Source organism: Anguilla anguilla, chromosome 13 (assembly GCF_013347855.1).
Source record: "Anguilla anguilla isolate fAngAng1 chromosome 13, fAngAng1.pri, whole genome shotgun sequence".
Lineage (NCBI taxonomy): Eukaryota > Metazoa > Chordata > Actinopteri > Anguilliformes > Anguillidae > Anguilla > Anguilla anguilla.
Window position 1 is genome coordinate 10,884,029 of NC_049213.1, and position 60,948 is coordinate 10,944,976.

General features: G+C 42.3%; 4 protein-coding genes across 8 annotated transcripts; 3 read left to right on the top strand and 1 right to left on the bottom strand.

Moving 5' to 3' along the window:
* Positions 1-11,228: 11,228 nt before the first annotated feature.
* rbpjl (recombination signal binding protein for immunoglobulin kappa J region-like) lies at positions 11,229-30,553 on the bottom strand. The gene is made up of 12 exons (XM_035386719.1): positions 30,345-30,553; positions 28,831-28,954; positions 23,019-23,156; positions 22,144-22,214; positions 21,370-21,485; positions 20,750-20,924; positions 20,116-20,253; positions 19,431-19,543; positions 16,838-16,978; positions 15,990-16,145; positions 15,777-15,880; positions 11,229-13,341 (listed from the first exon to the last, which is right to left on the bottom strand). Exons 1-12 carry the CDS (start codon positions 30,445-30,447, stop codon positions 13,068-13,070), a joined length of 1,653 nt encoding a protein of 550 aa, XP_035242610.1. The 5' UTR covers positions 30,448-30,553; the 3' UTR covers positions 11,229-13,067.
* Positions 28,600-45,125, top strand: matn4 (matrilin 4). 3 transcript variants are annotated; one of them, XM_035386713.1, is made up of 13 exons: positions 28,600-28,641; positions 28,818-28,886; positions 33,002-33,119; positions 33,339-33,908; positions 34,270-34,392; positions 35,520-35,642; positions 35,864-35,986; positions 37,274-37,396; positions 38,408-38,530; positions 38,874-39,287; positions 39,600-39,752; positions 40,636-40,740; positions 43,175-45,125. In XM_035386713.1, the coding sequence occupies exons 3-13, from the start codon at positions 33,050-33,052 to the stop codon at positions 43,231-43,233; spliced, it is 1,986 nt and encodes a 661-aa protein (XP_035242604.1). In that variant the 5' UTR covers positions 28,600-28,641; positions 28,818-28,886; positions 33,002-33,049; the 3' UTR covers positions 43,234-45,125. The 3 variants fall into 3 exon arrangements, with proteins under 3 accessions (XP_035242604.1, XP_035242603.1, XP_035242605.1); XM_035386712.1 differs by having other exon boundaries at positions 28,626-28,886; XM_035386714.1 differs by lacking the exons at positions 28,600-28,641; positions 28,818-28,886 and having other exon boundaries at positions 32,310-33,119.
* A 4,965-nt stretch (positions 45,126-50,090) lies between these two features.
* On the top strand, positions 50,091-52,430 carry LOC118210502 (odorant receptor 131-2-like). Its single transcript, XM_035386715.1, has 2 exons — positions 50,091-50,131; positions 50,645-52,430. Exons 1-2 carry the CDS (start codon positions 50,114-50,116, stop codon positions 51,653-51,655), a joined length of 1,029 nt encoding a protein of 342 aa, XP_035242606.1. The 5' UTR covers positions 50,091-50,113; the 3' UTR covers positions 51,656-52,430.
* A 4,225-nt stretch (positions 52,431-56,655) lies between these two features.
* On the top strand, positions 56,656-59,081 carry LOC118210503 (odorant receptor 131-2-like). Of its 3 annotated transcripts, none has more exons than XM_035386717.1 (3): positions 56,656-56,791; positions 56,990-57,250; positions 57,467-59,081. In XM_035386717.1, the coding sequence occupies exon 3, from the start codon at positions 57,475-57,477 to the stop codon at positions 58,450-58,452; it is 978 nt and encodes a 325-aa protein (XP_035242608.1). In that variant the 5' UTR covers positions 56,656-56,791; positions 56,990-57,250; positions 57,467-57,474; the 3' UTR covers positions 58,453-59,081. The 3 variants fall into 3 exon arrangements, with proteins under 3 accessions (XP_035242608.1, XP_035242609.1, XP_035242607.1); XM_035386718.1 differs by having other exon boundaries at positions 57,192-57,250; XM_035386716.1 differs by lacking the exon at positions 56,656-56,791 and having other exon boundaries at positions 56,907-57,250.
* Positions 59,082-60,948: the final 1,867 nt, after the last annotated feature.

A 60,948-nucleotide genomic window follows, 5' to 3' on the forward strand; every position in this document is an offset into this window, starting at 1 on the left:
GGGAATGTCACCAAGATGCCGGAATTCTCACCGTCTCACGTCTCTGAGTCAGGGAATGCTGGCAGTGCTGTAACCAACCTGTGAGACGGCCGGCGAGCTTCAGACCGGGGCTCCCTGGAGCCGGTCCAAATGAGAGCACCTCTTTGTCATTCGCCCTCGCGCTTGATTGGATGAGACAGGCCCAAAGCAGCCATGCGATACCGCTCCGTTTGGGCAAAACAGCAAGTGGGAGGAGCGACGTGCGATTGGGCATCGGATTCGGCGGTGGGGCTCATTTGTCTCATGCTAACACATGTTACAGACCTTCATGTTACGCACACCACACCTCTCACTCTGAGAGCGGTCAACATGACCTTGCGGCTGCAGCTGTAGATTCAGCCAGTGGTCTAATGATCTTGAAGGGGTTTCCACGCCAATGAGCATTAAACTGTCACAAGGTACTTGGCATCTCCTTAATAAGGAGAGTTCTGTAACGGCAGTGTTAACTGCTGTGCTTTACAGACTTGCAGGCCACATATAGGAGACTATTAAAAAAAAAAAAACCAAACATCAGGAAGTGTCGAAGCCAAAGACATAGTAGGTATATGTGTGTGTTTTTTTAAAGAGAACAGGACTGCACACTCTTCTTTCATATATGTATTTTTTGTTTTATTCAGACAGATAAAAAGCAGACAAGTACAAGCCAGGATAAAAGGTTTTGCTATTACTGCCAAGCGTTACATTGAATTGCATTTTTTTAAATCACATGCTCTTATCCACATCAGTTTAGAGTGTAGCAGTACTCTTAAGTGCTTTCACCTGATTTATGCAGAAACAGTCTGAAGCGGTGGGTCTTCCATCTGCGTTAGAAAATGGCCAACAATTCTACAGTCCTGACCACTTTGCAGGATGGGGAGAGCCAGTCAGATCAAGATTGCGAAACAGACAGGTCTGCTCGGCGATTTATGGTCTGAAGATACTGAAGTTGAAGTAACTGAAGTTATTTGCATTACTAAAACCCATTTAGACTTTTTGACAGTTAATTCATAATCGGTCTTCTTACATATATATATTTTTTGTGATATTCAGACAGATAAAAAGCAGAGAGGATAACAAATAGAGACGAAAGCACAGCTGAGAAAGCGTAAAGCCCCCACCTGCGCAGGGGGACTCACTCACGGCTCGAGAGTCAGCTGCTCTGCAGACCGTGCCACGCGTCTCGGCTGGGTATTGCGCTTTTCGGGGGGCTGTAAAGACATAAAACCCCCGCTTATTTTTACTCTATGCCCTATCCAGCAACAACTGTCACCAAAGGCTGACCTTAGGCCCCCGCACTGTGTCCTGAACTGGTCGGGGAGGGTCAGAATTTTGAAAGTCAACAGAGAAGTGTTTTCCGAAGTTCCAGGAAACCCCTGTTTGGTCGGCCGACAGCTCTGGGGGAAAGGGTAAAGAGAACAAAATGAGTTGGAGAAGTTTACGCGGATGCCACGAGCAAAGGTGGAGTCATTATTGGGGGTTTGAGGGTTTCACGTGGTATTTTCCATTTTGCGGTAATGTTAAATTTATGAATTAAGAATAAGTAGCAGGGGCACCTGCTTTGTGTCTTACTGGAGAAAACTAGCAATGGTTAAAATGCTGCTGCTTGGCTTCCCAAAACACCAACCTGCGCGTCTTCCTAAACTGAGGACCGCACTTTATGGATTGTGTGAGTGTGTGGTACTTCCCTTAGGCTTCCATGAAGACCCTGTCACACTCCAGCATATGTTGGAGCCAGACTTGGGTCAAATACGTATTTGTTTTGAATTCAAACTTTTCAGTGCTCTGTTGATCTTGCCTGGTGTAATTGAGCTTGCCAGTATGACCAGAAGGTGGGGTTTGCACTTTCTGAGAGTGTTTCATTGGTTACGATACACCAGACAAGTTCAGTAAAGCATAGAAAAGTATTTGAATCCAAAACAAATACGTATTTGACCCAGGTCTGGTTGGATCAGATACTCATGCCTCTAATGTGACCAGTGCAGCAGCCTACCTGGAGTTCATTATATAAAAGGCCTTGTTTTAAAATGTTCTTGAATTTAAACATAAACATAATCTTGGCATGATTTTCCAAGTTGCGCTTATAGCTAATTTGTAAAAATAAGTGAGGCCGAAAAAAGTTGTTTACGTTGGTTTACTTTGTCTTACACACCTGTGTATATAAATCTCAAGTGAACTTCAATCTTAACTTCAATAATGTGAGCGAATCATGATTGAATAATAGTTTTCTCAGGTAGCGCACTGTTTATATGACGTCTTCTCACGTTTTAAATAAAACAACCTGTGATTGATCATGATTCTTGGACTGCTTGTGCCTAAAATTTATTATCTATTAAATGTTGTTCTTAAAGTACACACACACACACACACACACACACACACACACACAGCCCACTTTGGGGATTCAGTCCCCAAAGTGCAGTACCTCCACATAACCAGCAGGGAATTGACTTACTTCTAGTGTAAACTTAAGTAGATATATAATCACATCCACATTTTCAAAACAACTTCTGTCATGGTTTTCTGCACAAGGCACTATTCAAGATTTGATCATAAGACCATTTCATAAATTATATAAATGAGGTCCCCGGAATTAGCATATTAAATGTGTCCGGGACGCATTTGATATGGGCAGTTAAGTCAGCTGGTCATACAGCAATTCAGGCAAAATGCACCAGGGAAAATGCAATTCAGACAAAGCAGCTTTTTTACCTTGTGGGAGGGGCAATCATCACACCTCAGATCTGGAATCCAAGGCTATTATGAATTATATTATGATAATATTTATGAACAGGCAGCTAATTTGACAAAAGTGAGGAGTCTGTTAGAGTTGTTGGATTGATACATTACATCACATTACATTACAGGCATTTGGCAGACGCTCTTATCCAGAGCGACGTACAACAAAGTGTATAACCAAAACCAGGAACAGGTGTGTTGAAAACCCTAGAGGGAAGTACAGTTCCAAGTGCAGGGAACGACCGCATAGTTCAACTTGGACCCTGTAGGTTCATTTGATTAACACAACAAAAACAAGAACAAATCAGTCTATGCAAATAAAACAAGCAATATTTGAGTAGGCACAAGTGCAATAACTAAGTCAACTATGGTAAACAGATGATACAGATGGTTTACAACAAGCTAAGTTAGTAGCCCCACCAACTGACATCACTGAAGCAAGCTGGAATACCACGGTGCTGGGGCAGAATTTACAAATGCATAAACTTTGTATTATAGTGTAGACCATTACATGTACTTATGCTGAGATTACCACTATACTTTAACATACAATTATTTTAAAACAGTTTATTTTGTGTGTAATATTTTGACCTTCATAAGTGGTTTTATCTCCCGCGTAGCGAAAATGCTGAGATGGTTTTTTCCTTCACCACAGTCCTTGCTCTGCACATTTAATACTTGAAAATTTTCAAAAGATGTTTGTACAACTGGTTCCTTTAAACTGCCAGCAGGGGTGCTTGCCAAGGCCTAGGTAGAAATAGAGTAAACGAGCTGAAAGGGTCGTATCTGCTTCTGGTGGAGTTAATATCAGCGCCGTGAAGTCAAACGCATTAACAGGTTATATAATTCTTTGAAAAAGGCTTTTCTCCAGGAGCTCAAATTCAGAACTGCTGTCGCGTGTGGGAGAAGAAACGAGACACAGATGGAGAGAGCAAGAGAGAGAGAGAGAGAGAGGGAGGGAGGGAGGGAGGGAAAGAAAGATACACAGTAATGCCGGCACAGAGGCAGGAGCACGCTCTGTTATTCTTGGCGGATGCCGACGGAGCCCGAGGTGCAGATTATTTTTCACCGCGGTTTCCTGGGCATAAACCCTCTTTTTATCACCCTGAAATGAAAACACTGCCGTTTTTTTTTTGCGCCGAACTCGCACGGCCAGAGCGGGAAGGCTCTGTCAGTCGCAGGCCCCCGCTTCCCACTCAAACGCAACCCCGCGCGGGGACGATTCAAAGGGTTTCTCCCACTCTTTTTATGGCTGTGCTGAGATGCATAATTACAATCTATGTGTCGCCATGGTGGACGCAACTCTCCCTCGTGTCCCCAGGGCTCGGAGGCCCTCAGAGTCGTCATGGGTATCCCCTTCAAAGAGCGCAAGAAAAGAGTCTTTTCCACAGACGTTATTCCCAGTGTTAAAAGAATAACTTCCTTGGAAATATTATCCCCAGGGTTAAAGAGTACCATTACTCAACAAAAATATATTGGAACATATTGAATAATGTAACGTAGTGCATTTCATACAATTGAAGTACTCCAAATATATTTTACCACTGCATCTGACTGGGTGAATTTTCTCGGTTATTTTTAGATTTCCCACCAAGACTAAAGCAAAGAATTGTAAATTTCAAGTAACAGATTCTTCAGATTTCAAACATAAATCAGGGTTTTGCTTTAATATCTCTGGTATGTGTAGGTTAACTCAAATTTAATATCAGGATAGCCCTCCCCTGTCACTCACAAAAAAATCCAGACAAAGAAACAAAGTTTAACACACATGACGTCAATGAATACTTTTTAATCTGATCAGAGTCCCTCCAGCCCTAACGCTACCCAGGAAATCTTACAAGCTGGCCGCATAACAGATGTTTTTAATGACCACACAAATTGGGTGTTCAAATGTCTTTATTTTAAATAGCACCTTTAGAAATTCATAAAAACCTTGAAATTTGTAAACACTACAAAGTAATAATTGTAATAATCAAATTTTTAATATTTAAGGTGTTGAAATGGATGCCTAAAGATTGGTGGCACAAAAATGAGACATCTGTTTCTGAAAAACAGCGCTATGCCACAAACTTGTACTGACAGCCCCAATTCCTGGCAAAAAAAATCTGATCTGTCCTGCTCTTTCCCTCCCAAAATAACAATACAGGCCCACCCACATTCAGCACTGGAAACACAAAGCATACGTCCTCAGGACAGGACAAACAGAGAGAGAGAGTGGAGGGGGTTGAAGTTGTAACAAAATATTTGTTAATGTTAGTTTATATACAGCACAGGATCCTAATATCAATATATGTTACGTATTTAATTTGTTTTTTTATTTACCACAGGATACAGCACTCTTAACTCAATCCTTCTAATTGCGTACTGTAGGTGCATTATATGATCCGGTGTTTGGAAGTTAATAGATTCTTTCCTGTAAGCCACTAGCCAAAGTGTGGGCTTTCCCACTCCAGTCTCTCTCCAGTCCTGGGCAGGTCCCAGACACGGCTCTTAAGCTGCAGAATACCTGCACTGTTTGGCAAACACAAAGCCGCCTGTGCGGAGGCTGGGAATGATCTCATTAAGTGCACACCGACAGGCCAGCCTCCTGCAGCCTACGTCTCCAGTTCTGCTGCAGAAACTATTACTGATTACCTCCATTGCAGAGGAAGACCGTCATCGAGCTGTGCTTACGTTAATGACAATTCTGAATTCTAAAACAATTGAAACAAATTGTCTTCTTGTCATTCTGCCCTGTGAAAAGGCAGAAAATCAGTTTTCTTGTCAAATTCCAGCAATGGGGAAGTATAGATGTAAAGTGAAAGATGTAAATAAACGTACGAAAGAAATCTATCCATGTTAGTGATGGTGTGGCAGATAGCTCCAGCATCTCTCTAGCATAGAACTGTTTTAGGTACCCAAGTGTGTGCATGTGCCCAAAGACAAGGCCAAGACTCCTCTACCTTTCACACAAGTGGCTCCCAACAGCCCCTACATTCACTGCTTCAGCTCTGACGTGTGTGTGCGTGTGTGTGTGTGTGTGCGGACGTGTGTGGGTGTGTCAATGCGCACACGTGTGTTTGAGGGGGCGAGGGGAACGGGGAGGTGTATTGACACTGAAAGGGGACCTTCTTCCTGTGAGGAAAGAGCCTCCCGTTGGAATATCAGCGGGAGCGGCGCGCCGGAACGGAGCAGCGATGCGAGGAGAGATTTACTCATTAACTTCCCAGAGCGGCACGCTACCCGACCGCTCCGGCTGCGCGCCGCAGCGCAGAATAGCGCCATTATTCCCCGATGCCCTAGCCGGCCAGCGGTAGCCGCTGGAAAGCTGGCGGAAGGCTTCGGGTTTTTTCTTCCTGCTCCAGTATTTTTAAAAAAGTGATCTATTTTACTCTTCCTCGGGGGGAGAGCCTGTCTCTGATTTGTGGACGGGGTCGGGACGGGCAGTCGGGCGGATGTGTGGGTCACGGGCTTCTTTACCGGTTCAAGGGGCTACAAATACAGCGTGTACCCAGACTGATCAACTGTGATGCAACCAACCATGTGATATTTTGACCAATTGCATACAGGGGGAGGTCTGCGAATTGGTGGGCTATTAGCAAACTTTTCGCGCTGGGGGCTTGCACACGCTGCACCGAGTGAACTCAAAAAATTGCCTTTTGGTTTGTTTCTTATTCTAAAGTTGTATTTTTGCTAGAAAAAACATCTCTGTTTTGTTTTGAGTATACTAGCACCTTAAAGTGCAGACTGTCAGCTTTAATTTGAGGGCATTTGATTTGATCCACATTGGGTGATTCATGTATGAATTACAACCCTTTTAATACATAATCCCCCACATTTTAGGAGAGAAATGGTAATTGGACAACTGGCTGCTCAGCTGTTTCCAGCTGCGAGTCGTTGCAGCATTAGTTCATGCACAACAAAGCTAACAAAAGGTCTGGAGTTTATTCTAGGGGCGGAATTCGTATTTGGAGTCTGTTGTCTTTCAGTATGAGGACCAAATTAGTCTCACTGCCAGAAAAGCAAGCCATCATGAGGCTGAAAATGATATGCACTTTTGATATGCACTTTTGTACGTCGCTTTGGATAAAAGCGTCTGCTAAATAAATGCAATGAAAAGTAAATAAATCAGAGACATAGCTAAAACTTTGGGTGCTAAATCAACTATTTAATACATTGATAGGAAGCAAGAACACACTGGTGAGCTCAGCAATAGCAAACAACCTGGTAGATCACAAAAGACCACTGTAGAGGATGACCGAAGAATAATTTCAATTGCAAAGAAAAACCCCTTTTGAGTTGTCGAACAGATCAAGGACACTCTCCAGTATGTAGCCATAGATGCAACACTCTCCAGGATGTAAGCATAAATGTGACAGACTACCAGGAAGAGAAGACTAGTACTAGTAATAAATGTAATACATAATAAGTAATATCAGCATAAAACTAAAATGATAATGATAATATTCATGCAAAAAAAAGGTTTTTTGGCATGTCTACTTTATTTCAAATTACTGATGGTCACAATGCTGTTACCACTCATGGTAACTCACTTTGAATACCTTTTTACAGATCATAATGGCTCCAAGAAACAACATCAGAAGAAAGGGCACAGGTAAAAGTTCTGCGCATACAAAACAACTACTTCATATATATATGAATGGACTTTATGGACTGATTCCAATATCTCTTGTCACATAATGGCCCCTCACAGCAACAGTACAAAATGGCAAGATTGATACAGATCACGTATGTCTAAGAAGTAAGTATTGTACCTGTCATGTTCCTAAATTCCCCTGTGCTATCTCTGAACACTGAACATGATGGAATCTTTTACCAATAGTGACAACAGATTCTCATCCAAATAGTGCAAAGCGCCGTTTGCTCTGTTCATCTGTTGCTTTAAAATCTGTAAAATGTTTCATGTACCAGTGAAAGGCTGAATGGGGTGGCAGTATTTACACATGTCATTGAAGACTGAAGAATCACATAATGATAAGTAACTCTTCAGCTTCATGCAGGCCCCGCGACCAAAAAACAAAAAAAACAAAAGTTCAATACGAGGCTAGGAACGTTTACAAGTCACAGGTGGTCATCCAGGCACGGTTAGTTTATGGCTCCTCAAACCGCCGGCCAATCAGAACGCGGCGCACAGCCCCGGCACTTTGAGCGTTTCCGTAAATCTCAGCGCGCTGCTTTTTTTGTACTTCCCCGTGTGACAGACGCTCATAGGGGGGACGTGCATTTCTCGGATGTTTCTCCAGGCTCCTTCTCGGCTTGTTTGCAGGCAGTCCCCCCTTTTAAGTGGATCCCTCTGCAAAAAAAAAGAAAGAAAAAAAAAAGCTCCCCTTTCAAACCCGCCGTTCCATTCTTTAGAATTTGTCCAGAGAGAGACAACGTGTTCCTGGGTCGATACCTGGGCGATGAAACGGCAACAAGGCAGGCTGATGGAGGACAGGCTGATGGAGGGCAGGCTGGACAGAGAGCTCTTTATTCAGACGGTGCGGCACAGAGGCCTGAAACCTGGAGGCCAGGGCCGTACACAGAGGCGCCGACACTGAGCAGAGGGGTGCAGGGGGGGGGCGAGCGGAGGGCATTACAGCCCCCCGCATCTCAGAGGACCGGGCGAAAGGTTCTGATATTACGCGTATAGGGCCGATTGCCCAAATACACATTAGGCTTAGTCCTGGACTAAAAAGAGTGTTGTATGGAGAGGCTCCATTCAAAATGGAATTTAGTCTAGGACTAGGCTTAATCTGCGCCTGTGAAACCAGCCTATAATGTCCGACTCCACGAGCTAAAAATGGGCATAAAAGTCCAGTGTGGGTTCCCTTGTTGGTCCCTCCTACACAGCAGTTTCCTCTCGGTTTGGGATATCAGGTTATGGACCTCTTCATCCACACGCGAGCACGCGATGCAGATTAGCCTCACCACAGAGGGAATGTGCTGTGCCTCTCACCTTTTCATCACCCACATTTATCTTATTAACAAAGAAGGGAGCACAAAACACAGGCCTACTGTACCTCCCTATTTCCTGTACGGAACATGTATATATCATATTCAGGCTTTCATTTAGTTGGTACATATACAGAGCTCCTCGTTGATATTACACATTCAAGGGCTTTTTTTCTATGAACCCTTAAAAACATACACTACATGGCCAAAAGTATGTGGACACTTGACATCCGACATCTCATCCAAACCATGGGATTTAAAATGGAATTGGTCCACCCTTTGCTGCCATAACAACCTCCTCTCTTCTGGGAAGGTTTTATACTACATGCTGGAGCATTGCTGCAGGGATTTGCTTCCATTCAGTCAGAAGAGCATTAGTCCTGGCTTGCAGTTGGCTTTTCATTTGATCCCTAAGGTGTTGGATAGGGTTGAGGTCAGGGCAAGGCAAGTTCTTCCGCACCGTTCTTGACAAAACCACTTCCATATGGACCTCGCAAAACCACTTCTATATGAACCATGTCATGTTGAAACAGGAAAGGGCTTTCCCAAACTGTTGGGGGAGCACAGAATCATCTAGAATGTGATTGTATGCTGTAGAATTAAGATTGTCTTCACTGGAACTAAGGGGCCTAGCCGAAAACCATGACAAACAGCCCCAAACCAAGGGGTGTCCACATACATCACACAGCTTATCACAATCACCATGTGCTTGCCTGATAACGTTCTCATAAACAACACAGGGTTCAGTCTTCACACACAAACAGAGGCCAGTCATGTCTGCCCAGTGGACAAGGCAGTCTTAACTTGTGCAATAACACACACAGCACCAGAACATATTCCACAAACACAGTATAATTATGTTTTACTGTATACAGATGGAGTGAGTTAGAAATATGGGAGTCATGTGTGTTTTTCCCCTTTGACAGTGTTAGATCTCTAAAAGGACAAATAAGCAAATTTGACAAAAACTACAATGCACATACTAATTACTCCAATCTATATATGCATGAATTCAACATATTTGTTATGTAATACTTGTAATGGAATTACAATAGTATTGTCAGCTAAAGATACAGTACAGTCACAATGTATTCCATAGAGTAAATCATCCCAGTCAATTGAAAGGAATTCATTCATCTCAGTCATCCAACTTTACAGTTGAGACAAATATTCTCCATTCATTATGTGGTGTTGACACACATATTATCCATCAATGAGCAGTGGGAGTCACAAGTGTGTGGTGGGTGTACGAAAACAAACTACAAACAAAACCTTGTCAGCTTCGGGTCTGCACATTTTACTCACATAGCGAAGATAGCTTATGAAACAAGGATGCATTGTTCCAGCTTGCTGGTTGGCTGGTCTTCCCGGGCCCAGTGATGGATATCTGCCTAGGCTTTGAGGTCCTTCTCCCAGCTGTGCTGCAACAGCCAAGCATGTCCTCTGTGCTCTGTAATCTTCTCTGGGCTCGTAATTGTCTGACTCCAGTTCGCTGCTTGAACTTATCCTTTTTTTTAAAAATAGGCAGATAATAAAGTGCTGCAAAGAATCCCAAACACGCTAATCTTTCGAAAGACAGCGCTGTCTGTCTGAACCACCGTAAGACAGGCCTGTCACACAGGAATGCTTCAGTAGATCTGAAAAAATGGCTCAATTTTCTCTCAAAATGATTCTGAACGAGAGACAATAACATTCAGCACTTAATTCCGCACTTAAGTTTGCAACAGAATAGACCACAGAGTAGATGACCCCAGCAATCTTCATCAGTGGGAAACACGTACAGTATAAAACACCTTTAACACACACAGACCATCACAATGGTCTAGTGAAATTTGTGATAACTAAGATACAGTATATTAAGTTTGTATATGTAGCATTTAAACTTTAAAGACAATTGCCCATTAAAACCACTGTAATCTAAGAGATTTACATATTCTGCAGAATAAAGACTTTAGGACTCAAGTATGACTTATTTCACTCAAATTTTAATTAGTGGAAATCACATAATGCACACAGCAATGTATATTTTAAAGCAATTACTTCCAGTGTTTTCACTGGATCAATGAACTGAGTACTGTGATGTGATACTGCGAGACTGTGAGCTGCTAAAAAGCATCTTCTATCACAAAGTTTTTGCCTGGGCTGTGAGTAGATTAAATAATTTCAGATAACACTGACTGTGCCAAAACCACTGTAATTAGACCTCAATGCACTGATGGTTCTCTGTTGCATCAGTCTGCACAATAAATCCATTTGTGGTATCGCTGTTACTTTGATCCATTTTTCAACTCCATCTGAGAGCTGCAGATTTGGAATACCATTAATCAAAACCATAATGTTGATTAACCCCTTCTGTAGCACCCCCTATTTTAACACAGCTTGAAAATGACATACCAAAAATAAAATGGTCACTATTCATGAACGCTTTTGACTACAGGCATAATCCTGGTCTCTTCTGAAAGGCAACCCTTGGGATTTTGTTTTCCAAGAGTCAAATTAATCTAAATATTACTGAAAAAAGTAACAGAACACAGTGGAAGTTTTTTTTTTACTGAATAATAATAAAAAATATTTTGAGAATGTATTTAGATGCTCTCTGGTATAAAATGGGATACAAAAAGTCCTTAATTGAACATGAGTGTCGCTGTGGAGTCAAAGCTGTTTTCACTGTGCTCCCATAGATATTCACTCTGATGAGTGATTTCTTCCAAGGCCTCCAAATGCAGAGTCTTCAGTTTAGACGTAGGGATGAGAAAATACATTTTTGTGGTAAAACAACAACCTTTTTAGGTATAAAATCTCAAGAACTTTTTGCCAGTGTGTTACGTTCTGAACATGTGTACTGAAAAGGTTATGGTTTGTTTACGCAGAAGAAATAATGCATGTCCTTTAATGCAAGCCTAGCAACCTATACACAGTTAGAAGCAAAATTTCATTGGCTAAAATGCTTCTCAGTCATCACTATAATAGCTTGCCACTGGCTGGCTGTGTACTGAGCAGAAATTATACTGTTGAGTCATTTCTGGCACATGGCGAGTCCCATTGGCTATACTGAAGGACTGCTTGGCCCGTACTGGTCAGAGGACCTTGTAGATGGGCTCACCTTGTTCCAGAGAGTCCATACAAACTGGAGATAATAGCATTCCTTTGTACGTAGTACTTGCAATGGCGAAACAGACAACAATGCTAATTCTGCCAGAGATTTGCCAAGTGAGCAACGGGCATTCAGTCAATGTTTCTCTGAGTTAGCATGCTTTTGGGACTAAAAAGTACTGTGAATTTTGTTTGCTGGATCCTTGCCATGATAACAATACCGACTTTACTGTGATTTGTGTCATCTGTGGATTTCCAAAACGCATAGAAGATGAGGCTTGTTTTTGCCACTCCATATGGTCCCAAGTAAGGAGCTGTCATGGCTAAAACATTGACATCATAAAACAGTTTACAGAGATACAACTGTGAGTTTGAACACTTTCAAACGGTATATCGTGTGATTAGGTTGATTGAAAATCTCACCATAAAAAACGGATCACATGCAAACAAACCCACTCTGGGCCAAACACGGGCTTAAGGGGTGAAGTGTTCACAGTGTCCAGTTGCGTTTAATGTTCTGACTAGCAACTTAGATATGTGACATAAAATCATAGCTTTGCTGTACCGACTTCCCCTTCTCAATTTCAGAACATAATATACGGTGAGGTCCAGGGGCCCTGTTCACAGTATGCAGCGGACACCAATTTCAGGCTGCTTTTTCACACACGTTTGTCCTGTCTTTGCTAACACTCCACAGTCCTATTTCCAGGAAAAACCTACTCTTCTAGGATTTCCCTTTATGAATTGCTTTCTATTTTTCCCTGTCAATCATTTTGTCTTTTAAACATTTCAGTCTCAGTTTAAAATTCCATTTAGTCTGGTGCCTTGCCTCAATGTGTTTTCATTTAAATTTTTTTGTTTGACACTCATGATCACTGCATGAGGAGGAGGATGAATCACTGAGTAAGATGAATCTCAAAGCTGGCTCTGCCTGAGGAGGCTGGTGAATCACTGTGCAAAGACAAATTACTTAGAAAGCTCTGTACTGGGCTAATTCTGCATGAGTCACTGAGCTGGATCTATATGAATCACTGGACTAACATTGATTGGATCATTGAGCTGGTTCTGCATGAATCATTTAACTAACTCTCCATGCATAAGTCACTTTGCTAACACTGCATGAACTACTGAGCAAGCTCTAAATCACTTAACTACATCTGAATTAATCACTGGCCAGTTCTGCATGAATCACTGAAGTAACTGACTGAATCACTGAGCCGGCTCTGAATTAATCACTTAACAAGCTCTGAATGAATCACTGAGCTAGCACTGAACGATTCACTGAGCTAGCTCTGCATGAAGAGGTGGAAGTTGGTGCGTGTGAATTCCTGGTGAATGGAGTCCAAGAGGGAGTCGGAGTCGGCGGGGAACACGGGGGCGGCCGTGGGCTGAGGCGGGGGCGTGTGCTCGGGGGTGTAGGTGAAGCTGAAGGTGCTGCTGTAGACGAGGCCGTCCAGCCGGATGAGTGACAGGGGCACGGTGATGGAGCGCCTGAGCCACCTCCACTCCCCGCTGAACACCGACACGTCCGGCACCACGCACAGCATGGACTTAGGGGTCCTGCGGTCACACAGCGACACACAGAAAAGGCCATTCATGCCAGCTCTGGGATTTACAACGGCACGGCAGGGATTGCACATTCATGAGGACAGAGAAGAAAAATAGGCACCGTTGCAGGCAGGAGTATTTTACAGAGAGGAAATGACTGAGTTGATACCAAGTTCTTCCTCGCCCTGGCTGTCAGGTGTGTCGCCTGCCCCTTTAACTCACTGCCTTCCCCTTTAAATGATCTACTGCCAATTAAGTGGAGAGCAGCTCAATCAGTGTAGTCCCCTGTGGAGACATACAAAATCCTGGTCGCACCCGCCATAATGCAGCAATATTTAGACATTTAGTATGTGCCTCATTTTTAGGCATTGTTTTTCCTTGTGTGCTTGCTATTTTGTGTTTCAGGCCTGGTTTTCCCCTTTTTTGGCCCTTCTGTTACTCTGTAAAGCATCTTTGTGGCAGTTTTCTGTAAAAAGTGCTACACAAATAAATTTGGTTTGATTCGATTTGATTTAATTTGATTTGATTTAGGCATTTAGCAGACACTCTTATCCAAAATGATTACCATAAGTGCGTACATCATGTTTTAGGCAACAAAGAGAATGATGCCAGATCATTAGGGTGACAACCGATATCAGTAAATACATATTATAATATAAAATGAGATGCCATTGTAGGTGCAAGCGGGAAATAGAGAATGTAGCATTAGTAGGAAGAAAACGGATTAGGGTATATCGTTTTATATCCATTACAGGTACAGCCAGTAAACCTTCACAAAATGTTCGGCATGAGGTAAACCAAGGTGTCGTTTGAATAGGTGTATTTTCAGCGGGCAGTGATTCTGGCTGTAGTGGTGAGCTTAATCCACCACTGGGGGGCAGGATAGAGGAATGCAGTGACCTCACCAGATTACAGCCATACCAACAGGAAGCAATGACATCACCACATTTAGTGATATTGCCACATCACTAAAATCTCCCTCATGCCCTATCCTCATACTCCTGTCACATTTGCAATGAATATTCTATTACAGTAAGGAGAAGCAACTCCCCTGGAGTATAAAATGTGTTTTTGTTCTATCATGGCTTGATGACACAGTTTATCTAAATATTGACAAATAGTCTCAGCCTTAATATTCAGAGCATTTACCCGTTTCCTTACCCATTATACTGCACTGGAAGGCCCAAAGGACCAACAATATTCCTGAAACCATCCCAACATTATCAACAGAAGATATGAGAGTGATTCTTGTGCAAAATGCACTTGGGCATTTAGGCCATGCAGATTTTTAATGATTCAATGGCTGGGATTCAATCAACATTTGTCCTTAACTTTGATTAACAATTAAAAACAAGAAGCTTTTTTTTTCTTCACAAACGCAGTTTGGCAAATTCAGCAAACACAAAAACAAGCACGCCAAACTAAGTTCTTTTTTTTAAATGCTTGTAACGCTTCCATTTAGAAATCAGTTGAGAATAAATGTTGATTGGACACAGACCTCTGGCATAAAGCATGACCAAATCCATTCATGACCTGTTCGTAATCATGAGATTAAATGCGTGAGATAATTCAGTGAGAAAACAGTGATAGATATTTTTAGGTGGTGATGGTGATTTATTGATTCTCCCAGTCGCAAGCTTTCTGTGGTCCAGGCAGGGGGCATTTCAATCATCTCCGGGGTGTCTCTCTAGTGCATAATGACCTTAAAGAAGTAAAAACTCTTTATTCACGGTGGCCAAAGGAAATGCCAGCAGACATGGTATGTCTGAGTCAGGGAGGATACAAGCCCATTTTAACATTTCACTGGCTGTGTTTAGTTCTGGTGCTGACTTTTGCTGGGAAATATTTCAAATGTTTCTGTAGGATGTTTAAAATGGGAATGGCAGCCATTTTGAGCTGGGTTTGATCAGAATATATTTTCCACCCCTGGAGAAATATTCATGTAGGAACTGAGCCAATCATTGATCCCAGTTATTGGTAACCTTTTTAAGTTTAAGTTTAAGTTTAAAAATAATGGGCACTTAGTCATTATTAGCCAGTATTAGCCATTATTTAATCTTTTTCCCATGATTTGGAATACCAATATCTCTGCAATTTCCATGCCTATCAAGGAGAGTGCACGTAAGTACACACTCTCGTCTGAAGCATGTTCTGCATGTTCTGCCTGTCTCGATTAATTCATTAATAGCAGCGGCATAGTCATTGCCTTTAGAGGCGTGCACTTCATTTACAACCAGTGCTGACAGGCTGCAGTTACCCAATCAACCAGAGGGGTCGCACATGACAAGGTCAGTCCCACTAACTGAAACCTGGATTCTCAACTTTGTATACACATTTTTGTAAGCCTCACTGGATAAGAGCATCTGCTAAATGCCTAAATGTAAATGTCATGGCATGTCAGTTACACATTCCTGTCCTGTGAGGCATGATCTCCAGCCAAGCCTCACCTGAACATGGTTTCTGCCTCCACATCTCCGAACCAGACCTTTAGATGAGGCCCGAAGTTCTCCCCGTTGATCTCCAGCATGGCCACATGGCCACCCCCATTAAGCTGTTAACGAAAACAAAATCAGTAAAAACGGAGTCCTGAAAGCTAGCCGTGGATTTGACAGAGAGCACACGCACTCCAAAACACTGCCGGGAGTTTTGGCAGGACTGACCTCCAAGGTGCTGATGATGGGGACAGGGGTGACGGACGTCTGAAGGGATGCCAGGCTCTGGCTGAAGGTGTAGTCCACGGTCTCCGTGCCGATGATGGTCCAACAGGAGCCGTCATTCAGCAGCTCCCTGGTGGGATCCTTCTGGCATGGATCTGCCTGGGCAGGACCACACCGAGCTCATGACCCCACGGCTCCTCTCCCGTCCCCGCGGAAACCACCCACAGCACATTCCACACGGCTCTGCCACACTTCCTGGCACACGCGATGAATGGAGCAAGGGAGAGTTTCTCTAGCCCATTTAGGTGGTTCCTTAAACTGCTACTGACTAAGACTCACAGAACAAGCTAGTACTTCATGAAAAAAAAAAACTTGAGCCACACTGTAAAAACTGTATACCCAACAAAACGTTCACTGTTAAAGTAACCTGGGGGAGGCCACGTTGCTTATCTAGGGGTGACATAGCTCAGGAGGTAAGAACGGTTGTCTGGCAGTCGGAGGGTTGCCGGTTTGATCCCCCGCCATGGCGTGTCGAAGTGTCCCTGAGCAAGACACCTGACCATTAATTGCTCCCAACGAGCTGATTGGTACCTTGTATGGCAGCATTTCACTGTTGGTGTGTGAGTGTGTGTGTGTGAATGGGTGAATGAGAGGCATCAATTGTAAAGCACTTTGGATAAAAGCGCTATATAAATGCAGTCCATTTACCATTCATCTAAGCTCATTTAGACTTCATTTAATACGGCTAGACTTCATCTAGCATTCAAAATTTTGCTATATAGGAAAAAATGCTCTATTGTGTTCCCACCAAAGGTGTATTTGGTGGATAATTTTTAACCCTTCATATTTACCTGGAACTGGATGATTTTGTCATTTGAGAGACACAGGTACATCTTGTTACTGCCCTTGAAATGGAAAGCACACTTGTGGAGCTGAGAAACAGGCTCGTCTACGTCCAGAATCGCATGCTGCTTGTTCACCTTTCGGATCACCTGCGTAGAAACCAAAAGCAAGAGCTGCTACACCATGGATCCAACCAACTAACTAGATCTAATATACCTACATGTTATTTTATTTTATTTTCTTTTAAATTGAGTAGCTGTGTGTGGAAGGCCTATGCATGCTATGTCTGCGTGGGAGATGCACATTACAGAAACACTCCAGACACATTCTTGCTATCCTATAGAGAGACACTGAGCCTATATCACTGACCAGATCACAGACAGACACTGTGCCGATACCACTGACCAGCTCACAGACAGAGACAGTAGGACAATATCACTGACCAGCTCACAGACAGAGACAGTGGTACATCACTGACCAGCTCACAGACAGAGACACTGGGCCTATATCACTGACCAGGTCACAGATAGAGACAGTGGATCTATATCAGTTACCATCTAACAGACATATACACTGAGTCTATATCATTGCTCAGCTCACATACAGAGACACTGGGCCTATATCACTGACCAGCTCACATACAGAGACACTGGGCCTATATCACTGACCAGCTCACATACAGAGACACTGGGCCTATATCACTGACCAGCTCACATACAGAGACACTGGGCCTATATCACTGACCAGCTCACATACAGAGACACTGGGCCTATATCACTGACCAGCTCACATACAGAGACACTGGGCCTATATCACTGACCAGCTCACATACAGAGACACTGGGCCTATATCACTGCTCAGCTCACATACAGAGACACTGGGCTTATACCACTGACCAGCTCACATACAGAGACACTGAGTCTATATCACTGCTCAGCTCACATACAGAGACACCGGGCTTATACCACTGACCAGCTCACATACAGAGACACTGAGTCTATATCACTGCTCAGCTCACATACAGAGACACTGGGCCTATATCACTGACCAGTTCACAGATAGAGACAGTGGACCTGTATCACTGACCTGCTCACAGACAGAGACAGTGGATCTCTATGACTGACCAGCTCACAGACCGAGACAGTGGATCTCTATCACTGACCAGCTCACAGACAGACACAGCGGACCTGTATCAGCGTTCAGCACTCGAAGCTGCAGCGAGACACCCCACCGCAGCACCACGGGGGCCCAGAGCAATTTCCCCTTCCTCTGAGACCCCCGCTGGGCTCGTGGGAGCGCGTGCAAACAGAGAGAACGCCGTCCAGACCATGTCCAACTCCAGCCATTAAAATATACACAGGCTCAAAAAAACACACCGGCCAGCAGTTACTAAAACTAAAACAACCTGTGTAGCTGTACAATAAAGGTACACATTCTGCCATCCCACCCAATGCAGAACATTTTCATAGTAGCAATATGGGGCTTCCATTTTGTAATGGGGCAATCAGCAAATTGCCGGAAATTTCAATAAATGGTCTTCTTAGCAGAAGTGCTACAATAAGAGCCAGTCACACTCACTGCACAGGGTAATCTGAGATCATCACGGTACGTATCGTTAAAAAGAAGCAAATGAGCATTGCTATTATAAAGCTCAATGAAAGAACAGGTACCCATAAGATTCTTAGAATATATTTGCCAAATGCATGGTAATAACATTTTTAAATATGCTTATAACTTTGTTTTATTCTTTAATATACGAAACCCACAGCTTTACTAGAAGATACTTTTTAAACGTTGCCATAGTGACTCTTGCCTATGTTATGACAACCCCTTAAATAAATGTCAGGGTGCAGCGTGGCTCAAAACATTACCTTAGCAGACAACCTTTCCTGGGGTGTCTTACCATAATTGAATTTTTTTTAACACATACATCCTGTTACTGATTTATACAGCTGGATTTTTAAAAAGAGCAACTGAGGTAAAGCTATCAACAGAAAAAAGGCGGAAAACCCTACTGGGAATCAAAGCTGACCCTGGCATCCCGAGTTCACGATTTTTAAAACATTATACCACATGCTGAACAGTCCAGCGCGTAAAAGTCTCATCAAAGCGCTGCAAAATGACTTCTGCGGTCCCCGCGTGTTGTGCATTCCATAAATTTGCATCCCCAGAACACCATCGTAAAACTGGCCACAACATGTGAAACATGCATGAACTCAGCCACAGCACAACATTGCTCTTATATTTACATCAAAGCCATGCAGCTGTGTGATTGTTTACACACTGGATGCCCATCAGTTAATATGTTAGCTTAAACTCATCTAAATAAATTAGCTACCCGAATACACTTTTGCACTGTTGGAACAGCGGGTACCCATGGGCGAGCTAACATGTGTACACAATGTTTGTACCACTGGGGAAAGTGTTAAATACCATGACAGTGCAAATTTACACAAAATGTTCATAGCATAGCGAGCAGTGATCAGGCCAATGACAGTGCAATGCTATGGAGGTGATTTTTTATCATAGGGGACGGTGTTCAGTGCCATGATAACGCAGCTTGACGGGCAGTGATTTAATCATGGGGGGCAGTGATTTTACCATGGGGGGCAGTGCCACGCCTGTAACGGTGCAGACCAGCTGGAGCACGCAGCCGTAGCAGATGTAGCCCTCTCGCAGAGAATAATCCCCCTGCTCCAACTGCTGGTCATCAACTGCACACAGAGGGATTTTCACTCATCCACTGGCCTCCAGCCATTGCCAAATTATACAAGTACTTTAAACAGCAAACCACGGCATCCTGGATTAGCATTCTACAATGGGTTCGTATATAATGCTGTACTAATACTTCGTAATAATTCGTACTAATGCCATAAATATGGTGAAAGTTTAGGTGTGAACTCATAGGTTATTGCAAAAACCAATATTTACATTTCTCATATCATTAAAAATTACTGCTTTCTGTACAGTTCCTTCACAGCTAACACTGCTGCCTACCCAAATATTATAATGATGGTTTCCAGGATTATGGTTTCAAGTGTTCATCAGGAATGGAAATAAACAAATTTCAAGTAGAGCCAATAGGCCATCAAATAAAGAAACAGCTATTGATGAAGAAATTATAGAAATGGTCAAATATGGAGCACAGAACTGTGGAATCCTTTACGAAAATGGATGAGCAAATGTGTTTGCATTTCCAATTCTGTAAAGGCTGTCACAGTGTTGGGATGTCCTGATAACGTGGAGAGAGAGAGAGAGTGAGCCGGAAGAGGGTGCTTTGCATCACCTAGAGTGACAGTGAAGGCCGCCCACTGCCTCGCGCTGGCCACGAAGGCCCCGCCCTCCACGGCCAGGTAGCGCGTGCTCACAGTCTGGGAGCGCAGCCGGTTGAACAGCGACACCTTGGAGCCCGATGAGATACACACTGCAAGCAGACACACACACACACACACACACACACAACCAGCACGCTTAACAACTTCGAACGACAGCACACCACAAATTTACTGTGCCTTCCAGGTCCATTATTTATCTGTGGGGAATACATTGCTCGAGAATCTAAGCATGAAGAGCTACATCAAAAAATCACGCTGCACGTAGACCGAATGAAAGGTGCAGCACTTCCTCAGAAGAAAATACAGCTTTACTTTATCAGTAAAAACTCGATGTTTCGATCCTTCATCGGATCACATTAGTTCTCCTGGCGACGTGTGAAATTCGACGAGACCCCTTCGTGTGATCTCAGCTGCCAAGCGGTTCACGGCAGCTCTGTTTTAACATGGCAGATGTGACGGGTGGAATCCTAACGCGGGTCAGCTGCCTGCCTCAGCACGGAGCGGCGAGCTCCCCGCTCAGACCTCTGCCCCCCGGGGGCCATGACCCCCCAAACCCCCTCCCACCCGCGCCCGGCCCACACTCACGGTCAGCATTCTTCATTGACTGCTTCTTCTGAGAAGGCTTGGAGATCACTTTGATCAGCCTGCTGTAGAAGGAGCCGATCTCCTGCCCGTTGCCGAGGAAAAGCTTCAGGACCAGACGGAAGTGCTTTCTTTTGTCTGCGTCGGATATGTACAGGGCCTTCGCACAGGCAAACTTCTGCAAGACAAATCCAAAGCGCATCCTCTCAGCTATAGGCTGTATGTTTATTGGTTTTCTGTTACATCATCATTGCCATTCAAGTGTGTCAGAAGAGCTTTGTGTTTTCACACATGGGGAAAGTCTTAGAGTAGTGGATCGCAACCATGTTCCTGGAGATCTACCGGCCTGTATGTTTCACTCCAACCCTAACAAAGCACACTCCATTCAATTATATAGATCTCACTGAACTGCTAATTAGTAGAATCAGTTGTGCCAAATTAGGGCTGAAATTAAACCGACAGGACACTAGATCACCAGTAACAGAGTTGGGAACCATCGTCTTACAGCCTACCGGGACAGCTGATGTTCATGCAGGTGACCACACACAAGCAATCTATCACCTGTCATTCAGCCCCTAGTAACCGCAACTACCTCCCTCCCTCCCTCGCTCGTTCTCTCTCACCTTTCCACCAGGCTGGTCCTCGAAGGTGAGTTTAAAGGTGTCCACCTGAGTGCTGCTCGTGTTGTCCAGGCCCATGTATCCAAATATCTGACAGCATGAGTCTCCCAAACCACTGGCTGAAACAGAATGCACATATCCAAGTTCAGATTCAGACTCACTGCACACTTTGAAAACGCTATGATCTCATGGCTGTGTAAATAACCCAGTGATGTCATGTAGGTGTAGTGACACCCTATAATGCCTCAGCACTCAACTGTAGTGACACCCTATCATGTCTTATAGCTACAGTGATATCCTATGATGTGTCGTAGCTATAGTCACACCCTATGATGCCTCATAGCTATAGTGATACCCTATGATGTATCATAGCTACAGTGATATCCTATGATGCCTCATAGCTATAGTGATACCCTATGATGTCATATAGCTATCGTGATACCCTATGATGTTTCATAGCTGTAGTGATGCCCAGAGGTGGAAAGTCCAGGAGCCAGAAAGTTAAAGTCCTACCATGTGTTTCTTCCACCTACGATTTCATTAATTAGCTCTATCTCCTGTTTGAGAAATTCAGGTGATTGGAACAAAATACTGCAGAGGATTTCTACATTCTGAACGTAGATTTTCCAGCCCTGGAGATACCCTATGATGTCACATAGCTGCAGTGATACCCAATGTTTCTCTTTCCGTAGCGATGGCCTTTGATTTGTTTCTCTTTCCATAGAGATAGCCTTTGATGTGTTTCTCTTTCTTCCCTTGTGCAGAGAGGATTCTGACCTTTCAGACGATCCTGTCTGAGTTTCCACCCAAGTCCGCTGAGGTACACACATGGTGGGGGGCAGAAAAACCTGCAGGGGCACAAATCCTGTGTCCAGTAACATTGTCCAGTACGGCAGTGCAGAGAGATTAGGGTGGCAGGTTACGCCCAGGTTCAGTCATCTGTGAGGAATCGTGAGCCTGGGCGGGTCAGCTGTCTGATGTGAGATAAGTTTGCCCAACTTCCAAGGGGTGTGCATCACTAGCAAACTAATGGTCACCACCTACTGTACTTCTGATGAATTGTCATCTTCTGTAGTTGGTGCTTCAACTGGCAGTGAATCGAGACAACTAAGCCAGTGACCAGTAATATAACACGGGTTAAGCTTGATGGAAGTTAATAGACAGTACTTTCTCATAGAAATAAATGTCACAAACTGGCAGGGAAGCCAGATTCAATCCAATGCACTGTTTACGGGCACATGCAATTCAGTCAAACACTCCGGACTAATCCAACGCTATGTTTCAATAAAGTCTGCTTTGGGTGTCAAATTGAGATATGGCGACTGGAACTAAGAGGTTCCTGCCAATGAAAATGATCCATTATTGAATGATTGACATTGGCTCATTGGCCAGACCACTTTTTAAAATACCCTAAAAGCTCTGTTTGGGTTACACTTCTTCAAGCATGCTTAACTCAGTTAAGTGTTCTCTGTAGCACAAGATGGTATCAAACTGCAGGACAATAAACTGTTGCTGCTTCAATATGACTTTCTATCATCCTGTTAATCTACTAAAATTTAAAAAGTTAATTTTGTTTAATTTGTTTCTAATATAGTTTGAAATATAATAGAAACACATTTTGCGGACATTTGACGCAGTGGATGGAATCTCACCGCTTCTCGTTCCCATAGGATTTCTGTGCCACCTTGGCGTGCAGGATGAGAACAGTCTGGTCTGGTCGGAGCTGCAGGTACTGACGGACAGAATCCCTGCTCAGTCCAGACTGCTGCACCAAGCTCTGGTCCAGTTTACTGCAGGAGCAGAGCACTCTGTCACTGCGAGCCACCACAACAATCATCAACCGGTTTGCAGCATTTCTTTGGCTTGTTTTTTTTTGTTATTGCTAAAGTTCTGTTAGACAAAATTAATGTCATTGTTATTAGCCTATGTTTTTTTTTTTTAATCCAGATATAAGTGTCGATTAAAATTGACCAATTTCTAGAATATTTTAGACTTTCTCCATGCTTAGTTTAGATCTGCACCCTCACTAGCCACTACAGTAGTCACAGGAAGATAGTACATCTGTCCACAATACTTTATCATATAGAGAAGAAACTAACCACAGTACTTTAGAACACACAGATAGAAAACATGAATACAATACTTCACTACTATACTAACCACAATACTTTAAAACAGAGAAAAGGCTCACGTGACCACAGCAATGAAGAGAGACAGCACATGTGATCACAGTACTTAAAACCAGAGAGGGAACACATGTGAGCACACGCAACAGTTTTGTAACAGAATTATAAGAGTAAAGGACAAAAAATATATAAGATACCTGAAATATTTGCCACACTGAAGTGTGTGACGCAGACAAGAGTCTATTATTCTATCTACAGTGGCCACAGAGAAATGGAACATGTGAACTCAGTACTTTATAATATGGTGATAAAACATGTGACCACAGTACCTTAGCACATGCAGATAGAGCATGCGACCACAGTATTGTATACAGACCATGCAACATGCAACCACTTTAAAACAGAGAAAAAGCATGTGACTACAGTACTCTAAAACATGCAGATAGAGCATGTGACCACTGTACTTTAGAATATACAGACCATGCAACATACAACCACTTTAAAGCAGAGAAAAAGTATGTGACCACAGTACTCTATACAATAGTGACAGCACATGCGACCACAGTACTTTAAAAGAGGCAGCACATGTGAGCACACACAACAGATTTGTAACAGAACTATAAGTAAACAGAGGGAAATGTACCTGCAATATTTTCTACATGAAAGTGTGTGACACAGACAACAGCCTATTATATCATCAGAGACAAAAGAGACATTAAGCAATATAGCCCAGGACTTTCACTCCTCTATAAGACCCTCTCAGATGTTTCACATTTTACCCTCCACCCAGCAGACATTACTTCCAGATCTCCAAGGCTGATAGTGCCCATTAACAACAAAACTCCTCCGTCATTTTAATTTCCATTACGGCTAAAGTCCATGTGCTGCAGAATTTGGTCTTCATTTTGAGTGTTACAGTACACTAAATCCACCACCCCGCCCAAGGGAAAAATGAAATAACAGTTATATAGGAATTCAATGTTCCACATAATTTAACGTTCACATTTAATATGATTCCCTCCAGCAACTGGTGTATAAGGTTTTTGCTGCCAATGGCATGGTGCCAATCACTTTAAAATGTAGACAATAACATAATATTGAAGAGAAATTAAAATATAGCCAGGCTTTCATGGATACTTTAAAGAGGCCAGAGCCCAAAAACAAACAGCATAAATGAATTGAAATGTAAGGCACTGTAAGATCATGCGTGTCATCAACACATTGTGCTTTATTTAAAGGCACACTATGCAGGATTTTTTAGCCTTGCTGTGGTCCTGTGTTCACAATCAAAGAAGTCTCCTCTGTCTTAAACTCCACCCACCAACACCCGACTTCGGTCATCTAGCTACATAATGTAGCTAGCTGGATAGCTAGAGGTAATGTTACTTACAGGTCCAACAAAAAACCAGCAAACTCCGCGTTGCTTTTCATCCTCTTGGCAAATTTCAGCTGACGCCACCGAGGAAATGCAATTCCCAGGTTAACTCTAGTTCTTGATCAGGCCCTGTTGGCTTGTCTCTTTGCTTTGCTGTATGATATCTGGGCTTCATCACCGCCATTGCAGCAGCTAGCTAGCTAGTAACAATCACTCCACTGAAGTCTAATCCCAAACCACAGGTTCTATGGTACACTCACCCCTCCCCACACAGAAAAGAGTGTCATGCCTAGAAATGTCCCAAACACATTTTAGAATGACAAATACAGGTTAAATATAGTCCAGGTAGGATTTTAATCAGTGCCCTAGGCCTATATTCATTAAGCCTCTCAAAGTAGGAGTGCTAATCTATGATCAGTATTGACATACACTACATTTCCAAAAATATGTGGACACCCCTTCTAATTAGTGTTTTTGGCTATTTAAACCAAATGGGTTTCCATGGTCAAGTAGCCATACTCAAGCCTAAGATCACCATGCGCAATGCCAAGCGTCAGCTGGAGTGGCCTAAAGCACACTGCCATTGGACCCTGGAGCAGTGGAAACGCATTCTCTGCAGTGGTGAATCACGCTTCACTATCTGGCAGTCTGACGGACGAATCTGGGTTTGGCGGAATGCATAGTGCCAACTGTACTGGCCCGAATAGTGCCGACTGTAAAGTTTGGTGGAGGAGGAATAATAGTCTGGGGCTGTTTTTTATGGTTTGGGCTGGGCCCCTTAGTTCCAGTGAAGGGAAATCTTAATGCTGCAGCATACAATGACATTCTAGAGAATTGTGTGCTTCTAACTTTGTGGCAATAGTTTGGGGAAGGCCTTTTCCTGTTTCAGCATGACAATGCCCCCGTGCACAAAGCAAGGCCCATAAAGAAACAGTTTGCTGAGTTTGGTAGGGAAGAACTTGACTGGCCTGCACAGAGCCCTGACCTCTACCCCATCAAACACCTTTGGGATGAATTGGAATGCTGACTGCAAGCCAGGCCTTACGCCTAACATCTGTGCCCAACCTCACTAACGCTCTTGTGGCTGAATGGAGGCGAATCCCTGCAGCCATGTTCCAAAATCTACAGGAAAGCCTTCTCAGAAGAGTGGAGGCTGTTACAGCATCAAAAGGGGGGTCCAACTCCATATTTATGCCCATGGTTTTGGAATGAGATGTTCAACAAGTACATATGGGTGTGATGTCCAGGTGCCCACATACTTTTGGAAGTGTAGCATAGCTTATAAATGATAAGACTGGAATATGGACAGGGAAACCTGACCTTGGAACACCCCTGCTCTGGGATGTTCTATTAATACTGACCCTGCTGTTTTATGGAGCGTAGTGGCTCTACCTTTTTGCAGGTTCCTTGTCTTGGGGGGGGGGGGGGGGGGGGGGGTGATATTGGACATAGTGCAAGTTGATCCATCACCATGTAGACTTATTAGACCTACAGTTTTCTTGTACCTTCACATATTCTGCAACTAATGCAGCTGCCAGTCTGTCATTTCCTACAATGACCACATAACAATCAGCTTTCCTTTTTAAAAACATTCAGATCTTATGATGGATATGCCTCTCGAATGCTCATTCAGCCTACTAAAGTTCTCCCATGAGAAACAATAGGAAACGAAGGCAAAGATAAACCTGTCAAGCACCCGGAAATAGCTGGGAGTGAGAAAACAGAATGAGAATTGAGAATCTGAACAGAGGAGAGGTCTGAAGTCTGCGCAGAAACAAAGTATAAAGCAAATCGATGGCAGGAGAGAAGAACAATTCATCTTGGACAAACTGCAGACTGTCAGCCATGAGAATCCCAGTCAATGCAAGAAACATTGAGCTGTTAGTCTGTTAGGCAGTTTGAATGCCTTTACTGTGTTGATAAAAGATAAGAAGCTCTTGCTAGTTGATGGAGACCTGTAAAACATTGGACAAACATTGACATGTACAAGTGAATGTTAGGCAAGTACAAAGGAGTCACACATTTTACCTTACAGTTTACTCCATTACCAAACCGTAGCAAGTGGAGCGAAAAAAATGCACTTTTTGAAAGATCTATAAGCTGAAAACTTAGCTAAACTAAAAAAAAAGCTAATATTTTGCGAAAAGTATTTTGATGTCCAGCAATACATATGTAGGCTATGTAATTACTCTTACCCTTACCCTGCTATGTAATCAGTTGGCATTCTAAATGTAATGAACTAAACAGCAGCTCATTTGAAGGACACAGTTTGTCTTAGCCCAGTCTCCCTCACCTCAGTAAAAAATAAAAAATAAATCTTTTTAAATAGCTCATTCTTGACTTATTCCAAAATAAAGTGGAACATGGAAATCACCTTGAGATTTTCATTCTACTCCACTGGTATTTCAAAAACAAAACCTTCCTTTCCAAAATGGTGGTTTATCTGCTTGTATGTGGTAGTCCTCATTTATTAAATCTGCCAACAAGAATCTAGTGCCACGACAATATTGTGCCCTATAGTTATGGTGTTTGACCCTTTAAATTAGGGTTCAGCCTTGGAATGTGACTCATAATCAACAGAATGTAGAACATTTGCTCAAATAAGTCCAGCCTAACTGTCATGATGAAAAGAAGGAGAGGAGAGAAAATCTTTGACAGCAAGGTCATATTTTAAACATTCAGGGCCAGTAATTGCTATTACCTTTCTACAACTGCAAACATAGAACATACGATGTGTCAGACAAAAGGATTCAGGGACTCTCTGTCCACGATCTGGGAAATCCTCTGCAGCAGTAGGCTTTATATAGTAGGCTTTATATGCACTATTAGATCACCAAACTTTCAAATTCTAATTATTTTGATGCAATTATCTAACAATTCAATGACAACAACAGAGAAATCAGTTGACTTAGAAAGTAAGCAGACATAGGCTACAGATTTAATGTTACTAGCATCCATTGGAGAGCAGGGTTTTTTTTTTTTTACATCTATATACTTTGCCAACCAGACTTCATTAAACATTGATAAGTTGTTGAAGACCAAGGTGGCAGTGTAATGATTATAGTAGTATGAGCAACATAAAAATAGTGCAAGACAATGCTGGGAAACAAATGGCATGAAGGTGAGTATATGCACAAAAAAATGTAGACAGTCCGTAAAAACATATATGACAACAGGATTAACAGAATAGTTGAAATGCCTACTCCTGTATACAGACTCGACTGGCACCACAGTGCCAGGGGTAGGGTGGACGGGAATTCCACAGAGGGGTCACAGTGTCAGGCACTCAGACCGGCCGGCATTTCACACGGGGGGCGCGTGAGGGCGGCGAGGCCGGTCTGCTGTGTCTGCGTCATTGTTCTGGTCACGAGAGGCGATGTAGTTTTCATTTAATTTATTCCACAACATTTAAACTGAAATTCCATTTGATTCAAATGCTTGTCCGCAATGTCTGTGCCGTTTGGCAAATGCTAATAACTAAAAATAGCCTACATTGCAGCCTGCAGACCTAATTACTCAAAAGAAAAAAAAAAATCATTGCTATCTGACGAGGGCCGAAAAAATATTTATACAGCCTGGCTATTTTAAGGCAATTCCTTTGCTATTCCCGCCCGTATGAAAATATAAATACATCAATAACACCACGAGAGCAAACAAGAACTCTCCCTTTCCAAAAAGCTCCCCCGGTCTAATTTCACAAGGGGAGGGGTCTAAACGGTTAACCCCTTTTGACTGGATTATATACCTGCTTCAACTTCCAGTCCACCACTCCATGTAAGAACAACACAGAGAACATCCTAACTTCAACAAATAAGATAATGCATTGTTCGTTTCATTAGCCTATTTTTGTCAGTTGATACTTTTCGTTTAATTTTGTGGCTCTCGTATGTTTGAAGGGTTGTGCAGAGTTGGATACCACTGATTTCCCCCGGATTTTGTGTGAATTGCAGCGGAGTACGTTACCTATCCCATTCAGGTAGTGGTGACGGTGGTTCCGTTCTCCCCCGCAGAGTACCAAGGTGAGTGAGTGAGTCCCCAGGTACATATGATTCAGCGGAGTCTAGGGACGCAGGCACAGCGACTGGGACTTTGCAGTAGAGAAGACAGGTTAACAGCTTCACGAAGAAAGGGAATTTTCTCGTTGCATTTGTATGTTAATTCGTTACATCTGTAGTCTGTAGTTAACGTTTTCATTGTATAGTTACTTCTATATTTGTAAGCCAACAGCCATTAACAATAGGATTTATCTATAGGCTGTGTTACGCGATATGCCGCTGTGAAATTGTTTTAAAGAGCGCAAGTATTGCCAGACTTCGATGTGTATCGTGTAGTACTACTGTGATTTCACATCTCTTAAACTATAAATAGCAATGACCTATTATGCAAGTTTGTGCTCAAGTTCGTGAAGATTTTCTGAAAAAATATTTTTTCTTGCATCCTCAATGTTAGAATTCATTTGCCGACTTGATATGAATTCTTTATTCATGCGTTATTTGTGTATTGGTGTTTTGTATTCTTACTAGGCTATTATAATCGTATGTCACAATTGTATGTTTATGCATAATTGCAAATAATTTGCAACTCTGATTTAATCGCGTGTGAATTGTTTGCTAATCAAACGTGATCTGATGGATATATATGCGTACTTTAGGTAAAAACCAGCCATTAATTGACCCAGGTGTACACTGATTGGCTGGTGCTGGATGTGCAGAAGCTCCCAAAAGTACCTAAGCTCACATCTGTTTTCAATCTAATAGAAACAAGAGGCTGCTGGTTCTTAATCTCCTGTGTAGCTGTCATTCAGCTGCCAGCTACTGTAACCTCTCTCTCTCTCTCTCTCTCTCTCTCACGCACACACACCTACACTCACGCACACACACACACACTGCTCTCTCATTAAAGAGGATAGAATACTTATACTGTGAAGGGATTGCCCATGGAGATCCCCTGGGGTTCAGCAAAGATATTAACATTTAAACAGCTTTCCCTAGAGACCTGGGAAAAACTGTGCTGCACTGTTTCCAGTGGGCCGAACTGAAGTGAAACGTTGTTTTCTCCCTCCCCCGGTCCTACTCTCTCTTCCCCTCTCACTCATTGACTTTTTCTGTCTCAAGTGCTCCCTTGCTCTCTCTCTCTCTCTCACTCTCTCTCTCTCTCCGTCATACTCATGCACTCTTCCTCTCACTTCCATTCTTTCTCTATTGTGAGTCTTGAGAGATATAATGGCAGCCGTGTTGACCCTCAGGCGCTCAATTCTGGCCCTCGAGTCGAGTAGTACTGTTGGTTTTTCTTTTCTACACGATACTTAAATGATTGATTAATGTGACCAGATTTCCCATTTACCTGGCGTCCCAGGTCTGAATCAGTCCCTGATTAGAGAGGGAGAATGAAAACCGACAGTGGTACTGTCCCCAAGGGCCGGACCTGAGTATCCCTACAGCAGATGGATGGCAGTGAAACAAAGATCAGCCACTCACCATTGCCACTGTCCTCGCCCGGTCCTCTGCTGTGGTGCTGCATGCTCAGCCCAGAAAATTCCGGAACTATGAGTCCAGCCGCTCTCTCCTGCATGCTCAGCATCCGGTCGCTCGCCCGATTCGCTGGCGTCTGTCTCAGAGGTACGCTGACCTGAACTGTGGCTGACCCGGCGTTGCACCTGACGTAGACTGGGAAGCATCGCTCCAGGCTCTCGGTCTCTGCCTTCTGAACGGGGATGCATCCGTTTCCCATCAACCCCTTCTGCCCCTCCCTGTCCTAATCTCCTAACCTGTCCAACAGCGGTGTGTGCCCCCGTGCGGAGCAGTCCTCCTGCGTGTTTGCTTTCCGATTGTCACCTGTTCCCCAGGTGCGACGTTCCCACACCTCTGCCCCCTCTCCAAACAGCACAGGAGATAAGGGGCTGAATGAGAAAGGGTGGAAAGCAGGGCTGTGATTGGCCAGAACACTAGCTGGTTGACCGAGTCGTGCTGTAGAAGGACCCATCAAAGTGGACAGTGGACATCGCAGTGCCAGAGAACGGGTTGTTGATTCGGTTATGCGCAATCAGACACTGTGTTGATTGAGCCAGTGCTTTCCATCGGAGGGCAACCTGACTGAAAGTGTGTAATTAACAGTCTGCTGCTATAGTGATCAGAGGTGGCCGGTGTACTCTCGGCATGGAAGTCGCATTAACCTCACTGCCTTCCGGAGGAACCACCACTGACACCCCAGTCGTTTCTCATGGTAACGCTGCAGCAGTATGCTGTTTCTCACCGAGTCCTCGGAGGCCAATGCCTCCACTCATCCAGGGTCTTCCATGCCTCATGTAACTCCATTCTACTATGAACGAAAACACTGTTAGCCTATAGCCTAGTGCAGCTGTTCAGGTTACCATTGATTCTGGAGCAGTGGATTATGTGAAAGATCAAACAATGTTTTCGTTAGTGTTGTGGAAGGCACCTGCGATATACAACCGGGCATGTGACTTATCAGAACTGTGATTTAGATCATTATATACGTATTATATAATTTTGAAGGTGGAATAGCAGTTATAAAATGTGGAACTTCAAAATGTGATTTTCTCTTTGGCTGGGAAAATCTTTTATGCTGGCCTGATTTGCCACCTTCATACCATTGTCTGGATGCATAACAAAGACAGTGGTTTTTCATTTTTGAATGGTTATTGGCTATGGATTTTGCCTTCATCACTTGGGTTATATCATCTTTTATCAAAGGGTAACAGATTTGTCATTTCATAATTTTCTGTAACGCTGTTGAGTAACCTGCTTGGGTCAGGATTCCCCGCTGTTTGTTTCAGGGAGCACAGTAAGCGAGACCTGAAGGTGTACGGTTGCTCGTACTGGATACGTTTTTTGTTGTTGTGTGTGTGTGCGTGTTTACATTGTATATATTATCCCGCAGGCAACAGCAGCCAGGGGCCTGGGGCTAGCGCAGCGTCCGCACGGGGCCGGGGTACACTGGGGCTCTTTGTGCCCCGTACAGAAGGGGGGACCGGGCTTCGGTTTCAGTGGGAACCTCCCGAAACAGTTTCGGGCTTGTGCGCAAAGTCTCAGCGGAGTCTGCCGGGGGCTTCTGCTCGGGCCTGTACCGCCTCAGCCGACCCACGACCCCCCAGGGGGAACGGCACTGAGAGCGCTCTGCTCCCACCTCCCTCCCTCTCCTGCTCCCGTCTCCCCACCCCCTTCTCTGCCCTGCTCGCCCCCCCCCCCGCCCCCCCCTCACCCTCCCCATCCCCTGCTGTGAGTGACGCCTCCTGCTCAACTGAACTCTGTGTGTGCAGCCTTTAGGGTTGCTGAACGCAGCCCTTTAGCTATTTAAGACCATTGAAAAACTATTTAGTGGCATGTACATGGAAATTGCATGCCACTAAATCACAATGTAGTGTCCTGGGTCAGTGAATGAACACAATAGAATCATGTTACTTATTTAATGTGGTTTTTTCCATTTTATTTCCCATAACAGCCCATACACGCATCCGAGTTCTTGGTTAAAGAAGCTGAAAATAACAAATGTATGAATTGTTCTGTACTCTATGTATCTTAATACATAATATTTGTAGGCCTTTTGCTAATATACAGAACTTGGCTCAATAGAAATGTCCCATCGCTCACTGGTTTCTCTGTTGTAGTCCTGTTAGCGATGTTGAAGCTGTGTTTTCTCACACATGCTCCTGACAATAAGACTTAAAACATATGGTGCCTTTGTAGCCTTTGGAGCGCCAGTGGTCTGTATGTTATTTCCAGACTAATTCCCAGGGTGCACTTGGAAACTGATCAACACAAAGCCAATTAATGACGAAAAAACCGCCACTCCTGGGAATCTTCCAGCGTATCTCAGCGACCATCGCTGATAAAACCTAAGAATAACAGAAAGAGAGTGGACGTATAAAATGTGCCAGGGCCATTTATATTTAGAAACACTTGTCGAACATTTACTTTGTAGTCATCACTTCCTGGTCTCTTTGAACTTTTCAGGCAGTCTTGTGCGTGATTCACGAGCATGTCCTCTCTGTAGCCGTCTATTAGCTGCAGCTCTGCTTCCTAGCCATCTGTTAGGCCTTTTATGGGGAGGGCCGGGCAGGAATGTTGCCTCGTTAGAGGATTTGCTTTGACTGGATGTTTTGTTTTCCGCGCAGCTCAGTTTGCATCTGTCAAGGCCAGACGCCAGAGCCAGCTCCCCGACCATGAGGCTGTTAGTGATCTGTGCATCGCTCCTCTCCCTGACCACACAGTCAGACGCAATGCCGCAAGCAGGTTAACATTTTATACCTTCACAATCTATCAGTCTGTGTACCTATTAACATCATCAATCTACATATCTGTCATCTGTATCTTTGTGCATTTCCGTCTGTTGGTCTTTTTCTGTCTGTCCGTCTGTCCCTTTTTGCAAGTCCTTTATCTGTAAAGTAGTATTTAATTACCCTACACCGGCATTGATTTTAATGTTTGAATCACGATTTGCGAACATTTGAGGTGTTGCTGACCAGAAGTGCAAGGCCGGGCCGGTGGACCTGGTGTTCATTATCGACAGCTCGAGGAGCGTCCGGCCCCACGAGTTCGAGACCATGCGCAAGTTCATGATCAACATCATCCAGACGCTGGACGTGGGGGCCGACGCCACGCGGGTGGGCGTGGTGCAGTACTCCAGCCAGGTCCAGAACGTCTTCTCCCTCAAGGCCTTCTCCAAGATGGCGGACATGGTGAAGGGCATCAACGAGATCATCCCGCTGGCGCAGGGCACCATGACGGGCCTGGCCATCAAGTACGCCATGAACGTGGCCTTCTCCCCCGAGGAGGGAGCGCGGGCGCGCGTGCCCGACGTGGCCGTGATCGTGACGGACGGCCGGCCGCAGGACCGCGTGGCGGAGGTGGCCGCCGCCGCCCGGGAGAAGGGGATCGAGATCTACGCCGTGGGCGTGGCCCGGGCCGACATGGGCTCCCTGCGCGCCATGGCGTCCCCGCCCCACGAGGACCACGTCTTCCTGGTCGAGTCCTTCGACCTCATCCACCAGTTCGGGCTGCAGTTCCAGGACAAGCTCTGCGGTGAGATGATGTCACGGACCCATTAGCCCTATTAGCCTCCACACTTCACGCTGATGTCTGAGTTCATCACAAACTGTAGTTTTTATATCAGTTGTTATTATTTCAGTGACATTTCAGGACACCCACCAAAGCATAAACTTTGGTTCTGCTCAGGATTGGTTTTGGTAGATTTATACAGACTTACTATCCACAAACAGTGGACAAATTATTGTTCTGCATTTATTCACTACTGAGCATGTTAGACTAACTGGCCTATAATTCCCATTATGACGTCTTGTCTTTTTGTTTTTAAGTTCTGAAGACTTGTGTAGAAACATAGGAGTCCGGTGGTACAGTTGTTCTGAGCTTGCTGTGTCTGCAGGGATGGACCTGTGTCTGGAGTCTGACCACGGCTGTGAGCACATCTGCGAGAGCTCTCCTGGCTCCTTCCACTGTGAATGCCTCCCAGGGTACCGGCTCAACGATGACGGCAAAACCTGCGCAGGTGGGCTGCATTCACACCTAGTGATCCTTCGACGAGTGATCTGTGACTGAATAATCAAAAAGAGCAAGAAGATACGTGTTTAATTCACACACACACAGCTTCGATAGAGCATGAGCTGTGATATACACGCCATTTCTAATGTATTGGAAAAGCTGCTTGGCGACATAAATGGGAAAAGCAATTTTTTGTATGATATAGTAATTTGCAATACTTCAGCTAAATTTTATCCATTGTAAGTAACCATAAGCAGCAAGAAATTAATCGGAAAGCATTAAGGAATACTACTCGGAATAAAACAATCAGACCTTTTTGCATATATACAGTATGTGTGTGTGTGTGTGTGTGTGTGTCTGCATGTGTGCGTGTGAGTGTGCGTGTGTGTATTTATTTTTTCTGGATCTACACAGTCAATTCTGTAATAACTGAAAAAATGCACTGTCTAGCAGGCATCTTAACCCAGGTACAGATGGACTTTTACAGACGTACTGTAATAAAAGCTAAGTGCTATGTTCACAGCTGTAGTTTCCTACCCGTGGTTTCATCGTGCAATCTCCTGGTTACAAAACAAACTCCATGAACTGCATGCTACACTGCCATTCTGTCCCGGACCATGTATTTCTCATTTGCTATGATCAAGCACTTGGAGACTGCCTGTCTCTGTGGGGGATGGCCTCAAAGCATTCATGGCTTTGGATAATTCATTCTATGTTGAAACGCACACACACATTAATGTAAAGAAAATGCATTTCTTTACAGCTATTTCTCACAGTGTAACCTTCTTCCAGCTGTTTTAAAGTGACCTGAAATGGCTCCCATACTGATTGCTTGTAACTGAATGGATAAAGTGTAATGATGAATATTCTGAAAGCCAACTGCACAAATTTTATTCAAAAAAACCCTTTCCAATATGATGTAAATGTGAGGCAATGCTGTTGCGTGGGGTGATTTTAATAGATTAACTGAATGGGAAAAGTGTAATGATGAATATTCTGAAAGAGCCAGAGCCAACTGCACAAATCATATCAAAAAAACCCTTTCCAATATGATGTAAATGTGATGCAATGCTGTTGCGTGGGGTGCGTTTAATAGATATGCCCATGGCCTCTCTCTCTCTCTCTCTCTGGCAGTGATTGACCTGTGTGCAGAGGGGAAACATGACTGTGAGCAAATCTGTATCAGCTCCCCCGGCTCCTACACATGCGACTGCAACGAGGGGTACACTCTCAACGAGGACAAGAAGACCTGCACAGGTTAGACACAGCACACCGTGGGCGCACATACACACACACACGTGCACACACTCACATATGTGCGCACACACACACACACTCACACTCACATATGTGCACACACACAAACACGCACTCACTCTCATCTACCAACTCTTCCTGCACATGCACTCACACACAGAAACAGTGTCTCATGTACACATAACTAAACCCACACACATGTTCATCTCCCTCTCTGGCAGTGATTGACCTGTGTGCAGAGGGGAAACATGACTGTGAGCAAATCTGTATCAGCTCCCCCGGCTCCTTCACGTGCAACTGCAACGCCGGGTACTCACTCAACAAGGACAAGAAGACCTGCACAAGTTAGTGAGAAGTACTCACACACACACACACACCTTTTATCTCTCTCTCTCTCTCTCTCTCACACACACACACACACGCTTTCTCTCTCTCTCTCTCTCTCTCTCTCTCATACATCCACACACACACACACACGCACGCAGACACCAGTCATCTCAATGGCTGGCACATCCTTTGAGAGGGGAGACAATGCACTGAAATTTAAGCATTAAAAAACTCCATAAAGCAAGGCTGCACCTCAGAGCCTATGATGTCTGTAACCCCACGGTTCAGGCTGGCCATCGCGCCTTTCCAAGGACAATGCCTTTTTATCTCCCTGTAAAGGAGAAGGTCCCAGATGTGACCCCCGTCACCCTGGGAGATGACCCCAGGCATTCCAGAGTTGAGCTATTTGACTCTGTCCTGCAAATTACACATCATGGATCTCTGTTGTTTCACAAAAAAAGGACTTTTGTTGACCTGCAACAAATAGAACACAGGGCTTTATTCTTGTTCATTTCGAACATGCAACTTTGTATACGTTGGCAACCACATTTGGTGCAACAAGTAGTATTAGATCATGTGACACATGCAATTTAAAATGTATAGGAAAAGCTGTTGCTAACTTTAGCTTTGAAGATGGATTAGCTATTTTTAAATCCAGATTATGGTTATTTGAAGCATTGTATTTAATAAACAAAGGCTTTTATCCATTGTAAGTAATCAAAAAGCAAAAAGGCATTATTTTTTAAGTGATTAACAAATATAAATTGTAAAAAATAAAACACAAATATTTGTTAATACTGTAATAATCCTTTCTTGTAGTATTGGTTTTGATTACTTGTGCTTCGCACGCTTTGCAAAAGCTAATCCGTGGATGCAATTTTAGATCCAGTATATATTTCTCAAACATGCATTTTGCCCATTGGTCTTTCTTGATTTGTCCTGGTGATTGGTCAGTTTTTATTTGCCCTAGGGATTGGTTGGTTTTGATTTGCTCTGTAAATTCACTCATCTACTGTAAACAGTCATGAGCTGGTACCACCATTTTGGTGCGACCAAGCTTCACAATACGAGCTTCGGATGATTTAACTAAACTAAATGAAACATTTCATCAAATATCGAGATCAATTTGTCCAATCTGTCCAATTCAGTATTTTACATTCGTAAAGTATTACGTACTGCACCCTGTGATTGAGTCTTTTGATGCTAAAGTAACGCAGTTAGCCATTACAGCTCTTAGCCGGCCCCGTCATTCAGAACGGCTCTGCGCCGCTCGGTGATTGTCCTCACCTGCTCTCTTCCTTCAGTGATCAACTACTGTTCGTTCGGGAATCACAGCTGCCAGCACGAGTGCGTCGGCGTGCTGAACGGCTATTTCTGCCGCTGCAATGAGGGACACGCGCTCCAGGAGGACGGGAAAACCTGCCAGCGTGAGTTTTGGAGAGCGAGAGCTTTCCCACAGAGAGAGTGACCGGTCACAGGGAGCGCAGCCGTTCCCGTAATGACACTGTCTCTGAGAGCAAAATGGGAATAACTGCGCAGACAAAATGGGAATAACTGCGCAGACAAAATGGGAATAACTGCACAGACAAAATGGCCCTGGACCCTTGGGGAGACACAATGGCAAAACAATGCTTTGACGAGAGTCTTTGTCGGGATATTCTGGGTGTGTGGCTGTTCCTATTTTGCTTGCTTTTGAAAGTGGATACGCTGCAGTGTATCTGCTTAGCCACGAGTCCAGCAGCTGCTTAGCGCCAGAGGGTGGTCAAACACCCTCTTTGTCCCAATGTGTGCTTTCTGCACCCCACACAGGCTGGACTCCTCCTCAGTCCCACCTGCTATGACAACTCACAAACATTCCACAGCCATGCGCACAGTCAGCGGCACGCAGGAATTAGACAGTCAGCCACATAAAAGCACAGTCAGCCAAATTCAGGCTTACACACAGTCAGCCAAATACAGGCTTAGACAGTCAGCCACATTAAGGCACAGTCAGCCAAATTCAGGCTTAGACAGTCAGCAACATGCAATATTAGACACAGTCAGCCACATTAAGGCACAGTCAGCCAAATTCAGGCAGAATCAGCCACATACAAGCACAGTCAGCAACATACAATATTAGACACAGTCAGCCACATACAGGCACAGTCAGCCTGATGCAAGATTAGACTCAGTCAGCCACATGCTAGCTCTTGGGAAGACCAATGTTGTTCTCTGTGATCAGTACAGTATGAATTGCGGTGTGATGCAGATTCCATATTAAACCATTGCACAATTACACTGGTAAACATAACATTTACATGGTCCATTCATTTATCCATCTTCCATCTGGTTTGTTTAAATCCATTTCACTGAATATGATATTAAGATGATAAACTAGCCTGACTGAAAGGACATACAGTCAGACTGAGCAGCAGCTGTTTGCCCCCCCCCCCCCCCAGCGATCAACCTGTGTAACACAGTGGAGCACGGCTGTGACCATCAGTGCGTCAGCACCCCCGGGTCCTACTACTGCATCTGTCCTGAAGGCCAGCTTCTGCAGGAGGACGGCAAGACCTGTGGCAGTAAGTGCCTAACCTGTGCTTTCCTTATACACACCATTTTAGTTTAATCTGTGCTTCCCTTATATACATCATCTCAGTTTAATCTGTGCTTTCCATATACATGCCATCTTAATAAAACCTGTGCTTTCCTTATACACACCATTTTAGTTTAACCTGTGCTTTCTCTATATTCACCATCTTAACTTTACCTGTGCTTTCGCTGCAGCACATTTACCTGCACTGTTCCTAAAATACCACATCTTATAGTTACCCCAACCTGCCTACATCTTGTATTTCCAAACTAAAGTAAGACGTGTCGCAGAACTGTTGCAGCTCTGCAATGAGGAACGTGCCGTTGTTCCAGCCTGCAGGTCTGCCAACATCGACCTGGTGCTGCTGATCGACGGGTCCAAGAGCGTCCGGCCTCAGAACTTCGAGCTGGTGAAGCAGTTCGTGAACCAGGTGGTGGACTCCCTGGACGTGTCCGCCCACGGCACCCGGGTGGGCCTGGTCCAGTACTCCAGCCGCGTGCGGACCGAGTTCCCGCTCAGCCGGTACCAGAGCGCCGAGGACATCAAGAGCGCCGTGCTGAAGGTGGAGTACATGGAGAAGGGCACCATGACCGGCCTGGCCCTCAAGCACATGGTGGAGAACAGCTTCTCCGAGGCCGAGGGGGCCCGCCCCGCCAAGAGGAACATCCCCCGGGTCGGGCTGGTGTTCACCGACGGCCGCTCTCAGGATGACATCACGGAGTGGGCGAAGAAAGCCAAGGATGCAGGTGGCCAACCGTGCCTGAGATATCACATATTTACCCCCCTGCACTCACACACATGGTGTTTAATGCCCACATTTACCATTTCCTTCCTGTGTGTATACTTATATTATTCAAACGTGTCAGCAGAATTTTTTTTACGGGGGTGAAATCATGCATCTATTGCGTGTGATTAGTCACAAGCGCGTACCTTCCATGGTCCATAAGTACTGCTCGAGGAACATATTTTTTTTGCGAATATTTTGAGGTCGATTGCCGTTCTTCGGGGCTGTAAAAAATGAAGAAATAATGGCCGTACTGTGTGTGCACGCTCCGCAGGTATCACAATGTACGCAGTGGGAGTCGGGAAGGCCGTGGAGGATGAGCTGCGGGTGATTGCATCAGAGCCGGAGGACAAGCACTTCTTCTACACCACCGACTTCACCGCCATCAACCAGATCGCTGAGAACCTGAAGCTCAACATATGTGCAGGTAGCAGGGCTCGTGCCACTCAGACCCCCGGAACATAGTTTAGTCTCTGGCGCCACCTAGAGTCAGCCAGGAGTAATGAGCGAGTGAGAGTAAAGGTTTAGTTAACTGACATGTTCCGGAAATGGGCACTCTTACTCTGGGGTGTAATGGTGCTGTTTCCAAGGGATACTTGGAATCAACTATGCGACGGTGGATTATGAGATGTGCTATTCACTGCTTTATTTTTATTAAATGATAAGTATAGGAACGCTTTTATGTAAGAGTTTGAATATATTTATGGATTCAAACTATTTTCATGTTCTCCATTGTGTTAAGACAGGGGTGCACAACAAGGGCCGATCTATTTCAGGATTTTGTGCCAAATTCTGCTCTTAATTCTTTAATTAGCTCAATCGTTATTTTGATCTGAAATTTGTATTAGCACCAGCTACAGCCGCAGACCGCGAGTGTATCCTAAAGATTTAACTTCAGGATACCAGTGCAGTTTACAGAGCTTTCAGAAAGCTAAAACTGAGATAACTGGCTCGAACAAACCCAGCAAGCAGGCCTGGATTTTTGCTCCCCTGCCTTAAGAAATTACAAATTTAGCACCAGGGATATACACCTCCACAGTGAAACGTTCATGGTTAAATCGACCCTTTTACAGTGCACATATGGTCCCCATTGTACTCTGTGAATTAACACTGGATATTTTACTGTGTATGAAGGTGCTACTGTAGTTTCATTTTTAGACCGGGTTCATAGAATGGTAATCGATTTTAAGAAAGATGCCCAACAACAGCACTGGGGAGAGGGGCGTGTCTTCAGTAGGCCAGGGCTTTGTGGCGACCCGGTTACTCCTGAGGACCGACTCTCTGTGTCTGCCTGCGTCGCCGTTTCCCAGAGGAGAGCCAGGGGGAGATCGAGGTGAAGGACCCCTGCGCCTGTGAGAGCGTGGTGGAGTTCCAGCAGGCCACCATGACGTCTTTGGAGAACCTGACGCAGAAACATATCCTTTGCCCTGACAAAGCCGCACGCACACACACAGCAATGCGCAGTTATTTATGCTCATACGTCTCACTTAAAGATGCTAGACATAGCTCAGGAGGTAAGAGCGGTTGTCTGGCAGTCGGAGGGTTGCCGGTTCGATCCCCCACCCTGGGCATGTTGAAGTGTCCCTGAGCAAGACACCTAACCCCTAATTGCTCTGGTGAATGCAAGGCATCAATTGTAAAGCGCTTTGGATAAAAGCGCTATATAAATGCAGTCCATTTACCATTTAGATAATTCATAATATGCACCGAATTTGGTATTGGTATTGGTAAACCGCCAATGGTCTTCAAGCACTGAAATATGTTCCGGGCAGGCACAGGTCACCAGCCAGCTCTGAGCAGTAGTGCACAGTAAAAGGAGAAGGTCAGGATAGGATAGATTTAGGCTGGCCATGGTTCCTGGGCTATGAAAAGAGATGCCACACAGTAAAATGTTCACTACAAAAAAGTCTGTCTTAACAAGTGTTTTAGTCTAGTAATGAGACTTAAACCTTTTTTTCCCTCAAGTACAAAATATGAGCTTGTTTCAAGTTGTCCTTTCAGAGTTGATTCAAAGCTGAACGTTTCATCTCATAGTTAACGTAATAACGTGTCCTGTTTTGTGTTGATATACGTAAAATGCTCATGGTCTCTTCAAACATCTGATTATGTTTGAGCTTGGGATAGGTCACTGAGAGTGCAGTGCCAGGAAGTAACGGACTTGGTCCTGCAAGGGTAGGATTTATTTAATTCACCTTTGTTTTCTTCAGTTACCTCTGTATCATCCTTCAGCTGTTCAGATCTGTCTAATGTGGGACATATACATTTCCTCCTATTTACATAAACCCTGACGTTACGCTGTCTTGCTTTTAGTGTGTAAAGCAGCCGCTGGCTCCTGGGTGAGTGCATGAGAGTGCACATGCTCCAGCTGCACTGCAGGTGGAAAGTCCAGGGGTCAGAAAGTGAAAGTCCTGCCATGCGTTCCTTCCACCTATGAACTCAGCCAGTTGATTTGACTAGTTCTGTCTCCCTGGCTGAAGAATTGCGCTAATGAGCAAATCCAGGTGATTGGGACAGATTTCTGGGGAGGACTTAACCTGGATTTTCTTCAACTGCAGTGATTCCAGAACATACCTTTTTGTTACCGCAGTTATATGACAACAAGATACAACCATTGACTCCAAAATGAGGAGAAAAAAATAAATGTGTGTATTTATATTCATTCTTACATTTTATATATTTTTTTAAAAACGTCTTAATTACACTGTAGTTGCCCTTCGCAACCACCAGTAAAAGCAGGGTGGGAAACTCCGGTCCTGGAGGGCCGATGTGTATGCAGGTTTTTGTTTCCACCAATTGCCCTGGCTAAATGAGTTGATTGGTTGTATATACCAACACTGGTTCACTCAGATTAAATCACAGTAAAACATTTTATATAGGGGCACAAGAACAGCTGTCATTCATGTGCTTATCAAGAAATTTAGTTAAAATGTCCATCCATCCATACATCCATTATCTACACTCACTTATCCTAGTCAGGGTCGCAGGGTTGTTAAAATGTCAAGTGGCGTAAATGTTACAGCACATTAAGTAATTCAGGCCAGAAGTTGTCATGAAAACCAGCAACGGATATGGCTCTGGTTGCCCACCTCTGCCTAAGAGGGTTATACTTTGCATAAAGAGCGCGTTTGTTCTGTTCATCACAAGGAATTACAGTTTCTTGGAACAGAGACTTGAGTAGCTGTCTGAAAGGGCATCCAATCTCCCCTTTCCTCCCGCTCATCGGCTTGGAAAATGCTTCCTTGTTTTCGAGAGTCCAGAAACAGATGTGTCCGGCAGGAACATTCCAGAAAAGGGGAACTTGTGAAAGTGATTTTGTTTCATAGGCCAATTGTTTATTTTTCTCTCAAAGGCCAGGAGCAAGAAAAGGAGAAAAGGGCACAGTGGTAGTACTGTTAGAGTTTAACTGACAGACCATCAACACAGCTTGTGTTCCACATACTGGCATCGTAACAGAATTGAATGGACTGTTCACATGGCAAACTTGCTCCAGTGTAGTTTCTTTTTAAATTGAAAGTTCACTTTGTTTCACAATGCAGTAGCTGAATGAAACTATGGTCCACTGGTGCATTTCAAAAAACAAAATACCATTAATACTGAATATTTCTACATTTGTACAGACTGACCATAGATGGAAAGTCCAGGGGTCAGAAAGTCCTGCCATGCATTTCTTCTACCCATCAACTGATTTCACTAATTAGTCCTACCTCCTGGACGAAGAATTGTGACAATTAGCAAATCCAGGTGATTGGTACAATATACTGGGGAGGACTTGTACTTTCTGAACCTGAGTGTGGCTGTGCACTATACAAGTGGACATATTTCACCATAGAGTTCCTTAACAGCTTTCACTGTCGGTGATGACGGCCCGCCTGGAGGACCTGGAGAACCAGCTGCTGTCTCGGAAGTGAGGATGTCACTGCTGGGTCTTTCAACGCGTCTCATGCTAGAAAACAAAGAAAGAGTAATAATATTCTACTCCCGTAGAATTTCTCACGTACTGTAATTGGCCAAAAAGAACAATTTTCATGCGATAAATTAGTGCACGTAGACGTGCAGCACCATTTACACTTGTCAGAAATTAATATACAGCCATAGGAATTATGCTTCCTTCTCTCAGATTGTGCAGGCAACATCTAAGCAAAGTCTTTATCTCCCCATCAGCGACTTCTATTTCTATCAAAGTCTGACATATTTGATACATTTTTTATTTTTGTATTTATAATGTACAATTATTATATGTATCAGAAAGATGAAGCGAGAGGCGTGAATATTTCTGCCGTATTTTCAAAGGAACGGTATCAACGGAAGTTATCTGTGAAAAGATCAGCATTGCCCTGATGCAGCTTGTTTACTAAATCATTTCTGTCAGCTCGTCACTGATTCACATCTCTCGAGGCATTCTGAAATTTTACTACTTCCCCAAACTTCATTTAAGGTTCCATTTCATTTCAGTGCAATGAATGTTTTGCTTTCATCAACGAAGAATGTAACTTATTACCTGAGTAACAGCCAAATGTGAACAATATTCCACTGTTATTTAGCTCGGAGACAGTAAATTCTCAACTTCAGCAGATTGGAATAAACAGGAAATATATTCTTGTATCAGACGATTTCTGATCTGTGCCCTGTTGATCAAATTTTTGTAAATTTCATGCCATTGATTTTTCTTGCAAAATTGGAATTGTGCATATTTGAAGTGAGTAATGCTCTGACCCCATGTTTGACACTCACTTTGTGGCCAAAATAAGGAGTCATATCAGGAGTTTCTGCTATCAGAATGTGTGCACAATGATTCATTTCCAAACCAATGTAAGACCATTTCGGCTCCACAATCTAAAATATTATCAGCAGACCACAAGTTAATGGGCTGCATAAACCTACCCTCACTTAATGTTGCCCTCACAGATGTATAAATCCATAATAATAGTCTCTATTTAGATGGAGGAGGCAGGAAAGAGTTATAGTTATTATATGACCCTGAGGAGTCTGTTGGTGGTTTCTCCCTTTTCAGCCAGCGACTAATGGTGGCTTGTTAAATTTCTTAAAGTCTGGGGCATTCCACGTGACTTAATGGTAGACACAGGTGGTATCACTCATAGAGAAAGGCACATTAGCACCAGAATAATTGGTAAAACTGGTCAAATTTCTGGAGTAAAAATGTTTGCTATCTGTCCTGTGTAAAGTGACAAATTATCTTTTAGAAGATCTGGGTTTTTTTTGTGATTTGGAGGATATGCATTTTGTAAGCTGGTGTTCAGTCTGTGTTCTTTTTAGTGATGGGTTGTCTAACACTAGTATCCATTGAAAATGAAGGAGCAAGAAGTATCTCTGGGCCTTGAGTATTAGGTATTGAGATCATTTGATGTCCTGTCAAATGCAAACAGATTTTTTTGTCTGTCTGGAAGGATTATGAATTGGTCTATTGTTTGAAGCCCAGCCAGCAAGGCCATGTTTATTGTTCAGGACTTTGTAAAATTCAATGCAGTTTTGTATTTGAAGTGAGTGTTATACAGCATATCTATGCTGCTTCTACTATGTCCCCACACTTACAAACTCTCCACCCATTTGTGTTACAGCTGAAGTTGCATATAATGCCCTAGGACTTTGTACGCACACAATCAAGTGCCTTTATCAAAGATCTTTGTTAAGTCTTTTATAAAATCACCAAAGTATTGATAATAAAATCTGTACCCCTATATTTGGTTACTGGTACTTCTGTATATTTTCTAATACTCCTTTTTGTAATTTGAGGACTTGCTGTATTCTACCACAGAATGCAATAAACACAATTTTCCAAAAACGCGTTTATTCATTTTGGCAGAAGCTTCTCCATCAGTTCTCGGTTTTGAAAAATCAACAACTGAAAAGGGCTGCAGCGTGCAAGTCCACACTGACTCAGACAAATGATTAAAAATAACTTTAACGGTTCTGCAGTTACGTCTTGCGTCAGATAGGTTTAATGTTTTTAAACGGGGAATGCGCGGGTCTCCGTGGCGATGTTCGCCGCTCTGTTCTGCCGGAGGCGGTGCGGGTGTCCCTCTTGTGCTCAGTGTCCTTTAATGAGATGTGCTTTCCTGAGAAAAAACTTCATTAGTGTGTTTAATAAGCCCCTCGCATGCCAAAACGTGCTTTGCAAAACAAGCGCCACGTCACGCCTAACCTTTGTGGCCGGTCCCAAAACGGGGGCCGAGGGGGGGCAGGGAGAGTTTGGCGTCTCTCTCCGACAGGGCTCGGCGGACAGCGTGAAATGTCAGATGGTCCCTAAGCCTTGGTAAGGAGACTTTAATGATCCTCGCGAGAGCGACAAACTTAGCCTGACACGCACCTGTGGAAAAAAAACAAAAACAACCTCGCTCAACAACAAAGCCAGAAAAAAACAAGCGGGGAAAACATTTTAACTTTCAAAGTGTATCTCACAAACGGAAGTAGAATTGAGTGGCTTGTGCTTTTTTCGGTTTTTTGTTTTTTTGGTTTATGAGTTGGAAAAAGTTGTACATTGCACAACATACTTTAGTTGAACAGTAAACACCAGAAATATAGATTTTAAAATGAATCATGAAGTACATTTGCTTCTGTTATCTACATTGCTGGTTAATTTTTGTATATGACTAATGTAGTTCAGGCACACTGCACATCTTAACTACGTACAGTTAATGGATGCTGCTGGCATTGTGGACTATATTAAACCGTGAATAATTTTATTAGGCCTATATGAAAAACATCATGATAGATGCAATACCTTCAGAATGGTCTCGTACCCATTGAACTTACTCACATTTTGTCCTATTACACCTAAACCTTTTCCTACATTGAAATGTTGTTTCCCATTCACCAACACAATAAATTCAACATGTTATTTTGTTTCATTTACAAAAGTACTATGACAGCACTTGCAGCTATGCATTTTTGTCAGTATGTCTGTTTGGGCTTTGCGCATTGACATTTTGGAATGTTTTCCTTTTTCTCCAGGCAAATTTGGCTTGGTCACTGGGTCATTCCAAATACTGACCTTGTTCGTATGCCATTCTTTTGTAGTTTTTGCTGTGTGCTTCGGGTCATTGTCTTGTTGGTACACAAATCTTTGCCCTAATTATTATTATTATTATTATTATTATTAAAATTAAATTTTGACATTATAGAGAGTTAAAGATCTAGAGTAGAAAAAGATCTGGCTTGGTGGGGCGGTATACCCCATACCTATACAGCACTAAGAGTTAGGCCCTTTTCATCCATTTCTGTACCTTCTGATCCCATTTGAGCAGACAGAATTCACAAACTACTGCACACGTCCACACAATAAAGCCCCAAACTTAGAGGATTTTGTTTAAGTCCAAGTGGGGGTTTTAACCCGGGTCTGTCACTCGTCCAATAAGTTCCACAGGCAAATGCGCTACCCGGCGAGCTACAAGGGAAGCAGACGCCCAAGCGGCAAAGTTTGGTTGTTTAAAAAGTGTGAACTTATCTATATGTCCAATTTCTTTGTGTATTTGTTGTTTTTATTGGCTGATGTTGTCCAATGGGGAGACGTATTCATTGTGGGCCTAAAGCATATGTGGTGATCATGCAGTACAAAGAAGTTCTTTGGTCAGGAGGTACAGAAATGAATGTTTTTAAGGGCCGAGAGTTTGTAGTTATTGTGGTTACTTCTGTTGGGAACCCTGAAAATGGCCAAACATTGGCATTGTGCAGGGCGCGCTGCAAATTCCTGTAGTCTACAGCTACAGTGGAAGAGGAGGACAATGATATACTAATCAGATATTTCTCAGATGTTCTTTTGCAGGAGGTGCAGTGTTGGGTTGTCACTTTTTTTCAAAAATTAAGTTTGAACGAATCTCATGAATAAAATAGATTTCTTTAACCTGGTTGAATTTTCTTCCATCAGAATTAGAACATTGCCTAAATGTATATTATGGGTCAGTTTAAATTTCCCATTAAACCGGTAGCTAAATAGCTTAAATGCTCTATGCTTGAACCAAAAAATAATAACAGAATCTTGAAGTTTCATTAAATGAAATAAAACCAGAGGAGATCATACAATGCCAGCAATCCCGCTCAAAAAATTTAAATGACTCGATCAAAGAAAAATGATAAAGCACAAGTCCATCATTAATTCACAACAATGGCATGGCTCAACCAAAGTGAGCGGGATTGAATGAGTGGTGGTTTTTTATTCATGTTTTAAAAATGCTTATTTCGATTATTTATCGCCTGGTTCAAAATCAGCATGGGATTGACTTTGATTATTTACTCAGAGACATTGCTAAGAAACGAAATAGCAAGTCTATCCCAACGTGGCATGGCTGTCAAATCTACATATCAAATGTAAATAGAGCACATATAAGGGTATAGAAGAGGTAAAACCTGGTTTCCACCTCACACAATTAGCAACTGTCCAAAAAACTGTCCAAAAAGTAAAACCTTCAGTAAATCAAGATTGGCTGAAAAAGGTCACTTGTCCGTACTGACCTGAATTACATCGACAAAATAAGAGTATTTTAAACATAAGAAAACCACAACTCATCCAATCCCACATGTTATTTTTGGCTCAAAACATGACCTTCCTAATGTCTTGCTGGTTTAAACGTCCATGCATAGTGTGCTTAGAACCGGCAGTGTTTTGTCTCGTAAATACTGCTGACATTAATGATGTATGCAGTTACTTTTTGTCACCTCTATTAAAACGGTCTCACACATACTTTGCACTTGTAACATCAATGTTAACATTTGTTTAAACTGTACACAAACCGTTTGTGATCACCTCAAACTCATGTGATTTATTGTAGCAGACAACTGTATGCTCTTTGTAGTGATTTCAGAGCTTTTGATCGCATTACTTCAGTAAGTAATTCAGTAAAGAGTGAAAATTGTTACAATTCTGAGTGAGTGATGACATTCAGTGACCATCAGTAATCTGAAATAAAGTATACATACCAAAAAATAGCTTTTTTCTTTGTAATACAAGTTCAAGCTGATTTTTAAATTTTGACCAGTAAGAGGCTGCTCAATTATGTTGATACGAACCAATACATACAAGAATTTGTAATGATTATTACTTGTTTCACTCAAATGCTAATACTTTCTACATTTTTTGTTGATGTGCAAAATATTGCATTAATCATCAGATAGGTGTAAGAAAAATAATTCAATACATGACCACGATGCAGTATAAGAACAGTCCTAAACTATTAAAAACAGAAACAAATACAGGAACTAAAATTATTTTTTAAAAACAATTAACTATCAATGTAAAGTATGCACTTTCCTTGATTCTGGGATATATGGTCAAATTGGACAGCATATGATCCACAAAAACCGCTGATTGTCATTTGAATAGACTGTGAAACATGTGTCCATTGGACAGTAAACCCCCGAAATGAGCAATTCACTGGACGATGCGCCATATGCTTCAGGTGTGGTCTGGGCAGGCAGGTGGCGAATGGCAGAAATGACAGATTTCACTGACCCCAAAAATTCTGAGGAGCTGCCAAAATTGTACTGCGCCATGCAATATTGAGATACTGACTGACGCACCCTCAGCAATGGCTGTCTGGCACACAGTGAGCCACAAAATTAACAAACAGCTCTGGCGCTTCAAAACAATATATGGCAAAAATACTATTTCACCAGTGCGACAGCTCGCAACACACCATGTGCTTGCCAGAAAATAAAGCCCAGGGTCTCTTTTCAGGTCTTTTTTTTCTTCCCTGGGAAATCATGGTCAATTTGAGACTAATTTTGCCATTATCTCATCATTTCAGACAAATAAAAAAGCAATGAAGTGAGAGCAAAATGAGAATATTCTAAGAGTTTCTGTTGTTTGCTTGTGTGAGATAAGAATTTGGGAAGTATTAGAAAATAGACAAAATCTTGCATCGGTGTTGAATGTAAATCAATTTTGTCTTGGAGGAATACATGAAATAAGGAAGAGATCTTCCTTTGCTCTGGGCTATTCAGATTTTTCCACCTCACGGTGGCCTTCTTTACTGGCATTGGCACTTCTTTGGTCCTATATGTTGAGAAACAACAGCAACAGACTCCAAGTGCAATCGGCACCTAGAATCAACTTGCACACCTCTTGTTAGCTTTCTTGTGCCAGAATTAATGATGAAAGACACAAATCTGGCCAAGAAACAGGTGAGCAGCCAACTGTCCAATTACTTTTTGTCTCCTGAAATGAAGGGGCTATGCATAAAAAGGGCTGCAGTTCCTACACATATCACCAGATATTGATGCAAATATCCTCAAATTAAAGCTGACAGTCTGCGCTTTAATATCATATTCATAGTTTCATTTCAAATTAAATATTCTTGAGTACAGAGCCAAAACAACTAAAAATGTGTCACTGTCCAAATATTGGGCTGCACTGCATGATCACTGTTTCACTCCTATACTTCTGTGTATGCACTGTCACTATCACATAAATATCCATGCACTGCAGTTGTTTTCTCGTCTAAGCATGCAGCCAGCATTGTTTTGAATGCTCAAGAACTTTTCTTGAAATGCATACTGCAATATATTTTCAAAAAGGGGTTATTGCAAATGTCTTTTCAGTTTGTAGACGGACATGCCATATGAACGTACAGAAACTGGTGTGCAGAGTTCTCCAGAGTTCTTTGATATTTTTAGAACCTAACAGTGCACATTTGTGTACACACAGTGGGCTTCCCTTTTCTGCATTAGCCTAATTGATCCCCAGTTGCTTTCTGGCCTATATAATTACATAAAATGACTAATTCAAACCATTTAAATTTGTTTTCCTGCTTTAGTAAGGCTCATTTCTCCTTCTTTATGGTGAAATCAACAGAGGTGAGTTATGACTTTAATTTTTACGAACAATAGATCCGCTCTTAAGGATATTTTTATGAAGTACTACAGGTTGACAGGTCTTTAAAACAAATTAGTGTATCACAGTGTATGTATCATAGTGTATTTAAGCACTGAACCATACCTTTCCAACAAACACATACACACACAAACAGAGCAAAGAATTCTCATAGACTGTGGTCTGACTGTCAATCAATAGGTTAATACTGTTCATAATGCTCTCAAATTAATGAAATGTTGGACTAAAATTCATCATTTAGTTCAAACATAGTTGGTTTAACTCAATCAATGCAACATTGATGCCACTCAACTCAAGTACATGGAACATGTTGACCATACTGAAAATGGGTTATGGAAGTCCAACATTTAATTATTTATTTATTTATTTATTTATTTCAGTGCAGCGCTACATGGTTATTTTACAGACAGATAAAAACAGATGTGAAAACATATGTGAAAGAACGGCCACATTTGTACCTGTCTGTTGTTCCACAGGATTCTGGAACTCTAACCATGAACATCTCGGCAGACAATGGCATGCAACAGAACATGTCCTACTCCATGACGGAGGGTGTATTTCAGACCATTGTGATAAAGAACGTGATTGTGGTGATACTCTGCATCATCATCAACTACATCAATGGCACCTTGGTCCACATATTCTTCAGGCACGAGTTCTTCAGAGAGAACCCACGTTACATCCTCTTCATTCATCTGGTCCTCAATGACATGATCCAGTTGACCTTGGCCGCTTTGCTGCATGTGATTAGCTACATCTCATCCCAAATCAATGTCTCGTTCTGCTGCTTCCTCCTGATGATCGCCATCTTCACCACGTTGAACACCCCCGTGAACCTGGCTGGCATGGCCATCGAGCGCTACATCTCCATCTGCAACCCGCTGCATCACTCCCAGATCTGCACCGTGAGCAGGACCTACATCCTCATTGGCATCATCTGGACCATGGCGGCCATCTCCATCCTGCCCGACCTGTTTGTGCTCCTGGCGACAGAGCCTAAGGAGTTCTTCCTGTCCGCCACCTACTGCGGTCGGGACACGGTGTTCTACCACGACTTCATGAAGATGAAGAGGGACGTCTCCCATGCCCTCTGCCTGTCCTTGGTCTGGTTCATCTTGGTCTTCTCTTACTTTAAGATCCTGTTCGCCGCCAAGGCCGTGAGCGCGGATGCCAAGAAGGCACACAACACCATCCTCCTTCACGGCGCCCAGCTCCTCGTGTGCATGTTCACCTACCTAGGGCCGCCTCTACAGGCCGCGGTCAAGTACGTTCCTCCCAGGACTATGCAGGATCTGCGATTCGCCAGCTATCTCCTCATTCACATTTTGCCCAGATTTCTCAGTCCCATCTTGTACGGTCTCAGAGACCAATCCTTTCGGAAGTATTTGAAGATTTACTTGTTGTGCAATGTGAAGGTAACATTCCTCAGCAAACAGGTGACCACTCTTAAGTGTAGCACTTCTCCAAAAGTAAACCCATCGCTTTAGATCAGACTGCAGGAATATCATGCCTCGTTTTGACCTTTGTTTCTTTTCATTGCTGGTGCAGATAGCTGGTGTGGATATTTTCAAGCAGGATGAGAAATCCTCAGACAAAACAATGGTCTCCTGCAGGCTTGGGTATATTCTGTTCTTATTTTACCTCGTATTGCTTTCACCTTCTGTGAAAGGTTGGGGAAAACTGAGGAAATTATCCACTTGTGGGGGCTTCACAGAAAAATATGGAGTGGTTATACCTAAAACTTCCCGAACAGATACACGGCAAGTGTAATATAATGGCAATAAAATAAAAGCAAAAGTGTGTGTCACAAACAAATAGGAATGTAAACCAGAAACACAAAATGCTCAGCTCTGTCTTGATTTAAATAAAATTTAAAACCTTGATTTTTTTAAACCTTGATTTAAAACCAAAATTAAATAAAAATTGTGAATATTTGATCTTTTCTTTTGATTATAATTACAGAGTAACTTGCCAGTAGGACACCACACATATTAAAATTAAATTGATTTCAATAACACCTGGACAATAGAGTAATGGACTAATGTATCTTCATTACTAGTGATTAATTTTCAGAGATCAGAGTCATTAATACACTTAATGACCTGGACCCCTGGCATAAGGGGCCATTTATTTAAATAAAAATGTAGGCTACTTTTTTCTAAGGAAAATGCAGTATCAGTAATTCCTTGTGGTTAAAAGGCATTGCCTCAACTAAGCTACTTTTTGTTTAGCACCAACTTAGCCTCCAAATAAATGTCAACTCTTTCAAATAATGAATTTATTTAAATGCATCTACAGCTGTTTTTGTGTATATATATATATATATATATATATATATATATATATATATATAATAAATGGCCCCTTATGCCAGGGGTCCAGGTCATTAAGTGTATTAATGACTCTGATCTCTGAAAATTAATCACTAGTAATGAAGATACATTAGTGCATTACTCTATTGTCCAGGTGTTATTGAAATCAATTTAATTTTAATATGTGTGGTGTCATACTGGCAAGTTACTCTGTAATTATAATCAAAAGAAAAGATCAAATATCCACAATTTATATTTAATTTTGGTTTTAAATCAAGGTAAAAAATACTGCTTTCTGATATATATATATATATATATATATATATATATATATATTATCAGAAAGCAGTATTTTGAAAACTTGGTCAATTCAAAAAAAAAAAATTGATTGAGGAAATGATAAGTGGAACAATTGCATTGTCAATTTTTTTGTTTTTGTTTTTTTCTCCTTGCATTATTTTCTCAATAATGTACTCATAATAATGTAAAGTATGTAAATCCTTCATCATTTTATATTAAGTAACCAGAGGATGTTATGTCATTTGTTAATATTCCTTTTTTGTAGAGCTCTCAGAAAATAAACTTTACAAAAATAAAAATAACTTGAAATTTGCTCATTTAAGGCAGATCTAACAGGCATGTCCCCTAAAATTCTTGAAACATTTCATGCATAGCTTCTATTCTTTTTTCTCAATGGATATCAAATGTGAATTACATTTTAAAATATACCAGCAAACTGTGTAACTAATGTTGATAATTACATGATGCTAAATCATATCTCATTTTTACTGTAGTAAAAGTATAAATTATGTAATAATGCTGAAATACAAAATAAGACACCAATATGACACCAACACAACTGCATGTAAAGGCACAAGCACCTTAATTCCAAGACCCATAGTAGTACAGAGGTCATGTCAGCACCTCTGCAACTTCCTGGGGTCTTTCAGAATTTTCCATCCTATGGGGAAAAGTCAACACAGTCCAATGTTTCACCCCAGTCCTTTTCCTTACCCTGACCCTATTTTCACTGGTCAGGTTCTTAACCCAATGGAATCATGAGCCTGAGCAGGTTAGCACTCTGATGTGAGATAAGATAAAATACCCGTCAATCTATCGCAGGGCACAGACACACCATTCATGTTAACTTCCTCTTGGGCTATTTTAATGCTCGTTTCTCTAAATAAAAATGACACAGATAACCCTTCATTCCAATCCCGAGTTCCTTACACAATAAAATGTCCAGCGTTAATTTAACTTTAACTGAGTAAACAAGTCCAACAGGGACCATATATACTCTGGAAGTTTATTTCACCCTCATGTTGTCTCCATAGTTTGCATGCACCCGGAGTCCACAGAGTCAGAAATGACCCACCTTTGCTGGACCCCCTGTGATAAAGCCTCTTGAATTGTAAACCCTAAATCAATATTTTTCATGTAGAACCTGTCACCCATTAGGCTAATAAATCAGTGAATAACTGCTTTCCTACTTCACAGTCCAGAGGGACTGTATTTCTTCTGTCTACACCTCTCATTTTTACAACAAAACACATCATAATAATTGTTTTTTTTTTTTTGCTGTGACAGATGTGGCCCATAATTAAGACTTCTGATTTCATAACTGCAGGGTTAAAAAGTCTCATAAGACAATCTTTGTAACTGAATAGTGTACCACTTATATAAAGATTAAAAAAGAGCATTGTTTAATATTTTCTAATGATCGGGTCACTCCGAGAAAAGTAATCAAATTTTACACTGAAAGAAATTTGTAAGTGACATAAATCATAGCAACATAATATTTACATAAAATCTGGCTCAGTGATGACCTATCATACTGAGCACAGAATTGCCTTAAAAGGAAAATTCTTCAGTCCAAATGAATGTGTCGATGAAGAGCTGATTTTCACTGCTGTTAAACTTGGGACGGGATTATTTTTGACCCTGACAGCAACAGGAGAACTAATACTGAACATTTTAACGTGAGCACTGGTCACTGGTCTTGGCTACAGCTGAACATAGGGGCGGCAGTGTAGCACAGTGGGTAAAGAACTGGGCTTGTAACCGAAAGCATATTATACTTCAGTGTATATCCAGCTGTATAAATGGCTGTAATGTAATGTAATCTAATGAATATAAAATACTTCTGCAGCCTGTATAGGCAGCATTTGGCCAGTAGCTCCACAGCACCTAGTGGCACTGATGACCACAACCCCTCCGGTCTCTGTAAGGGCCATCAGAGAGGCAGCTTTCTGCACACATCTACGTTAAGTCACATTTACACATCTACAGTAAGTCAGATTTACACAGCTGCAGTAAGTCACATTTACACATCTACAGTAAGTCAGATTTACACAGCTGCAGTAAGTCACATTTACACATCTACAGTAAGTCAGATTTACACAGCTGCAGTAAGTCACATTTACACATCTACGTTAAGTCACATTTACACATCTACAGTAAGTCAGATTTACACAGCTGCAGTAAGTCACATTTACACATCTACAGTAAGTCACATTTACACAGCTGCAGTAAGTCACATTAACACAGCTGCAGTAAGTCACACTTACACACCTACAGTAAGTCACATTTACACAGCTGCAGTAAGTCACATTTACACACCTACAGTAGTCACATTTACACAGCTGCAGTAAGTCACATTTACACAGCTGCAGTCACATTTACACATCTACAGTAAGTCACATTTACACAGCTACAGTAAGTCACATTTACACATCTGCAGTAAGTCACATTTACACAGCTGCAGTCACATTTACACACCTGCAGTAAGTCACATTCAAAGAATAAAGAGCACAGTTTTTGCCGCCTGTGGAATGCCCTGTGGAATGCCCTTCCAAAAATGTTAGGTCAACCCCTTCACTGTAAATGTACCTTTTCAGAATTGCTGATCATAGGGAATTAGCACAGCCCCAACGATTGACAGCAGTGTTTCCACACTGTCACATGGTGCTTTCATTGGAAAGAACCGCAGACACAGTGCAGACATTGCAGACAGTATTTGTGCGATAATGCTTCTTTGTATAAGCAATGGCAAGTAGCAATAAAGATGCAATTATTTGCACAGGAATTGTTAAATAAAAGTAAATAAAGGTAGCCTATTGTTTGATGCTATCCCAGACTAAGTAGTAACCGCATGAATGTTCACAGGATCCACTAGAGTACTCTAACAATTAAGTTGGTTGTAATGGGTTTTCCTTGCAGAATAGGTTAAACTGGCTTTTTAAAAATGTTACTATCCTTTTAAAGCACTTTGTGCTCCATGTGAGAAGAGCACTATACACATGTGTATATTTATGGTATTTTTCTTTAATACTTCTTTTGTGAAGAACTTTGAATACAATGTTTGAAATATGCTATATAAATAAAATGTCTTATTCATATTCTTATTGAAATGGATCAGGAGTATAAACATGTGCAAAGTGTATAGGCATAAACAGACACAATGATTATTGCACAGATTTTGCACCAACATAATTAATGATGAGACTCATTGGTTGGAGCTTGGTCTGACACCAAATGGTTTTGGGACCAAATCCAACAAAATGAAAATGTCATTGGTCACAAGCATGCTTAGTGTGACACATTCCTGAGATGGACAGAGATAAATGAGCAGGTGCATTCACACTTCCAACCACAGTGGTGGGGCAAAGCACTGAAAAGGTTGGGATTTTGGCCAGCTGCTTGACCATTTGCAGACATCTCCATCAAAACCGGAATCTCCCCTCCGTGACTGCTTGCATTTGATGCGTTCCTGCACTTACAGGAAGTGCTTAAGTAAAGTAATCGGTTGGGTAAAGAGTCAATGCACCTTGTTTCCAAGGCCTAACGTAGCTGCTGACAGAAAGGAAATTACAAAAACCAGTGGAGACTGTGGCCCTCCAAAAATGGAGTTTGAGACACCTGATTGGTGCAACTTTGTGCGATATTCAGTTTAATGTCAGAGTCGGACACAGATCCAGTGATGTGGTTGCTTTCAGAGACCGGCTGTCCTGGGATTTCTGACATTTCACCTGAACAATCCCTGGACATCAATTACACTTCTTCATCTGTTTGTTTATTTATTTTGCCATTTGTGAGTGACATCATTGAAATCACATGCATATATAAAGAGATCATTTTCACCAAATGTTGCTAAACGGTTCAGCTGGAAAGAAGTGATCACTTCCTGCAGTGCATGCATAACCATGGAGAGGCTGTGAACAGCCTGATACCCGATTTGGTTTCTCTTTCAGCTCTTCACTGACGCATTCACTTGGACTGAAGAATTTCCCTTTTAAGGCAATTCTATGCTAAGTATGATAGGTCATCACTGAGCCAAATTTTATGTAAATATTATGTTGCTATGATTTATGTTTTATTAATCATTAATTTAAAATATTATTAATCAGTAATTATTCTGTACATCATTGATTACTTTATATGCATATAGAATAATTTCCTGTTGATATATTTTCATGTTTTTTCTGTATATGTTTTCAACATCTGTCTCAGATTCTCAAACTAATCAGTAATGTATCCTTGAAGCTGATCCTCATAGCATCCAATATGCTTAAGGGAAAGGTACAAAGGGCAATTTTCCTTTCACCACATTTGAAACGGGACTGCTGAAGAGAACTCTATCTGTGGGCTCACAAATTCCACTTCTCATTAAGTTAGAAAAACTGAAGTGATTTCATTTACATTTGTATTTTAGCCCTATAAATCCAAAGCTGTGAACAAAAAAAAGATTATTTTGAATTATATCTTGAAAAGGTAAGTGTCTACAATTCAGTTTTATATCAAACATTGCAAGTGACTCCATATGCATCATTTGTGCATATTTTTTCTATGCAAAATAAATTAAGATATATATTAAGTCAGAAATAACGACTGTATGCATTTGTATTCACTGCTTATTACAGCAAAAGAATCAACTGACTCATGTTTCATTCAGAAACTTTTTAAATGTCTTCCATTTTGCTTTTCAAGACGAAGCCATGAACTCCACGGCAAGCCCCTTTGAAACGTCGTACAAGAACTATTCGACAGCGGTTCTGGTCAGGGACACGTACACCAAAGCCTTTATGAAAAACCTAACTGTGGTGCTCGTCTGGTTCATCCTCAGCTACATTAACGTGAGTGTCGTGGTCACCTTCTTCAAAAACCAGGTGTTCTACGAGGACCCGCGCTACATCCTCTTCATCCACATGGTCATCAACGATGCCATTCAGCTGACCGTCACCATCATGCTCTTCGTCCTCAGCTACATCTTCTACTTCATCAATGTGTCCTTCTGCTGCTTCTTCATGCTGGTGGCCATTTTCACCACCAGGAACTCGCCGCTCATCCTGGCCTGCATGGCCATCGAGCGCTACATCGCCGTGTGCAACCCGCTGCGGCACGCCCAGATCTGCACGGCGCAGCGCACCTACGTCCTCATCGGCCTCACCTGGTTCCTGTGCCTGGTCACGGAGACCAGCGACCTCTTCTTCACCCTGGCCACGGAGTCCATAGGCTTCTTCTACACCTCCGTCTTCTGCCTCAGGAAGAACGTGTTCAGAGCCCCGACCCTGTCCGATAAGATGAAGGCTCTGGACTGCGTGTATTTTTTGGTGGTGTTCCTCACCCTGGTGTACACCTACCTGCGGGTGCTGTTCGCGGCCCGGGCCCTGTCCTCGGAGCGGAGCTCCGCCCAGAAGGCCAGGAACACCATCTTCCTGCACGGGATCCAGCTCCTCATGTGCGTGCTCTCCTACATCTACCCCAGCGTAGAGGCCGTCCTCAGCACCCTCTTCCCCGCGCAGCTCCTGGACATCCGCTACTCCACCTACCTGATCGTCTACATCCTCCCTCGCTTCCTCAGCCCCATCATCTACGGCGTCAGAGACACCCGGTTCCGTAAATACCTAAAAAGATACTTTGTCTGCGGTTTGTATAAAGTTAAACCAACTAACGAGGATGAAATGGGACACTAGCATTAGCGTGCTGTGGTGTGCTTGACCCTTAAAGCAGTGACAGATGGTGAGTTTTACCTACGTTTCATAACAGTCCTGATAACTGTGATGATTGTGTTATGCTGATATGCTCTGCGGTTAAATAAGGCTCATGCATTACTATCTGGTTTCTTTTCAATTGAATGCTTTTGATTTAATTGCATTACTGGGGTGCTATTTGAATAAAAGCATTTGTTATAGAAAAAAAAAAACAATCAAGAGGAAATATATTGTGGACTACTGTATGCTATAAATTTTGTTGTTGTTATTTAGCTTATCTTCTATGAAGTGGGCAAGAGAACACAGAAATGATACAATATTGGACACAATTCATTGAAAAGTAATATGTTGGGTGATCCTTACCAGCTTCTATAGTGGCTACTGTAAAAATCTCCAGGACAACGTTCATTTTGAATGTAAACTCTCTCCCCCATTTGTCTGTTGATAGGCAGTTACTGCCTTAAACAACTTCATGAAAAACAGCAATATTTGCAAAATAGGCCTACTGTATGAAATGGAGGATCTTGACTGATTTCCTTATTTCATTTTCTGAAAATACATGTGCTATTCTGAATGATTTCAAAATTCTGCAGTTTTTTCACATGTTTATCAGGCAGAATTAATATGTAGATGAATTAGATAAAAAATATTTGTACATAATGATGTAAAGTAATTAATAAATATTAGATAAATATTTGAAAGTTGAAGAATACATATTTGTGTATTATGCATACACACTTTTGAAAAATGTTTTTTCCTTACATTTTAAACACATTGGTCTTGTTTAGTCTGTAAGGGTATGTAAGCAATCAGCGATATACATGAACAGTATATTATGTAGAGTTGCCATTTAAAATGTGATGATAAGTTACATAAACTCTGACCATCTTTGTTTTCCGTCTGTCTGAGAGTTTAAGGCCATGTTTTAAAACATATGCTTCTATCTTATGTACCTGAATACAGGGTGCGCTGGCTAGGAGTATGCAGAGACGTCATTATCTGTATCTGTATCTGTTCAACCAACAAAATTGTCTGTGTGTATCTGTATTCGGATCGAAGACCGGAAGTGGGTGTGGTTTATACCATGAAGTCACGTTAAATCAGGCAAATGTTGTATTTTCTAACCTAATATTCATTGGCAATGCAATTGTTGTGCCTTCAAAGCATCAAATTGATTTAATATTGGCATATAATTAATAATTAAATATATTTCCATATCCTCATACTGTACTTTTGATCTCTCTCTATATTGTCTCTCAAAATATATATTTTTTTTATTAATTATTCCAAAAACAATATGTACATGCTGAAAAAACGTTTTTGACCTATTTTTACAGATAAAATGCCACATAAAATGAAATGACAAAACATATCAAGAAAAGCCTCTGACACACCCCAGCTATAACATTTAAGAAGCAGTATGTAAAATATGTAGCCTAGCTGTATCTATTGTTAAAGTTGAGATAAATTGAATACCCTCTGGGCAATATACAGTTTTGAGAAAATGGCTGTAAAAGGGATGTTTAAACGCTGGTAGCCAATGAAATCGAAGAGTTCTGCTTGTCTTTTGTCCATCCTCACAGTGACAGCAAAGGAAATAGCCACATGTGGTCATTCTAGCAGTACGCTCCAACAAACAAGCTTTTTAACGATATATGATTCAACCAGGTCAGTTTTAAAACCGCAGAGGCATTTAATCATAAAAGATCCTATCATAAGGTCATGTACTTGACGATGGTGTTATATTATCATTCAAATTAACTATTTATAACGATTAATTAACTATTTATAATGATTATTTACCTTTAGTTTGTTAATTTTATGAAACTATAGAAGTTATAGAAGCGAAATATCAAAAAATATCAAAATTGGCATATGGAACCAAAATGATCGCTTTTGATGGTGGTGCCTCCTCTTAAACTGTTTTAGAATGCTGGACATTGATTTTAGAACTGTTAAAAGGCCGAGGTGTCCCTTTACTGAGAAAATAACTTGTTGCGAGGTAAAAAAAAAAATTTTTTTAAACCTGGCCTGGAGGGAAAAAAAACCTGGACTAAACCAAAAAAAAAAAACTGGACTGGAGGGAAAAAAAACCTGGACTGGACCAAAAAAAACTGGCCTGGACGAAAAAAAAACCTGGACTAGACCGCAAAAAAAAAAAAAACCTGGACTGGACCAAAAAAAAAAACCGGTCTGGAGGAAAAAAAAACTGGCCTGGAAGAAAAAAAAACCTGGACTGGACAGAAAAAAAACCGGACTGGAGGGGAAAAAAAACCTGGACTGGACAAAAAAAAAAAACTGGACTGGAGGGGGAAAAAAACCTGGACTGCACCAAAAAAAAAAAAACTGGCCTGGAGGGAAAAAAAACCTGGACTGGACTCAAAAAAAAAAACTGGACTGGAGGAAAAAAATATTTTTGTTTTTTAATTTTGTGAGCTACTTTTGTGTTCCCTCACAACGCTTTTGTATTACCTCGCA

What these genes read in the sequence shown, in the direction of transcription:
- rbpjl (XM_035386719.1), bottom strand. Translation starts at nt 30,447, where the DNA reads ATGCTGAGCATGCAGGAGAGAGCGGCTGGACTCATAGTTCCGGAATTT. An exon ending in AGGACCAGCCTGGTGGAAAG is followed by an intron (nt 20,925 to 21,369) that starts GTGAGAGAGAAC and finishes TTTGTCTTGCAG; the next exon opens with AAGTTTGCCTGTGCGAAGGC. An exon ending in GTCAATGAAGAATGCTGACC is followed by an intron (nt 20,254 to 20,749) that starts GTGAGTGTGGGC and finishes GTCTGCTTGCAG; the next exon opens with TGTGTATCTCATCGGGCTCC.
- matn4 (XM_035386713.1), top strand. Translation starts at nt 33,050, where the DNA reads ATGAGGCTGTTAGTGATCTGTGCATCGCTCCTCTCCCTGACCACACAG. An exon ending in GGACAAGAAGACCTGCACAA is followed by an intron (nt 35,987 to 37,273) that starts GTTAGTGAGAAG and finishes CTCTTCCTTCAG; the next exon opens with TGATCAACTACTGTTCGTTC. An exon ending in GGAGAACCTGACGCAGAAAC is followed by an intron (nt 40,741 to 43,174) that starts ATATCCTTTGCC and finishes AACAGCTTTCAC; the next exon opens with TGTCGGTGATGACGGCCCGC.
- LOC118210503 (XM_035386717.1), top strand. Translation starts at nt 57,475, where the DNA reads ATGAACTCCACGGCAAGCCCCTTTGAAACGTCGTACAAGAACTATTCG.